We start from the raw sequence: 72,089 nt of genomic DNA on the forward strand, positions 1-72,089 counted from the left end.
TTCAAGGAAGAGTTCTTTTGTTGGCACAGCATCAGTCACGTATTCGTCATTCCAAATTATTGGTTTTATGCAACTCAACTAAACACCTTAAGCCCTCCTCCCCAACATCGCCTAACCCTAAGGATCGGGTCTTCTGACAGCATCCACTTCAACTGTACCAACTAACTGAAGTCTCAGTTTTCCAGTTGATAAATGCTGAACAAGTAGTTCAATGTAGATTTATCTGAACTTTTATTCAATGCTGTGTCAAGGACAAAGGAAGCCTGCTCATTGCATATATGCTCGCTAAAAGAAATTATTCTCTAAGTGCAGTCAGAACATATCGAGTTTGTCTCAGCGGGTGGAGATGTGCGCATAGGAGGCATACATGATAATTATTGCCTGCTGCTGCAGCTGAAAACAAGGTTAATGAGGGTGGTGAGACCGAACCATACAGTAAATGTGTCATAAAACCAAAGTATGTTCACAGAAGGTTAAAACTGTCAGAGGAGTTGCAGAGTTGCTAATAATTGCCTGCATGCGTGTCACTATGAGCTCACGGCCCCTTTCGCTTTACATTGAACTTTAATACCATTTCAGTGTCAGTATAAAATATGAATTATTGAGCTTTAAATTATATTTTCCTCACTGTCTCAGAATGTGATGAGCAGAATCAGACTGGATGGGCAAACCTGCAGGCTGGTGAATGAATGTTAGCTAGTGTAAGAACACATGTATGACTATCTGTCTCCTGCAGCAATGTGTACATGGCTGCATTAAGTGTGAATCATTTCCAGCCTTCCATTTTAAAAATTGGGGGACCTGATGTTATGAGCGTTAAGTGGTGATACGGAAAACAAAAAGTCAAAAGCACAGCACACAAAGGCACAGTCATTAAGATAAAACGACTGCAGGAAAACAAATGTGGTTTTGGAGTATGAATGCATGTAATGACAAATCTGTAAGTTGCAAGTGGGTGTGTGTGTGTGTTTCCTGTTTGGCAGACCTGGGTGGAGCTTTCACTTCCTCCCCAGCCCCAGGTTCAGCCTGACAACATCTGCAGGTCGGGTGATGCAACGTGACAAGACACACTCTCTGAGCTTTGCTGAATTCAGTTTCTTGGATTTCAGCTAACTGATGCAAACACATTCTCCCATAAGTTTAAAAGCATAAAGCCCCTGTGTTTGTGTAATTCACTCATGTTCACCTTCTGTTTTCACTGTCAAGACATTCTGACCAGAAAAGTATGTGTGGAATATAAACAAGCAGTGTGAAGTTACAAATGACACATTGCCTGTGTCACATGCTATAGCCACAATTAGACCCCGGAAAGAAGGTTTTATTTTTTCCTGCCTGTTTGAACTGTTACATGTGTCGGCTTGACCTGGCACACAACAGGTCTGGTTTATTTCAGCAATCCATTTACACATCTATTGACATCACACAGGTAAACTACTTAATTTGTTTGTTTGTTTGTTTGTTTTTTACAAGTAAACTAATGTGGTGATTAGAGCTAGGTCGTGCAATTTCAGACCCATCACCACTGATCGATGCTCTGTCTTTCTTCCTCGTCTTGTTTATCTTATTCATTCATCCTGTCTTACTTAAACTACCAGTCAACAGTTTGGACACACATTCTCATTCAGTTCAATGACACTCTCCCTCTAGATATTCTTCTTTAATTTGGTTTGTTTAAATCTTTTGCATGGTGTTTTGTTGTTCGGTCTGATCAGGAAGGGGTTCTTCTCGGTGGTGTTCTCTGAGATTTTCTTGTGAATTAACTAGACCCTTTGGAAAATCACTAGCAGCATCCTAAGGCGAAGCAATTAGGCAATGATTTCTCCAGTGGAAATCCCTGTACAGGCAGCACTCAGGTGGTAATTCCTACTAATGTGAAAGGGAGTCACAGTGGTGTTGAGACAAAACGGAACAGGCTCTGTGGACCTTACATGCAGGTGACAGGTCTTAAAAACAATACAAACTGCACGGCTCAGGGTCTTTGAGGACAAATCAAATATTTCAAACAAAGTAAGAAAATGTGTTCTGATTAAAAAATAAACTAAAAAATCTGTTGCACAATCTGTTGCACAAAACAGACCATCTCCATAATCTCAATAAATCGTAACTGTTCTCAATGACTTGATATGCAGCTTTAGTACCCCCTGGTGGGAACCGAAAACTCTGCACAAGACGTTCTACAAGTGGCAGGTTAAGTTTCGGTTATGTACAGCAGGAAAGACAGATTAAATTTTGAATAGTTACTACTTGCTTGATGTGAACACATACTAATACATTACCTTGGAGTATGAAGGACCCCCGATTCTCAGAGTCTTCGTCCATTGCTATTGCATTAGTGAGATTTATAATAAACCAAGGTCTCAGTGAATGTTTTTATGGCACCCACATTCAATTACGCAGATATGCTTCAAGGCAGTGGAAATGCATTTGATAAGACTTCATGCTCATATCAGAGGAGATTTGTGCCACTAGATATGACTCAGACTCTTATCACAGATCAAAGGTTAACCTCTGATTACATTCAGTGTGGCAGACCAAAGCCAACTCTGCTCAGTGACAGAAACAGCTAGCCAAGAGGGGGCGCTCTGCTGCAAAATCACTTCAAATATTTAACGCCAAAGTCGGGTATTTCTCTGAACTTCCTGCCGCACAGCATTACGGCTGTCTACAGGGGCAGTGAAAGGTCAGTGGTTGCAGACCAGTGTCCCCGTCAGCCTGATGATTGAAGACTGCCTTCGAAAAAGGTTGAGATTAAGACAACAGATATGTGTGATGTATTAAATAAGGCACTTTGCCATAGAGATGATCATTTTTCTGGTCTGTCTCATATAAATATAAGGGATTCACAGCAAATCTACACAGCAAGTACCAATCTGCATGTCTGCAACAGCCTATAACAGGAATACACGCTGCAAAGTAACTGTCCGCAGTCGGTCCTCAAACATAACTCGTGTACTAATCATTTATTTGAGTGATTGCATGCCCCTTCCTTCTCTCTCTCTCTCTCTCTCTCTCCCTCTCTCCTTGGTGTATGGCGCCCCCTCGTGTCTCTGTTGGCCCATCCATAACATATGAAGCAGTTACAAAACCTCATTTCTCCCCTAAAACTCCTCAAAATACACATTTATTTTGTCATATGATTGGACTGACTGCTAATTCCCCAAGGCTAAACTATTTGATTGTTTCTAAATTTATAACCGATTACTCGAAATTTGGCATTTTACTCATTACCTCTACAGTGAAAGGTTTGTATTAGCAGGCCTAAATGTGCAGCATTTTCTCTTAAACAGATGAACTATTTAATAAAGCTGAGGAGCCAAGCATGACATGTAACTTTAAAACCCCTGTGGTCATGTGAACCTAACACTTCTTGTTATTTTAATATACAATAATTCCATCCTCATGTGTCACATTATCCTCTCATGGGAGTACAGTAGACTGTTGGTGACTAATAGCAGTGGCTGTCATGGTTGAAATTCCCCCCCCATAACTTTCTGGGGTTTGTGTTGTATTCCTTTTGACACAGTTTACCCCGTACATCTACTTTAAAGTGCTGTGGGGGAAAGAAGAAAAAAGAAAGAAAAGCAACCAACTGTGAATGTGAGGATAGGAGAAATGTATGAAAGGCCTCTTCTGAAAGAAGACATTATGGTTTGGAACTGTGGTAATGCTTCTTGCGTGTATTCAAAGCATTAGATTGTTTTTATTTGTGTCACTTGACTTCTCTGTGGTTGTCATTTCTTCACTATCTGCTGAAAATGAACATTTATTTTCTTTTTTAATTAAATTCATAAATAACACTTAGTCAATTACATTTATTATCATATGACCGCAATCCCTATCCTCGTGTCTGTAAAGTCTTACATGAAAATATATTGTGACGTCATGAAAGAACTTGTTTTCCCATTTAAAAAAGTGCTACCATTAGGCCTACTCTATGCACAGTAATACATTTTGTTTATATCCTAAATGTTTCACTGCTGCAGACTATTAAAGAAAATTAATGTTTGCACAGAAAGGTGGACTTACATGGGCTTATATTTGTTTATCGATGTGCATGATGTCGATAACACCCATGTAAAGTTACGTTAAATACGTAGACACGCAAGTAAATTAAATAATTACAAGTTTGTATCTGTTTAAACGTAAGAAAGCGCATAAAAGTATAATTCATCTATTCACAATCCTGACCTAGTATTTCGATTAGACGTGTAGCTGATATTTTATGATGTGAAATAATAATGCTTTTTACTAAAGTGATGAAAGCGCCTTTATAAAGTTTTATTAGAGAAACTCGGGGTCCCCTCCTGCTTGAATGGACGTGCGCATGCGCTCTGCCGCCCCCTGTCCGCCAGGGCGGTGATCTCGCTCCCTCGCTCTCTCTTACTCACACACCTATTCTTTCTGGAGGTCTCTCTACCACTCTCTCTAAAATTTCTCTCTCTCTTTCTCTCTCTCTCTCTCTGGGAAAAACCCGAGCAGGAGGAGAGCAGCAGATGGGGGGAGGAGGAGGACTCCTTCTTCTTCTTCTTCCGATACAGCGGCGGCGGCAGGATATTTAGAAAAAAATAAATAAATTAAAAAAAAAAAAAAAAAAAATCAACCCACGAAACCACCCCTCCCTCCTCCCCGGTGCGGAGCGGCAGAGGAAGAAATAAAACCACACGGATGTGCCTCCGAAAGCGCAGCGGATACCGCCCTCCGGACCTTATTAATGCCAAGATTGTGAGTATCTGATCGGCTGCAGAAGCGAGCTTGAACGCGGGGAAGGGAGGACAGGGGTGGGGAGGGGAGGGGGTGCTGGTTTCAGTTCCATTTCCCCCTTCTCTGGTCTCCAGTCAGCGGCGGGGCTTTTCCTCGCTCCGCGGTGTTGAGGAAAAGGTCGGTCTCCGTGATTCCTCCCCCTTCCCCTCCCCTCCTCTCCTGCCTCACCCCCTCCTCCCCTCCTTTCCTTCCTTTACCTCCTTGGTTCCTCCTCGAGAACGAGCTGGCAGTCTTTCGTGGGAAGCAGCGGGAGAAAGAGGCGAACTCTTGTCCGCTTTCCTCTTCTCTCTTTTTTTTTTTTTTTTTTTTTAAGCGTTTCTTCTAAACGAGCTCCTTAATGACATTTAAAGCGGCGGAGGTGTTAAGAGTCCAGTTTGAGCTCAGTCTTAGGTCTTCTTCCTCACAGACAGCTCTGTGGGAGAAAACTGTGGAAAGGCGGGAATGTTTCCTTCTTTTTTTAAATTTCATTTTAAAAACTTTATTTTTCTTTTCTTCCTTGATAAAAACCTCCCGGTAAAACGCCATTAAAGTGTCCCCCGCTGATAAGCCTGTTTTCTGGTAGCTAACCAGGTCAGTCAGAAAGGCCCAGGTCAACCTAACATGTGTGACAGTGGCTTTTTGTACAGAAGTTATTTCATTTAAAATGAATGGTCACAGTTTGTTTGTAGTGGTGAAGTACGTTATTGAGAGTTTCTCATTTTCTCCTCTTTACCAGCATTAACTGGCCTGAATGATGTCAGGGCACTCAAACGGGAAGTTACTCTTTTAGCCATTTCTGTTACATTTCTGTTACATAGTGGCGAAATGGAATTTACATTACGAAGATACGTTTTTGTGGCTAGTTTTCATACAAAATTTAGGAGATTTTGTGACTAAACTTTGTCTTTTAAATTTAGCTTTCAGCTAGCACCCTTGCTAGGTCTACAGCTAGCAATTAGCGTGTTAACATCTTCACCCCGACTAAAACCCTTCATATTACAGATTCTAACTTTACACGGACGCTAAATAGAAGAATCTAATAAGATATATTTGTTGACATGCTCCAAAACATCACAGTAGAACTTTTTTGACAAACTGGTTCTGCTCGTTGTTGATCATCAGATTCCCTGGAAATATTACTGTTTTTTTTTTTTTTTTCCTTCCAACTATTGTCAACAACACTGAATTCATTCAATGCCTCCGTGTTTCTGTCCCTCTTGGAAGCTCGTCACCTGATGTTTACCCGATGTGGGGCAAACATGCACAGAAAGAATGTATTTATTCCAACCAGAGAGAAAGAATCAGATCAAGTGTTTACATGGTTGTTAGGAGCTAATATGGATTATTGAACAGACTGATTCAAACTGTTTGAACATTCTGATGGAGCCAGCCTGTTGCAACTGGGCTGATTACATGAGGCCTTCTTCTGATTATTAGTGAATTACTCGTGGCTATTTAAAGGCAGCAGGAGTAGCTAGCTTGAGGTTTTGTTCCAGAAGTTCAAGAACCTCTCTGATTCTGTTCCATTGGTTTCTTGAGTGATGTTCCTCTAACGTCTCAGTTAACTGTACGTACGACGCTGACATGCTGGAATGTTGCATGATTTGACATGCATTCTTTGGCATCATAAAATCTGGGAAAATCCTTTGTAGGTTTAATCTTGTTATGTTCAGGACACTAGATGTTCTCTTTAAATTCAGCAGTTCTGGCGTATCCAACGTCTCAGACGATGAGAAATAAATACCTACGCATGCAAACAGATTCCCCTACGACCAACCTGAGCCATTTTGCTTTAAACAGATTGTAATATGGCCCACACATGATTTGATTGGCCCGATTTCTGGGGGATAATCAGTTTGCATACACCTGATGCCGCAAAAATTCTGAGGGCAAGGGATGTTGGACTGCCTTTTAATCTGCTTTCGTTACATATTAAGATAAATTGTGGTTTCCATGTAGCCTTAAGGTTGGTTGGTGAGTCATTACCTGTGCATTCACAGAGAGAGTGGAGTGGGTTTAATACACATTCAGACGCCACCTAAGACAAAACATGACCGGCCGGAACAAACAAAAGACTAGTTTTCATGCTTTTTTACCACATGCTGCATCAAGGATATGGTGATGCAACTTTTTAATATATCCTTTCAGCTTTTTTCATCCACTCAGTAACAGTCTGATACTACTGCTCTCTAGTTACATATTGTTAAATTGTATACCGCACCGATGGAACACATCAGGATCATTTTGTATAAGGTAACGCAAGGTCATAGGTTGCTAGAAACTGATCTGTCGGGTGCAGCTGTGTCAGTGATGCATCAGATTGCAGAAACCTGAAACTTTGAATGACTGACCAAAAGTACACTGAATAATCGTTGCACAGTTTGATCGAGCGCACTGGGTTGCTGTATACTCACTTATTACATTAACTATGCTAAACAACCTATGATGGTCTGCCAGTGTGAATATGTAATCCTCAACTTTCTTTCTCAGTTTAAATGACTTAAAAGGTTCTGGGGATTGTTGATTGATAAAAACTGACTTTGGACCAGAGGGAGCTGTGAAATCTGGTAAATTCCCAGCGTCAGCTGTTTGAAAATTGAAAAACAAAAATTCATGGGTGTGTGGTTCCAAGTACGGTTAATAAGGTTTACTAGACTTCAGTTTAAAGCTAGTGAGTCAACATTTGTTACCGCTACCACAACACACCTGCAGCGTTTCTAGTTGTATTGCATTGCGAGTTGCTCTTTCATTGGCTGATTTATTCATTTTTAAATTGTGACAGTTCGTATTAATGAACATTTACACATAAATGTAAGAGATTATAGCCATACAGCTCGTTTATTTAAATGTTTTACTTACTTTGAAAGACTTGACTGTCAGAGGGAGTTTTGTGTTGCTAAGGATTCTTGAATTGGAAAGTGAAAATTACCTGCTGGTACTTACCCTTATAGGACATTTTTTACACACACACACACACACACACACACACACACACACACACACACACACACAAGAGTAACGGCAAGGCAGAGCTACCCTCGCTCTGTCAGTGTTCCAACTGTACAGTGAGCAGTCTTCCACAGAGATTTGGTTCCACCTTTAAAAGCTCAGACATTTGGAACAATTCAAATAAACAATATATATTTCTTCATTTTTCCTACAGTTTTTCGGTGGATTGTGAGCTTACAGGAACTGTACTGTACTTGATGGTATGTTTACGTAAAAAACTGATGCAATATACAGTACCTTCAATAGCAGGACACAACCTTTGTATAAACTATAGTATTTCTTTGGGAATTTCTTGGATTCTTTGAATAATTCTGTTTATAACCAAATAAGGAGGAGCCCCTGATCAGGCACTTATAAGAGGAAGAGGTTAAAAAAAAGCAGAAACAACATGTTGTGAGTATATTTTAATTAGTAGAAACACTTTTCTTTTTGCCTGAAGTATTTTTTTTTTTTTAAGATGCATTTGAAGTGAACAAACTGCAGGTTGGAGGTAACCAGACCATTTCTAGCAGCACAGCTCGTTGAACTTTCTCTCTCGTTTTCAGTTTTGTGAGCGTGTGGAACGTTTTGGCTATCAAATGTCCACATCCGTCCCCTTTTATCCTCATAAATCCCGGTCTTTTGGGGGCCTGACATTTCAAATTACGCCCTCATTTCAAAAAAACAAACAAAACTAAACACCCAAACCTCTTGAAACTGTTGAAAGAGAAGTGAGATTCATCGGTAGGTGTCACAGTGAGGTTGGCTTGTGTGAAAAAGAACTTTTTCTCACGTGACTGAATTGACCAACACAGAGGAGGCTTAAAACACATTCAGTATGAAAATGCATCTACATTCTAGCTCTGTATGATCTGTCATTTATTTAGGGGTTTTCACCCAAAGCAGATTTTCTACTGTATACTGTCACAATGGAAACCAGGAACAATATAAACATCCAGAAAATACTAATTGTGGGCTCCCAAACCTTAGATTAAAACACACTACCTTTCATCTGAATGTTCTTTTTCCTTCTTCTTGCTGCCAGTTGGTACACTTCCTGTTCCTACGTCTTTCTTCATTGTGTCTGTTACTTACTTCCTCTTTTTTTCCCCTATTTTTTTACTTGGTCATCTCCTTCTCTTTATTTCTGACTTATACTGGTGCCCACAAAACTGACACAAAACCAGCCTAACCCCGTGCCATCAGTGATGTTACATGAAAATCTTACATCTCTTGAAAGTTAAAAAAACGAACAAAAAAAACCCAACAACATTGCAGCTGAATAATGAAAGAATCCCGGCAAGATCTTGTAGAGTTTTCTGAGCACAAAGAGGAAATAATGTGAACTCACCAGAAAGTTTCCAAACTCCATTTATATACTACTGATACCGGTACAACAAAGGATTATTCATTTTCAGCTACATGTGTTTTTCCCCAGAATAAGTTAGTTCGATGTCGCGGGTGGTTAACACCTGAGAATCCTGTGTATTATTGTATTTATAATGACGACATTTCCATTAGCCGATATCAGATTGATTTATCATCAGATTGGTATTTGTTTGTTGTTGTTTGGCCCAAATCACACCCATCATATCAAATGGAAATTAAGAAAAATCGTAAGATGTTACAGTGTTAATGACTCATATCTGACTTTGCGTTACATTTTAACTAAAAAACAGAAATGGGTTGCTCAATCTTGGTAGCCATCCAATGACAAGATTCACGGTTCAATTCTAGATAGGTGATTTTATTACAGGTCTGCATTTGTTTCGTAACTGTCTTCTCACTGTTGACTGTCAGTGATGACAAAGACAACCTCTAGCAGGCCGTTCAAACGTAGCCTTAAGCATCTTCTCTTGTCAGGACAGGCTTTGCAATCAAATTAACTTAGTACAGGCAAAGTAGGGTTATTATGGTACCACAAGGTACAATATACATAAATGCTCTATCTATGGATAAAAATACTCCTTTTACGTAGATTTATAACAATAAATCATTTGTAACAGTCATTCCTATCCTCCAAAATGACTTCTTAGCATCATTTGGCCTCCTTGTTTGAACTAATTGGGATGATGTGCAGCAACCTTGCCAGTAATCTCTGTCTCATGGGTTCAATGTGGAATTCAAGTTACTCACTTGAGGCAGGTTTCAAAGGAAAATGGAGTAATTTTTCCAAGTGCGGCTGCTTTTAAAAACCTCGCTACTCCAAGCTCTTTAACTCATTTATGAAGGTAAGCTTTGCTGAGCACACGCGCTTGTTGTTTTTCTTTATACCGTAAATGTCAAAATAGAATTTTGTAATTTTCGACATGTAGTCCTTAGTTGATGCTTCTGAGATTAGATATTTCAGTTCCAGTATGTTTGTTTTGCCGCTCACCATTTTATCCTCATAATTAATATAGTTTGATGTTGGTGGTTTTGGTCTCATATTCACTTGTGTTGTAGCTTTTTGTTGAGCTCCTCCCTGGACCGGTAGGTATAGGTAGAAAACTATTGGTGTGGTGTATATCACTCTCTGTGGTGGCCCACCACTGGCCTCTTCTCTTCTGACACAGACACCTTTACTCTGCTTCTTTCCCCTTTAATCTTCATTACATGGAATTCATGTGCCACAAAAAAACTGGAATGGAACAAAGGGTGTAAACACAGAAAATGAAAGTAACCTTAATAAGGTGTCTATAAATCAGTATCGGCCCCTGTTTTATTGTGTTTTCACATTACAGCTGCTCCTGATTCTGCTTTTGTATTAATCCTCTGTGTGAGAGTAACACAAGTCACCTTAGAGGGGTTTTAATAATAAAAACTAACCCTAACCCCTAACCCCTAACCCTAACCCTGTGATATCTCAAAAACATCCATTTTGTCTTTTTTAACTTGAATAATAGTGCTGATCAAGACAAATGAATAGGAATGGAAGAATCGTACCTATTCCTTTGTCTTGATAAAACAATCAGCACTATTAAAAAACTGCGAAATAGCAGGAGAAGAATTTCTGTTGCTTCGATAGAGGATCCTGGTAGGGCAGAAAAAAGCATAAGCACTGATTCACTGAATTTGGCTCGTTGTGACAATAATTCAAATTTGGTTAATTGAGACTTGTGGACGCTTCTAAGGCTGTTGCCAGCTGACATGTCCACGTCAGGCCCTCGTGAGTTGTGCACCGTGCTGGTGCCGATGTCGGAGCGAGTCGGTGAGGATGATCAGTCCGATTGGCACGACGAAGTCAAGCATCTCACAGGGGGCTCATCTCGCTTTTCATTTCCGCCTAATCTGAATGCTCAGATACGCAAAAGCGTTCACCGCAACACGAACAGCGTGATTGAGATGAGGCCAGCTCTGTATGACAGCTTATCACCCTTCCTAGCCTCCTAGCTTCCTAGCTATTAGTCACTCCTCCTGTTGTTTTATTTTCAGTCATGAATACAGACTACGGCCACCTGCTGGTATGAAGAGTTATTTCTTCTCCTGCAGGCGCACTATGTATGAACCAGTTGGCCATTAGCTGTTGTCTGTAGTGGTGTAAAAAGCGATTGCCATCGCTGGCAGTGGTTCTTCAGTGTCAGTTAGATGGGGAGCAGCAATGGAATAACCTGCTCCATCAAACAAACGGGGAGATGTACATTAGTTCAGAGGCTCAATCTGAGGGTATTGTAAATGAAAACGTAATAAACCGAGATTCCTCGAGATTCTTAGGGCGACAGATGGAACGATTGACACACACACACACGCTCACTATGGCTTTTTTTTTCTCTCCTTGTGTGTGCGTGTGTGTGAATATATATGTGTGTGTGCTCGTGTACACCCATGTTCTTGTTGATAAATGCATTCCCCTGGGATTTTGGTGCATTCTGTGGGTGTCGTGTGCTGCTGTGTGTGCTTCCTGTGTGTGTAAACCGTGTTTTTTTTTTTTTTGTCGTTTTTGGTCCATAACTGCGTGTTCTCCTCGGATTTCACACACGTTCATGTACAACTGTGCACGGTTTCGTCATGGATTTGTTTTGTACGCGCTTCTTGTGTGGCAATATTGTTCGTGGATGCACGTACATTTGTGCACATCCCCCTGTGTGTGCTCGTCTGGGTGTGTGTGTGTGTGTGTGTGTATTTGTGAAGGAGAGGTCCGAGGCAGAAGGGGGGATGACATGCATGTGTCCGGCCTGCTAACATCGCTGACGACTTGCACATTAACCGACTGCCAACCCTCACGACATGGCGGATGTACTGGTAAACTGCACTTCTTCCTTTCTCTCCTTTCTTTGTTGTTTGTGTGAAACTGTGTTATGAATATAATGAAAACTCATATCCGCCAAGGAAACAAGCATAGATACCGTATACAGGTGCTCTGCGGACTTAGCTGTCTTACTATTAGGTCTCAGCAGTAATTTCAAGGAAGCATGAATTCTCATTGGGACACGCTGTCACATGTCCCAAAGTACTGCAGTAAATTTTCAAGTCGGTCTCACTGATAAATCAGCTTAATGTTTGAAATCTAAATGTTCAATTGAAACTCAAAAATCAATGGATGTTGAATGAAACAACAATGAATAACAGCATTTCCTCCAACGTCGTCACTGGTGAAATGGACACAAGCACGGTTGCCTCTGAAAGGATATTTGTGTTCATTTTGACCACAATTGGCCACATGTTTTTTCAGTGTTCGTCCAGCGAGGAAGCTGAATCGCTTCTTCAGACCCTGAAAGTAGTACAACCCAGTAATACAGAGCAGTCTAACTTCCTTGCTCCCGTCTGACAGTTTGATTTAGTCAATATGAAATCAATGTGGTATTTTTGAAGTATGAATATTAGTGGGGACGTCAACATTTGCTCAGACTGTGCTGTGGTTGTACTTCTCAAGTGAAATTTTGAATGTCTTACCACCATTTCTTACTTCCTATTCATCACCCTCCTAAACCAAATCTCTATGTCACCACTCCTGTTAACCGCATATAAGTATCTGCTTATTATTTATCTTCCGTTTGCCCCATATCTGCCTTCCCCTTACTGTTTCTGTCTCTTTGTCACGTTATTTCCCAGTTTCTTCCTCCCTTTCACTGCCCAAACTCTTCACTCCCTTAACTCTCTTCTTGTCATTTCAGTTAAATTCCCTGTGTTCTCTTGCTGATAATATAACCACACGGATGTGAGGCGGTGCGGTGGACTTGTGTTTGTGTGCACTTCAGTCGTATGGCCTGTTGCGCAGTGGACTGAGTTGATCAAATGATAGGATCGAGAGTAAATACAGTGAAGTATTCCCTGGCGTTGCATATGCTTTGTAGCCGAAAGCGTAACGAGCATCACACCCACATCGTTTCTCCATGAAATTGGTTAGAAGTGGTCGTAAGAGATGCTCCCTCCCATCCTCCAACAACCAATCCAGTAACAACTTTGCCTTAACTTTAACTTCATGTCGAACCTGGTAAATAACCTCTCTATCCAGCCTGTGGTTATCCAACTTATTTTCACTGTACAGTTGCAGTGAGTTTTCTCTCATGTCAGCGCCTGATTATGACCAATTGTGCCTTTGTTGTTTGTTCACCTCGGTTTTATACTGTAAGGGAAAAGAATGTTGTCAAAGTACTGTAAAATGTGATCAATTTCCAGCTGACTCCAAAGCATATCAAGAGGTTAGGACATTGATCAAATGAACTAATGTGGTGTTTGCTGTGTGATAAACACCGATCAGGGATAACATTATGACCACCTTCCTAATATAGTGTTGGCACAGGGGAGCTGCAAATCAGTTGTAACTCAACAGAGAATGGACATGGGTCTTCTGAGGGTGTCTGATAACAGGATGTTGTTAGTGGAGTCCTTTGAATTCTATGTGTTGAGGGAAGAGGCCTCTGTGGATCATCCCACAGATACTTGATCAGTTTGGTGAATTTGGAAGCCAGGCCAACACCTTGTGCTGTTTGTCATGTTTCCTGAGTTGTTGCTAAAGCGTTTGTGTGTCTGTGTCAGGCTGCATCCTGCTGGTGATGGCTGCTGCCATCAGGGAGTGTCATTGTTTTCAGTTGGGGGTGTCTGGTGCTACATGTCTAAGTAACATCCACATGAATGAATACCAGGTCCAAAAGTTTCCCAGCAGAACACTGAACTGTCACAAGACGGTCAATGTTAGGTACTTCTTCTGACAGTGGTTTTAATGTTGTGGCTGATCGGTGTAATATGGGTAGTATTCAAGTCATAAAAATATAAATTACATTTGACATTAACGGAGGCGTCATACCTCCACTTTTTATACGTCACAGGAAACCCCACCCTTACGTGGTTGCTCTCATGTCTTTCCAAAACCCTGGGTGTTTCATCTGCAAATATGATTGATCTGACTTTTTGCACATGAACATTTTCAAGTTGAAATAGGGAACTACAACATTTTGAAGCTTGCTACTGTCAGAAAGATAACAGTATCAAGGAAGATTTCCCTTATTTCGAAAAAAATGAGTTGCTTGGACATTAATGCACACGCTCAGCCACCTAGAAGAAGATCAAGACATCCCTCCGTAAGCTCGCCTTTTGTGAGGACACATTCCTGTCCTGATGTGCGGATGCTTGAGGGATAGATAGATTTGTAAAGTTTTTGGATCTTGTGAAAGAGAAAGGGAGAGATGTTGACATGTCTGGACTGGACTTCCAGGGATGCACAAGTTCAGAGCAAGAATGTAAATGCACTTTTTAGCAGCTTTCCCCCTCCATTCACGCCATCATGACATGAATAGGCCCGTGCACTCACGATGGGTTGGGTTGTTGTGTGCGCGTGTGTGTGCGCGTGCGTGGGTGTGTGTGTGTAGACACCGGGTCTGATTCATCAAGTTTCAGAAGAAGAAATCAAGAACCCATATGTGTCACAATATTCTCACTCTGCTTCTCTTTCTCTCTCGTTCTTTCTCTCTGTCTTTTCCTGTTGCTTTGGGCTGCCTCTCGTCTTTCTTCCTCCCTCACCGGAGCGAAGGCATGTTGATTGATGGGAGCGTTGTAGTGGTTAGCGAAGGAGTGAAAGAGAATAAAAAGAAGGACTCGCTTGTGCTCGTTCACTCGTCCATCGTTGATCCGCAATTGAATCGTCTCCTCCCCGGTGAGCTGTGCGTCTCAATGGTGTCTGTGTGCTGAAAGTTTCATTGAACGGGCTTTGATGTAGTGCGCACTTTTGTAAGCTCTGACTTTCGAGTTCAACTGCGTATAGTATTTTGATTCTGTGTCCGTCTGCCTGTGTTGAAAACTTAAATAAGAGTCTCTACCAAAGTGAATTTTACTTCATTACTCAAATTCCCCTGATTTAATCACCGCTCTCGTGGTTATTGAGGGTATTCTCGGTTGTCTCACTCTTGTGAAAATCTTTCAACACCCTGTCAGATAAATTTGAAAATGCATTGTCATCAAGCTTCAAACAAGACTGTTTCTCAGTTCCTGAAACGTACCAAGAATGCAGTTTCGCATGTTTTGGATGTTAAGCTACAAACACATATTATTTGCATGGCCCAAACCAGAAGGTTATGTATGGATTTCCACTTTTGGTTTGAGGTTATAGGTTTTAATTAGTTGCCTTAGCATGAAAGAAAATATGCATTAACAATATAGTACATGTAGTGAATAATACAGTAAAATATACATACATGATTTCTAAAATGAGTCATACTATGTAACTGAACATGCATGTAATTTTCCATGATGGAAGATGAGACAATACTGTTAATGAAGGAATTTGTCATTTTCATGTTCAAACTCGTTTATGACGAAACTGCTGCTAAGAATTATTTGTAAAATTGCATTTATTTATTGAGTCTACGAAATCAGACCAAATGCATTTGAAGTAAACCCTGAAGTGACCCTGAAGTGACGTTCCATCCCTCCCTAGCATGTCATTCTAGTTCTTCCCAAGGCGTTCCCCCACCTGTCACGTTATACACTGTTTATCCTCCGGTGAGATCTACTCTGGTCTCCCCTCATCTTCACCAGATGCCCAAACCACCTCAACTGACCTCCTGTGACACGAAGGAGCAGTGGCTCTTCTCCAAGTCCTCTCCTGATGTAGTTCAGCTTTATTTTAAGGTGTTTTCACACAAAAAAACTGTTGAGAAATTATAGCCATTTTTAACGTAGTCCCGCCGTTCGTTGACTGTTTCCTTGTTCCCTGACAGCTGCAAAACACCTGGAGTTGTTTCCAAATATTGAATTTGCATTCGGTAGCTGATCATGCAAACTTCATTTTCATTCTAAAACTCCTGTCCAGATAATGAGCTACGGAAAGTGAGTGATTTTTGGATTCACATTGTCATTTCTCAGGGAATTTCGACATCCCCGCATTACAAGATCCTCTTTATATGGGCACGCTGCAGCTTGTGTGGTTGTAGTGCAGATGCAGGTCGGTTGTGACTAGTGTGTGTCGGTAGGATTGCTGTGTGTTTCTGTACTTTAACTTTAAATCCATGTGTGAGCACCTTAATTGTGTGTATGTAGTCAGTGTGTGTGTTTAGACAGGCTTCTCCTTACAAGGAGAGGATATGAATTTGGAGGCTGATATGGTTCCTTGGTGCAGCCCTCTGGTGAAAAACCTTGAATCTGTCACTTAAGAGCGCAGTTACGCTGGATTTATAGACCCACTTACCTCGGATCTGTGTTTGTGTGTGTCTGTTATAAAGTAAGAGGGAGTTTTAGCGTGAAAGCAAGGGAGTGTGTGTGACATTTTAGAGTATACGAAGAGGGCTAGATCAAGAGAGAAGAGAGCGGCATGTTGGCGTGTTTTTTTTTTTTTACTGTGTGTTAAACAGGGCATTAGCAAATTATTAGCTCCAACAGTGTTCAACATGTCAGGGCAGGAGACTGGAGAAACTCTTTTCCTCCATAAAATATTTCCTGCACTGGATCTAGGGTTCAGCTCAGTGTAATTCAGCAATACTGTATGACTAAGATAACCATGTTGATTGTAGGACTGGGCCTTGTGCCCAATTTCTTTTTTTTTTTTTTTTTTAGTTTTATGGGTGATGTTAACCTGTCTACATAAACTCAAGAAAAATCTTGATTGAAAAGGATTTTCTTTGATTTTTCTTAAGAAAATACCAAATGTCATATTCAATATAGAGCAATTGGAGAAAAATGTATGAAATCATTCGAAATTAGACAACGTATATATATTCCAATGTATTCGAAAAAACTATGTTCAAGCTATATATATAAAGTGAAGCTGTAGAGCAGAAAACAGACAGAGAAATGCTATGTCCACATCTGAATACAAGCCGTTCTACCAGCATGAAAATCCTGGTGAGAATTGGTTCCAAATTGTCCAGAAGTCCAGGTTTATGTCCGGCTACTGTTTCTGGAGTGGAAATGCAAAGAAACACTGTTGCATGGTTTTACAGGTCAATGTGTAACTTGTTGCTAAACTTTCTTGCTAACATCCTGTAACTAGAAAGCTCAGACCTCTAGAAACATCTACTATGTTTTTCTGTATTTGATGTGAAGCAGAACGAGCCTCAGAATCTAAAAGATCACATCAGGAACCATTCTCAATTTAAAGGTAATTGGTTAAGCTGCCCAAAATGGTCCAAAAAAATAAAAATAAAATAAGTAGAAAAAACATAGTCCCCAGTGCTGGTGTCTGTATTTTGACCCTATATTTGTCATTTGAGTTTTCATAGCTGTAAGTTCCTCAGTCACAACCCTAATTGCAATGCATTTTAGATTTTATGCTAACTTTTCTTGCTATGCTCAAGTCTTATGGTGGTGTGAAACAAAGTGTTGACTCCCTTCCTGGTTTCTTTTTTTTTTGCATGTTTTTCAAACTTAAATGTTTCAGATCATCAAACTAATTTAAAGATAAATAATTTCAAATGAGGGTTTTTATTATTAAGTGGAAACAATCCAAACTTACATGGTCCTGTGTGAAAAAGCGACATCCTAGTAAACCTAATAACTGGTTGGGCCACCCTTAGAAGCAACACCTGCAACCAAGAGTTTGTGATAGCTTGCAGTGAGTCTTTTCCAGCACTGGAGGGATTTTGGCCCACTCATCTTTCCAGAATTCCCTTTTTAAGGTCATGTGACAGCATCTCAACAGGATTCAGGAGGTGGACTTGCTGGTGTGTTTTGGATCATTGTCCTGCTGCAGAACCCAAGTTCTATTTAGCTTGAGGTCCTGAACAGATTGCTGGACATTCTCCTTGAGGATTTTTTGGTGGAAGCAGAATTCATGGTTCCATTTATCACTGCAAGTCTTCCAGGTCCTGAAGCAGCAAAAAGACCCCAGACCATCTCACTACCACCACCAGATTTTACTGTTGCTACGATAATAATCTTTTTCTAATACGCCACGTTACTTTTTGAACTTTTGTCCCGTCAGTCCACGGACTATTTTGCCCAAAAGTCTTGGGGACCATTAACATGTTTTCTGGTAAAACTGAAACAAGCCTTTATGTTCTTTTTGCTCATCAGTGGTTTCGGTCATGAACTCTGCCTTGCAGGTCTTTTCTGCCCAGTCTCTTTCTGATGGTGGAATCATAAACACTGACCATAAGGGGGAGAAGTGAGGCCTGCAGTTCTTTGGATGTTGTTGTGGGGTTGTGACCTCTTTGATGAGTCGTTGTTGCGCGTTTTGAGGTAACTTTAGTTGGCCGGCCACACCTGGGATGGTTCACCACTGTTGTCCATTTGTGGACATGGCTTTAGAACATTTTCTAGACTGATAGATCTCAATTACTTTCTTTCTCATTTGTTCCTGAGTTTCTCTGGATATCAGCCTGATGTCTAGCTTTTGTTGATCTTTTGGTCTACTTCACTTTGTCAGTCAGGTCCTATTGAAGTGGTTCTTGATTGAGAATAGTGTGGCAGTAATCAGGCCTGGGTGTGGAGAAACTGTACTCAGGTGTGATAAACCACAGTTAAGTTAAGCTTTTTCCTGATATCGTTTGTGCCAACAGAGACAATCTGAGCTGTGCAGGTCACTCCAACTTTTTACATAGTTATGTATTAATATGGGGGCAATCACTTTTTCACACAGGACCATGTAGGTTTGGATTTTTTTCCCTAATCATAAAAACAGCATTTTATGTTTACTTGTGTTATCTTTGTCTTGTATTTATATTAGTTTGACGATCTGAAACATTTATGTGTTAAGAACATGGGGGGAAAAAAAGAAGAAGAAATCAGGAAGAAGGCGCACACTTTGTCACACCGCTATATATAGTGAACGTAAAAAGGCGCTGCCTCGCCTCCTGGTTCGTCATGACTTCCTCCGTATGATATCATTGACCGACGTGACAGAACATGATGAGAGGCAGCGTGAATAAGACCACTCACTCGTGAGGTACTAATGTCTGAGGTTGTGAGGAACAAGAAGTGCTATTGTAGGTTGTATGATTTAATAAATGTGGGCTGAGGTTAAACACTTCACCGGTGATGGTAATGAGAAGGCATGCCCCAATTTGTTCTGCAGGGTTCCGCTTACGTATGTGATAGATATTAATCTAATCTTAATCTCATTAATAAGATCCTCCATTCCAAATCAGAGCAGGTCATATTTTAAGAATTTATGTACAGCAACTGAACATCATGTAAATCGATGTCAGTCATTAATAAAAACATATAATCTGAAGAACGTCCCCACTTTCCCTGCTGGTGCGTCCCGTGTCCTTCACGACACTCTGCAGTGTTCGCTGTATTCAGCACAAAATATGCTACAGTTAACAAAGCGTTTTAGGGTTCTGTAGGTGTCAAGATAATTCATGCTGTTGGTTCACACTTGATGCACAAATTTGCACAATGTGCCTGCCAGTGGCTCATGCACGTACTGTCAAATCCGTAGATATATATATGTGCAAGTCAAACACTGCTGCTCTCAGGTAAGCAGAAAAGTCATCATCCCTAGGTTCAGTTATATATATCTATAAAAAAGCTTTGAAAACGTATCTGTTAAGCCATATATTAAAATTATATTATTCAATTTCCCCTTACCTTACAAGTGTCCATTGGAATCTGACATGCCCCCGTCCATTCTCCATATGATTGTGTGTGAGTGAAGCTACACAAAAATGTTCTCCAGTTCACATCTCAGTGTAAATGAATTCCTGTAATTACTGACATTTTGGAGTTAATGGTACTTTGGTTGGCTGTAATGAAGTGTCTCCTCTCTCCCCGAGTTTGTGTAAAGGCCTGCCACTGTGAGTTTTAAGAAAATTAAAATAGAATCCAATCATTTGTTGCAGCTAAGTCCTACCACATTAGTCGCTTTATGGATTTTAAACAAGTCTAAATGCTGAAATATTTCCATTTTGCTTCATTATCATCTCTGTCTTTTGATCTATCACCTCTACCTCTCAGTCTCTCTCTCTGTCTCTCTCACACACACACACACACACATACACAGACACACACACAGAGGACTGTTGGCTATCAGGTGGTGAGATTATGGGGCAGTAATCTGTCAGATTAATACTTAAAATGAGCGCTTAATTACTTAAACCCTGCTGGCAGCCCCAGCTGTGTGTGCGTGTGTGTGTTTATTTTTGTGCATAGTGGTAGATGGATGCAGTGCACAAAAACCCCAGCTTTCTGAATTTAAATTTCATCTTGTTTACTGGCATGGGATGTATGCGAGTCCATCTGTGCTGCCAAAGCAAGCAGAGATGCTGAACAATGTGATCCAGCTCCAAGAAGGTGATCGGTTTTTAAATAGATGTGATATTAACATCATGGTTCATGAATTCATTCATTTTCTAGCTTAGGTGTTAGATTTTTACTTGTTAAATGTGGATAGAAATGCCTCAAGTTCCAGTTTTCCCAGAAATAAAGCAGGAATAAGCAGGAAGCTGGTGGAGCAGGAGCCACAATCAAACAGAGATTTAATGCAGTTGCTTTTTTGTTGTTGTATCGTTGCAGTGAAATATCCTAACTTTGTTTGAGTGTTTCAGACAAATGAAGTGTTTCAAGGAGGCACACACTGAATTCTGTTATCCAGAATTCACATTATTTCCTAAAAGTGCTGTATTAATCATAAGTGACCCACATTTCCCAAAAAGCTTTTCAGACTCTTCCATGACTGTAAGTTTTTTTCCCCTGTTTCAATTCTGCTGTGAAGACATAAACTTGCCTCCATTAGTCATGAGTCCATTTCCTCCATGGTCACATAAAGCCCCGTCCACATGCACTGTGAAGTGTTTTGGTCATTGCCCATGGCTGTACAGCTGACACTTGACTGTGTGTGGACACCATTGGCCGTGGACTCACTTCATAAGTTGATTTACTGCAGCTCGGCGCCCGCCCACTTCACATAGCTTAAGTTTTTTTCCTCCTATTATTGCTACAACTCTCTAAATTTCATCAACATTCCGATGTCTCTCATTACACTGTGTCACACTGGCATCCTCGGCATTCAAAAAGAATTTTTGATGTTTCAAGTATGTAATTTTATAGCCCATGAGCATATGACCCGCTTCAATCTTTCAGATATAATGTCCAGAAAATAACGTCCAGTACGGTACGTACAAATACGGCAAAATGACACTTAATGTGTGTTTATTGCGTGCAACATAGAGAAGATTTAAAGGTTGGAAGAGCTTGAAAGGACTGTGGCAGGTTGTAGTGGGAATTCCCTCTTACGATGCAGCAGTTAAACGAGGGAAACTGTCAGCTTTACTAAATCACAGTTTGTGTCCTTAATCAAGACATTTATAGCTTCTTCTGATTCTTATTAATGTGAGTGTGCGTGCGTGTGTGTGTGCGTGCGTGTGTGCGGTGTAGCAGGGCGTTGCAAAAGCACACATGCTGTGCCGGGATAAAAAAAAGGTTAAAGAAATATTTACACAGACAAGGAAGTGAACTCTTTTGTGTATGCGTGTGTGTAAGTGTGTGTGCACGCGTTGTGTGCCATTTGTAAGTCTTTCTAATGTCATCTAACTTAATCAGATTAACACTCCAACCCTAAGCCCATTAAACACCACACGCACACACACACACACACGCACACACACAGAAGAGCATGTGGGGCAAAAAGAGGAAGTGTGACATCTGCTCACATTTGCTTCTTTCTTTTTCTTTTTTCTTTGTGTCTCGTTCTGTCATCCTTTAAGTTTTTACTTAATTTCCACATCCTCTTCCTTTTCTTTTTATTATTTCTTTTCTATTTTTTCTTTGTCATTGCAAACTCTTTTTTACTGAAAACTGTTAATTAACCTTCTCACATTTAGTCATCATTTCTATAACACAGGAGTTCTCACACACACACAGACACACACACTTGTTGTACGGACTTGCCTTTTCACACACACCGTATCTCGTGTCTTTCACACACAAACATACACAATCGCACAAAGGCAGAAATGTGATAGCTGGGTGTTATAAAAGATGGGGTGGGTGATAAAGGGGAGGCAGGGAGTGTTCGTCCGTCTTTGCTCTGACAGTTCAGGTAAACTGTGACACCGCCGAGTGCGTGTGTGGTTTTCTGAAAGTGAGTGGTTATCTTTGTATTTTGTGTTTCTCGGCAGTGACACACACACGCGCGCGCACACACACACACACACACACACACACTGCACATCTGTCAGCCAGCTCCGCAGTTGGCAGTCTTGTTGGAACACACATTAACAGATGAAATAACAGTTCACTTAAAGTCCTTCATTCAGACAGTATCATGGGAACTATTCAGACCTGAAGCCCCGCCCTCTTTCTTATTTAGCCTCTGGTTGGTGAGAATCTGTAGCTCAGTGGGCTTTGTTCATGGGTGGAAATGTTTCTAGCTAGGTCTTAAGAAAGGGAAATATGAACTTCTGGTGGGCTCCCCTCTGCTGTTGGATGTTCGAGGGTGAATCTAGACACGTCTGCATGGTGTATCTGCTGATTCATTGCACTGTCAGGTTTTGTTTTTGGCACTCCACGTGATGAGAATGTGACACGATAGCAACGTTGATGCGAGCGTGCACGGCTCAGACTCAACTTAAAATCCCTAAAATAGACAACGCTTGAAAAAGGAAGAGTTGGACACGAGCCAAGCTGCAGTCACAGTCTGTTTTCTAGCACTGTTAACAACGATTAGATTGTGCCTGGGCTAGTGGACGCTGTACATTGCTGAGCTGTCCTCACGACGTCCATGACGGCTTTGATCAGCTCCACTTCCAAAAGTGCAGAGGGAGCATGCGGGGGAGAAGGAGGGTGAGGGGATGATCTACGTTTCTTTGACATGTGTTTGTCTGTTTCTGGTTCTTTGTGAGGCTACGGTGGGACGAATCAGACTGCGGTGGGCCGCCGCCATGATGGGAAAAACTAATATAGACACGTCTGAATTAGCTGTAGCCAACCAGTTCGCCGTGACGTTTAATCCTTTGGTCTCCAGTGTTACGGGCTTGGAACGCCTCCGGAAATGGGCCTTTGTAGCTTGATGTCTGAGATTTCTGTAAAATGCTTTGGTTATTTATTGACATGAGAGTTTTAGGAGAACCGTACAGATTTGTTTTGGGTTAACTGACCTAAACTTAGCAACTAACTACCACATCTGCAGTGTAAAGCACTACACTCCCTTGAGAGCTGCGACACGACAGTCACCTCACGGGTTGCTAATTTATTTCATTATTTTACACCAAAACAAGACGCGTACGACACTGCACGCGTGACACAAAGGTTTGAAACAGTCTTGGCAGTTTCCGTTTGGTTTTGTAACGCCCATGCGCTTCTGAAGATCGAGAACATCTTGCTTTGAGTTGAAGTGCAGTTCCTCATGGGTTTCACCGGCCATCTGCTTCTCTCGCGAGGCCGCGGTTTCCACCGGCGTATTGGCCAGCGTCGTTGACCAATGCGACACGTTCACCTGCTCTCTGGAGTGTTTGGCATCAGAAACACACACGGTTTGACAGCCCACGTCCCGTCTGTGCCGGCCGATGCACAGGCAGAGCTGACAGCTGGGAGGCTAATGTTAGCTGCAGCGTTCTGCAGGAATTTAGATGTAACAAGTGCATCCGATCTAATGAGGCCGGCACCGACGTGGAATCCTGTGAAGATTCGGGTTTAGTGTGTGTTTATTCGTGCATGGGCATGTCTCTTCTGTGTGCCTTGTCGCCGTTATATGTGTGTATTTGCTGCACCTTTGTGCGTATCCGTGAGAACACGATATACACTATTTGCCCATACTTTGTGACCACACAGCGCGTTTGCATCCTGTGTTTCTTAACTCTTTCTGGACCTGAAACGAAGTCATGAATCTTGGGCGTGCCGTGCTCCTGTTTAAGCTTTAAACATGATATATGCATCAGGCAGAGTCACCTTTTCAAATCATAAAATGAAGCGGTGCATCAGAGTTAATAACTTCCTGCAGGGATCTAGTGACTCAGTGTCCTGAGTGCAGAACCTGATGTGTATGTGTTACTATCTTTGTGTGCGTGTGTGTTTGCGATCACGGCTCAATCACATGATGCATCACATTGCCTGTTCTGTCTCCATACCCACTCTTTCGCTTCCTCTCTTCTACATGGCGTCTCTCTCTCGCTGTCTGTGTCCTGCGCTTCCTCGTTCCTCTTTCTCGAGCCGTCTTCTTGCCATCTTTCCTCACCTCTCAGTCTTTTTTATGTGGATCTTGCGCTGCTTCTTCACTCCACCTCTTTCTCCCAGCACAGTTATCTCTGTTTCTCCAGCCATGTTACATCAGTCTGCCTCTCATTTTATTTCCAGCTCTACATAAACCCCGTCTCTGTCAAACTCATTGTTTTTATGTAAAAAAAAATCTTTGTGTTGTGTCTTTGTGAGGTACTTTACTGATATGTCTATTTCCCTTCCTGTGTCTCTGTGTCCTCCTACATCAGAGTTAAGTTCTTGTTATTAGCGTGAGGCAGGGATTCCTTATTGGCATGTAAAGCAGTAATGTTGCCAAAGCAGTTGACCCGGTGGGTCCCTGTTGTTTGAGTAGACGGTGATCGTCCATAAAGACAAACTTCTTGTAGCATTTGAAAACACTGTCACACAGACACGACGGCCGTATTAACTGTCCTACCTTGATGTGATTACTGTAAACAAAGGTGGTCACGTGGAGACAATTTTTAGCCACCATCACACACCAGTGGTGTTGTTAGAGTTCAAGTTTCTCCATACTATTACGCCCCCCCCCCTCCCCCACCCCCCCGCTTGCTTTCAGTTTCAGTGAAAGTGTCCGGGGCTTCATTTGTCTTAAATGGCCACACATGAAGAGGAGTGGACAAAGGGCATTCCTGGAGAGACCTGCAGGGTGGAAGTCTACCATGTCATTTCACTGCTTGATTTATTCTGAAGTAATATTAAAATACATGTTCCGTTAAAAGACACCAACTCTGGATCCAGTTTGTATTTTATGGTGGAGCCCACTAGTTGAGTCACCGGTCGTTACTGGGTCATTTCAATGCAGCACACAGAACCGTGTCATTTTTAGGAATGTAAAGGTAGTTTGTTGTTGTTTAGAAAAGCCTTAAAAGGATATCAGGATATCATAATACATCTGAAAAATCACCTCCATTACCAGTTTTTTTATTTTGATATTTTTTAGGATTTGCGGATTTCAAGGCTTTTCTTATTCTAATTGCGAAAGTGATTTGTGTACTACAACTCTTCATCTATTTTACTCTACTGGTCATTGCATTGCTCCCCAAGGGTTTTCTTTGTAACCTCTTTGAAGGTGCCCGACCGCTATACTCCAAATAACTAAACAACTTAACAGTGTGTAAAGTAATAACCACTGAAATAGCTCCAAGGCTGCTACAACAGCTGCTTGTGCACTGGTTTGTCATTATTAATAATATCTATTTCAGTAATGTGTCATTTATATGTCGCTCTCCGCGAGATCAGATGAAGCATTTTAAACCTTCGGTACACTTTGCTGATAATACTTCTGGAACGCAGAATTTAAACTTGTTTCACTGTGGGTCGGGTGCTTTCATGTACGTATAGCACATCCTCCAGCCTGAAGTCATAGTCTCTCTATCTCCCTCTCTCTCTCCGGACAGTACACAGGTCCGATCCCGGCCGAGCGAGGGGGCGAGCTGGCCATGGGGGGAGGTCGCAGCGAGACCTCAGCATTGAGCGGGACGGGAGGGGGTCGGGGCGTGACCACTAACCAGAATTCCCAACGCCCCAACGCCTGCTGCTTCTGCTGGTGCTGCTGTTGCAGCTGCTCATGGTAAGAGACGGTGTCAGAACGTCGCCTTCCTCGCCTGATTTAATCGAAGGTTTAAATCGTAAAATGTTAAGTCAAAGCCGCCAAAGATCTAAGCAGAAGAAGAGGAACCAAATTCACATGACTTGTCTACTGTGTAGAAGTACTTTACTCTGGAAAATGAAGTCAGTCAGACAGCAACTTGTAAATTGTCTGTTTTATGAGACGGTAGTAAAAGATTGTTATTCAATACTACCAGCTTCATTCAGCACCAAAAGAAAAAAAAATGCAGAGTACATTCAGGTAAAAACACTGAATGCTGCATTTAAAAGAAGAGAAAAGTCCCCTCCTGACGATGTCAATGCAAAGAATATTACATAGTTGCAGGGAACAGAAGTTTTCTGGAGCCGAGGGAGGAGCTAGCGTCTCCTCGCGATGCTAGTTTACCAGGTCCTATTTATTGGCCTTAATACAGTCGCATGGTGCACACATGATCTAGAGTACAAGGAATGTAAGATAAGCCTTTATGAATCTCCTGGGGAGAATATTTTGTTTATTTAAGGATCAGGACTCGGGCAAAGAAACTTGATCTTGGACATCCCTACTGTTTATGTACACACATGAACACACACAGAAATACACAGAGGAGACCTGCTGATCACATCCACACTGAGTCTCCAGACAGTCCTCAGTAGCTGTGCAGTGATTAGGTCTCTGTAGTTCCCACAGGTAAACTAATTATTTATAGCTGCCTCACTCTCTCTCTCTCTCTCTATCTCTTTCTCTCTCTCTCTCTCTCTCTCACACACACACTCACACAGTGAAATCGCAGACACCCGTAGCTGCTGATTTACCCTGCTGTTAACATGACTGTGGTTAGTGTTGTCATTAGACGGCTTAGTAACACCATAGAGAATGCATGTACATGTGTTTATAGTTCTGTAAGCAATTACTGTGGTGGAGTGTGTTGTGGAAGTGTGTGGGCGTTTGTGTGTGTGCGCGCGTGTGCGTGTGTGTTTCCTGTCTGAAAGCCGTTTTATCATGTCAGTCTCACCATCAGGAATGAAGAGGAGAGACGGAAGCGGAGGAGGAGGAAGAGATTACCACAGGAAACAAAGATGGAAACCATACCAAACTGTGAACCTTGGTGAGTCAGCAACATGAACGCACTCTGATCAGCTCCGGCTCCGAGGAGGTTCTGTTTTCAGTCTTGTTAATGACTTAATAATGTGAATCTAGCAACGTCAGCCAACATGAATACTTTAAAACTAAAACATGTTCAAAAACAAAAAATAAAAAGTATTTTGTCATGAACTACTCAGTGGAAACTAAGCTAAAATGTTGTCGTGGTGGCAGCCTGTGAGACTTAATGTATTCCCTGCAAGGAAATAAAGTTTTCTTGTGTGACATCATAAAGAAAGAAAGAAAACAATCTCAGCCTTCCACTTAATCCAAAAGGTGTGAGGGGAACAGAGGCCGGTGGGTTACATCAAAGTAGTCAAGTAGCAACGTCTGAGGGCACCTGGTTGTCACTCAAAGCATCCACCCTCTTAATTAAATTAGCTATAATGACCAACAGTTGTTTTTCCCAGTGTGTAAATATGTTTATTTCAGCTGTAAAAGTTTGACTCACTTTTAGAACGAGCCTCATGTGGCCATATGAGAAATTGCAGTTTCTTTACAACTGGTCAAGGTCAAATATCCTTGTTCCGTTAGTTCTATTGTATTGAACTTAAGTGTTTATGAATTGTACGCTTTGAGTTGTTACTGACAGTGAATCCCCAAAGATCTTAGGTTTAATTTTATGGCACTATTTATGGCCTCCATCCAGCATTTATTACTCTGAGCCAGACAGTTCACTATTAGTACAGCTGAAAATCAGGGACGTGCATCTTGTGATCTCCTGCAAAGTTGTAAGCAATACAGATAAACAGATGAATGTACTGTATGTATGTCCCTGAAGTAGTTAGGGTGCTGAGTGGAAACACAACACAACAAATCGTGGATTATTATCTGCTGTCTAAGGCAGCCAGATTTGAAAATACACAATAAAATACAGACATAAATCAAAATGAATAAATATTTTCTACTCCTCTTTCCTCAGCCCCAAACCTTCAACGGAAGAGATCCGGCTGTGGTCTCAGTCCTTCGACAAGCTGATGAGGAACCCAGCAGGTCGAAATGTTTTCCGAGAGTTTCTGCGAACGGAGTACAGTGAGGAGAACATGTTGTTCTGGCTGGCCTGCGAAGACCTCAAACAGGAAATGAACAAGAGTGCCATTGAGGAGAAAGCGCGGTCCATCTATGAAGACTACATCTCTATATTGTCGCCAAAAGAGGTAGGAGTGGGCACATCTAATTGCAAAGCAGTTTGAAGGTTTAGCCCATTAACTTCAAATGCAATCATTTTTGGCCTCGTTTGGTTTCAAACTGTCCGAAGGTTTCCAGATGATCCGATACCGTTGTTATTTAATTCAATTAGTTCTTGTCAGTCATGCAAGGCGTGGCAGTTGCACAGAGTTGGTAGTTCTCATATTGAAATGTTTTTTTTATGTTTCCTGTTTCTTGTTGTGTTTGCTGAGATTGGCCTAACTCAGGTTCAAACCTTGCATAAACCTTTAGTATTGACCTACATCTTCCCCAACTGGGTTTAGCTAACCTCTGTCACATCTAGCCACAGTTTAGAACTCACTTCCTCTTTCAGGGTCAGACTGCTTTTAATATTAAAAGTTAGTAATAAGTCAGACTCCTGATTGCAGGTTAGTCACTTCAAGATGTTGCTCAGTGTCTGGTCTTGTGTTTCAGAAACTATTTTCCTTCTCTTGTTAAGTTGCTACTCATTTCCTGTCATGAAGTCATCTGGTTAAAATTCCCAAAGGGGGAAATGAAGCACTATTAGGGTTGTGTTACACTTATTAATGGGCCACTGTTAACATGTCACCATATATTCACAACTGCTGCAGACTGACATGTTTATACTTAACACTGTTAGCAAAGTACATTTAGAACATCAATGGCCAAAAGTGGGTGTGAACCATTTATTATGTTGACATAGGCACGGTTGTATTTGGTGCATGGTATGGGGAAGCATTTACATTGACATGTTCTGCTGGTATGAGCATTGTAAAAAGCGAAAAACTAAGCCCCGCCCACTAAGAAAGCACCTTGCTTTATATGTTGGGGACTAGTGGACATTCCAAGCTCTGGTTTCCTATGTAGCCCTCATGTGCATTTCCCAAACCTAATGTTACTCAGTTATACCAGCAGAACATAAAAATATTGCTTCTATATGAAAGGAGCTAGCTTTGTTTGAAAAATACCACCAACTCCACCTGGGTCCATCCACTGCCCCAAGCACCTGATCAGCATCATGAATTTAGCGATAGGAACCGAGGCTTAGGACAGTGTTTCCATGCGGTAAAACTTGCGTTAAATCCTCAGCCAATGGGGTCAGATGCTCTGATTGGTGGTCGCCTCAAAGCTGGCATTGGTTCAGCTGAGTGCCGTCTACGTCACGTCACTATCGCGGCTACAATACGCTGAATTTTATTAATATTCCGCGGTCACTTGTTGCCACGTGGCTGCTAATGGCTTCCTGCCTCTTGTTCTGTTAGTCCTGTGCTCTTGAATTGAAGAAATCATTGAGTGGACATTTTCATCTGTTGGTGACGGTAGATCACCAAAGTCATTAGCCGTTTCATTTTATGGCACTGTAAATGCCCGCACCAGACTTTATGGCAATCCATCCAGTAGTTGTCAGCATTTATTACTCTAAGTGAAAGAGCAACTGTCACATTGTCAGAGTGGCTAAAACTGAGAGATATGTGGAATTCATCATATATAACATAATCGTATGTAATTCTTGATCGAAGAAATTGACATATGAACATGTTTAAGTGGAGGTAGCTGCTCTCAAGTGTTTGATTATAGGATTCATAGTGGTTTTCTAAAGAAATGGAACGTTTGCCAATGAATTTGACGGCCTGCGTGTGCGCTCCTCACATGATGAACACAATAGCGAGCATACGTTTTACATTTCTGGTGAGAAGTGGGGGATGCATTGTCTACTATTTATATCTGGATGACTGTGTGTGTGTGTGTGTAACAGTGGCTGCTTTATTTAGTACGAGTGCTGGAGGCTCTGCTTGTCAGGCTCCGTCACTGAAGCGTACATGTGTGTGCTGGCGTGGTTAGACACTGGCGTATTTGTATGTGCAGTTGTCTACACGTGTGCACGTACAGTGTGTTTACAGGAAGCTATAAATTGCTGTTCTCATCACCTTCTGCCAGTAGAGACTTTTTACGCACACACACACATATATACCCACACATACCCACCCACTCCAAGATACAGAGAAATCCAGACATGTGAGTTTGGCAGAGGAGATGAATGCCTGGCTGTCTGACTGCATGTCCGACCTTGGTATGATGCCTATCTCTCTTTCTGTGTGTGTCTTTCCTAAATAAGAGCAGAGGGAAAACATTAGAGAAAGCTTGTGCTTCTATAAATATCTGCTGGTGCAGTGGCTGCGGGCCCACTCTGTGTATGTGTGTTCTTGAGCTGCCTGTATTCATGCCTCCATGTAAGTTGATTACAGAGAATACAAGAAACTTTGATCAACCCATGGGGTCAACTCTGACCGTCCAGAAACCCATTTAAAGGTGAAGTTAGGGTCACGCCGTATGAGTTGGCTTGCACTCAGCTGGAGAAAGAAACTGTACAAGAGGTGCTTTCAAACTGTTTGTTTTGTCTGGACTGTTTGTTTTCTCATTAGTTTTGCATGTCCAAACTATTCTAGCAGTCACCTGGAAATCAGACCGTGACAATTGACTGAATGCCATTGAACATACATGGGTTTTTATTTTAGTGGTGTGCCCTCCTGCGCCCCCACTGGCCTTAGAGTAGCGGTGCAAGTGTCTTAGGCCCTGGTCAGACCCTGCATTAGCATCCAAATCTATCCAAATCTAAGGTGACCAGCTCCAAGTACAGGTGTGAACACATCTAGGGCACATGCCTGAGATCCGACCACCGTGTCCGTACTGGGAGGTTGTCTGGACCACAGGTGGCCACATTCTCGTCCCGGTTCACGTTAAGGAACGCCTACTCAACTGGCTTGCATAAGAGTTTTGCCTCATTCATTCAGAAGTAACACAACCACTACTACAAGTTATTGCCTCAAAAGGAAAGTCCCTTAAGTGTTATCTTTCCTGCTTGTTGTAATTCTTTCTTTTTTCTGTTTTTTTTTTCTGGGAACATGGGTTGGCTTAGTCATGAAGGGAATTAATATACACTTAAATAGCAGCAACACTCTTTTTCATTAGTGCTTTTTGAATTTAGAAATCCAGTATACAGGTCAGTCCAATTAAAAGTCATTTTTGTGCCTAATATGATTTGACATTGTGTATGGATACAGCACCAGACAGAAATTATTAATGGACATACCCAAAATGTGTTAAAGTGATTGGCTTCCTGAAAGCAAACTCTACGTGAAATTAAACAGTTTATTTTCCACTGACATTCACAACATATAAGTGTTGTCTTTTCAATGGGTAATGGGAGCTTTCTGAAATATTTTCATGGTCAGATGTGGACACATGTATTTTCAGCTGGTTACTCAGGACACGTTCAAATAACTAGGTCTGAACGGGGCATATCCCACAAACAAAAATATCCCATGAAAGAGCAGTGCTTGTCAGACAGTTACCATATTTGGGGCTTTAATCAAGCAGATCTCTGTGCCAAAGATATTTTTTTAACATGACCCCACTGACGTTTATACATGTGTGGAATGATATTTTATCTTTCATTAGCTAATGTTGGACGATTTGGTTGTCTAGGTCCACACAAGAGCGGAGGTAAAAGATCTGAAGCCTTTTTCAGGTGACAATTACAAGCTTATGTGCTTGTGTCCAGTTTGTGTAGAGCTCTATCCACATACACCTGTATTCAGTGAAACCGCTGTCTGTTATTTACCATTAAACTCTTGTAAAACCTAATCTTAACAGCTCAGAACGTCTTAAAAAAAGACCCTGAAACTTTGGTTGTTTCTGGAAGTTGATAAAGGCCATGTGCAGTTACTGCACAAAGTAAATAAATGAATGAATGGCAGCCCAGTGTCTTCTTTCTCCACTAAACTGAACTCCATTCCCCTGTAGGTGAGCCTGGATGCCCGGGTTCGAGAGGTGATCAACAGGAAGATGCAGGACCCGACGCCTCACACGTTCGAAGACGCCCAGCTCCAGATCTACACACTGATGCACAGGGACTCCTACCCACGATTCCTCTCCTCCAACATCTACAAGTCGCTGGTTCACGGCGGCTCTCGTACCTCCTCAGAATCCTAGTCCCACACCGCGTCCGCTCTCTCCGCCATCCTGCGCTCACAGGATCGACGCCAGAGCCTTTCACCAGTTTTCTCCTCACTCCCAGACCAAACCTTTCACTCCTTCTTACACGGACTTTTCTGCAAATCCCAGTCTCTCTGCAAATACTGCCAAGACGTTCACCCCCTTCATACCCTCAACTTGTTGTAGTGTTGCCAAAACCTCCGTTCCTCTCAGTTTACTCTGCTATTCTGTATTCCTTCTATTGTCTTTTGTTCTGTTCCTTTGTTCTCTTTTACTCCCCTCTGATCCATTCTCTCTCTCTAAAAATGTCCCGAGGGACCTTTGGGAACAAGAAAAACCACAGTGAAACAGATATATGACATCTCATCTCATCTTCTACCGCTTAACCCTCACTAGGGTCGCGGGGGTTTCTGGAGCCTATCCCAGCTGGCATCCGGCGAGAGGCGGGGTACAGCCTGGACAGGTCTCCAGCCTATCACAGGGCCAGATATATAACATGACAGAATTTATATTATTAGGGACTATTGCTGTTTCTATTGGGCACTGTTTGTTATTGGCTGTGAAAGGAAAGAGTCAATCAGAAGACAAAGAATTTTCAGACATCAGATGGTTTGTGTGTCTTAATGCAGTAACAGGGATGCAGTCATCCGTGTCACCTGAGCACGGTGGACTTGAATTAGTTCACAACAAAATCGGTTGTAGGACCGTCCAGTCACGTCTATTTTCCTTTGACTCGGTTGAATCACGTCCGTCTGTTTCCAGGCTCATATGCTGAGTATTCTAAATATTGAATTTTGCTAGCCAGGAGAGTAGAGTCATGACATTAATGAATGGGCTCATATATAAACGCATACCAAACAAAAAACCTTTACTCAAGGACCTGACCTGCTTTATTTCTGAGGCTTGATTCATTTGCATTTTATTCAGTGCATTCGTAAGATTCCGCCTCAAAGGTAGTTCATACGTAATGTAATAAAACTACTCTTTCCAACTGAAACCATCAGCTTTTCAATCAGTTTAGTGATTAATAACAGAAACCACTTTTATTTCAATCTGTACTACTCTCTTCCTCTGTTCTTCCTCCTTCATTCCTCCACTTTTTTCCCAACATTTTTCCGTCTGAGCAGCTCTCGTCCTCCCTCTCATCCCTTGTGTTTTACATCTTTTGCTTCATTTTCACCTCGTCAGCACCTCCTGAACGGAGGGAGAACCTATCTGGGATATTGAAGTATTTTTTTTTTTTTTTTTTGGTGGCGAGGGAGTCTCGTGTGGAGGCGTGCGTACGCGATTACTGTGAGAGATTTTCTTGCATTTCAGTGGGAGAAATATTCATCGGTGCCATGAATTCTTAGTGGATTTATTTTATTTTTTTGTCTTTTTTATGACTTTTGTCCCGCCCCTCATGGCCGTCCAATCACCTTTAAGAGCCAGTTGAAGGTGGATCTCCCTGACTCCGCCCACCTCATCGCCTTGTCATTCACCCTGTGGTTGCCTCAGCTTCAGGAGGAGTGAGGGAAAGGGTAAAAGGAAAAAGATGGATGGCATTTTGGTCCTTATTTCACTCTTTTTTTTTTTGTTCCTTTCCATCAACTGGAAAACACAGGGTGCTCCCCTCCCCAGTCGGCCACCACAAAAATATTGTTCTTCTTTGCTTCTTTGTCGACGTTCATTTGTCCCTCCTCGTTTGCTGGAACAATCATTTCACTCCTGTTAAAAACACAACAGACGAAAGGAAGGCTGCCACTTCCTTCCGACTACTGATTTACAAACGGACGAGACGTCTATTTTTTAACAGAAAACTATACGGAACGTTTGAACTATGTTTTTATGTTTCATTTTATTTTGTTGGTTTGTTTTCCCGCTCCTCTCTCCCCTTCCTGGATTTAATTATTTTTTTTTATTTTTTTTTTTTAAGAAGAGGAGGATTCCTTCGAGACTGTACTGATCTCCACCCGACACCAAAACACCACAGACACTGCAATAAAACACTGGAGTTTAGAAAAGAAACACACACACACACACACACATACACGCACAAATGTTGTGTTACTATACTTCAGGGGATACTTTATATTTCCTTCCCGCTCAACCATTAACCTTCGGCCAGATATGAAGAAAACCACCACGTACCGGATAGTGTTTCAAAGCAAGTAGTATTTCACTTTGGCCCTTTTAGTTATAAAAGAATCAGTGCACTCCATGGAGGTTATTAGCCTCTACTGAATGCGTTACCTCTTAGAAACACAGACAACCTTAGCATTATTTCAAATACACCAACTTATTAATATTTAGGGCAACCCACTTAAAGTATTATCTAAGAAAAGCAGTATAAGTTGCCCTCTATCCTTTTCAAAAGCAATGTTAATGTTACACCTGTTGTATAATAGAGCTGTGGATAATGTAATATACCTGAGTTAATTGTTAACGCTCAAATGTGGCGATATTTAGTTATTTTTTTTGTTTGTTTGTTTGTTTTAGATTATTTTAAATCGAATATATCCAGGATCTTGACTGATGTTCAGGCGCAGCGTGAGGTAGTTGTTAGTTCTTACAAGCATTTCAATCAGCGAATAGCCCGCGGGTGTAGTGATCTAACGAGGGGATAATTCGCAGCGTTAAATCTCGGGAACACTACTTAAAAGTTGAAAACACCTGATGCCTTTTCAGCGACGCCCGAGCACAAACGCGTCAACGCTGAACTGTGTTCACCACGATCTGTTCCCTTTAAACTTCAGCTCTTTTCTTTCTCCTCCACGGGGTTTGAATACAGTTTATTTCATGCTGCGTTCACGACTTAATAATATAAGTTAAAACAGTGTTTTCATTTAGATTATTGAAGAAAGTTACAAAAATACAACTGGTTACAAGTGTTTCTTTCGTGGCACTGCCTGTCTGTCTGAATTTAGGATTCTGTGTTCAGAAACGTAACAGATTGCAGCAGTAGTTATTGGTCCAAAATGCATTTCCTCAATTAAATCTTGAAAGTTGAGTAGTAGCCTGGAAGCCAGCCCAAACTGGTCTGGAACCACTCCGCTAGGACCTAATTATGCTCCAGCAGAGATCTATCAGTCCAGTCAAATCCTCTGGCTAGGCTTTATGAGTTTTTTTTTTTCCTCTGTATCCGTTGAGATGCCCCACAAATGGAATCCCAACAATGGGTTAACAGACTCATGTTCTGATAACATTTGAGTTTGGTGCTTTGCCGGACAGACAGAAAATCAAACACATCGTTCTTACTCCTACGCTCCCTTCTCTCAGACGTCTCCTCTCCTTTAAGCGTTGTTCACTAAAAGCAACCGTTGTTCAACCGTTGTTTATTAGCTCTGACACGAGCTGCTCAGTTCCAGTGGCCACAGCTGACTTGTGGTAGAGTAGCATTTTAGCTGCGTGATCGCAAAATGACGCCAACGCACCAGCGCATAAGTGTAAACTAAGCTTCATTCGGTTGTAACCCATTGACTTGAACGCAGTCTTGGACACACTTGTGCAGAATTGGGAACTTTAGCTTTAATTAATAATGAGCAAGGAGTAAGACGAAGGAAGAGAAAATGTTCTCCGAGTCAGAAATGTCCCCCTGAGTATAGTAACACTATATTTATTCACACACACACACGCGCACACACACACACACCAGGGTGGCCTACCTGGGCACTGCTGCTGCTGACCTCTGCCTCTGTGACCTCTCACCTTTGACCTCACCACTGTCTTGTCGCCCACATGGACGCCTGCTCCTGATTGGCTGCAGGAAGCCGCAGGGCTGATCTGTGGTTGGTCAATTCAGGAAGAGAGGTGGGAGGAAATCCCAGGTGCAAAAAAAAAATAAATAAATATAAATATATATATAGATATATTAATGAAAAACAAAATATATAGAGAGAAAAAAAAGAAGATACTTATTATGTGAGATGGGACACTTACACCCCAGTGCTTCATGGGAAATGTAGTTTGAGGAAAACAAATGTTTGTAGTTGCCTGCGGAGGCAGAGACAACAGATCTTAAAAAAAGAAACGCCTATGTCTCTACCAGACCGGTCACTCAGAATGCATTTATCTTAGTATTGTTAATGTTATTTATTTTATATTTTGTTAAAACTGTGATTTTAATTGTACTTATATAAACGGAAACCCTTGAACATCCAATGAGATCTGCTTCCTTTGTTCGGTGTCGTGTGAAAGTGTTTCTTGTCTTGTGCAAAAGTTTGGATCATGGCTCGAGACGTGAATGTAGCAGGAAATCCGCCCTGGCTGGACGGTGTGTGTGCCGGAGCGTTTGAGGATCGACCGAACGGGACGAAGCTCCTGCAGCTCTTCACCTGCTGTGACAGCTGTGGTGTAAACAGTGGTGAGCAAATAATTCACATGGGATCAGGTGTGACTCACAGGAAGAAGAACACAGTGTCAAAAAGTATGTTAACAAATGCTGGGACAATATGGGAGATAATATGCACCAGTCAGTCCGATGCAGAATCTGGAGGCCAGGTCAGCACCTTGTGCTGTTGTTTGTATTTTGTTAGTTTTTTTGAGAAATTTTCATGCATTTACTCTTTTTGTGTCTCAGCTTGGAGTCTGTGGCCCCCGGGTATGTATGAACTTTTGCTTTTTGAAGAATCTTCTCATTGGTTTCATCATTATATTAAACACGACATATGCTGTATGCTTTGCAGACAAGGTTTAAAACAAGATAAAGTAACCGGTGCTCCTAAAGTAACATGTCAGAGCCTCTGTCCTCCTTAAGGTGACACCGTGGGTCTTGAACATGTTGTGAGCTGAAAGTGAACATGAGCCGAGCGGAGCCGTTGCAGTTGACTTTCAGTGTTGATAGTCCCAACAGGCTGTTCCTCAAGGAAACCAACACACACGTAACTTGTGAAACGGCCGATTTGTAGGTTGCGCGTCTGGTCTTTTTCCACAGTTCACTGTAACCTGAGCCGCCTTGTGTTTGCAATGAATTCACGACGTGACACGGACGTGCACATAAAAAAAATATACGCGCGCGCGCCCACGCTCTCTCTCGTGCCTCCACATCCTCGCACCAGCACCCCATTTATCAGCGGCTCCTTATCTCTCGATCGTCTAGCTGTAGCTGATCTGCGCTGATAAGTTTGAGAAGAAGCTTGAGAAGCTTCCTTTCACAGAGCTTACTGTTTTTGTTACCGATTTAAACTGACCCCATCTTGAGTTTCTGATAGTTAAAGATAAAAACTTGTGATATTTCCGCCAGATCTGATGCTCCAGATGACACTTTGAAGTAGACTGAAGTCATTTTGTGGATCTGAGACAAGAACAGTTTATCATTTGTTTTAAATGTTTATCGTTTATTATTTTTATTATTACTATTATTATTATTATTATTATTATTATTAGGGATTGTGGGTCCAACGCTATAGAAATAAAACCCAAATTTGATTTTTTTTTTTTTTTTTGACCCCAACCCTTAGCATTGTGAGCTAAATTTACTCAAATCACTCATTTCATAATCTGGATTTAATCAGCTTGATAAGGTTAGTTTCACTTTTCCATCGTCTCTTTCATCCTGCTAACCTTCTGCGTTGTGTCTACAAACCACGTGACCGCAGTCTGTTTTCCATCCAGAGAGAAGGCACCTAACAGAACGTGGTTTCTCACCGCGCCTGAAGCCCTCCAAGTGTCCCTCCACCTCCCTCCCTCTCTGCCTCTCTCTCTCCTCTTTGCTCTTGTATGGAAAGAGCTCAGCAGTGTTTCCACAACAAACACAACAGGAGCTTTATCTGCTCTGCTTTCTCACCGCTTTTCATCACCCTCTGTCAACACTCTCGCAGCCGCTGCCATCATTCGTTGAATCTGTTTCTTTTTTATTCTTTTTTTTTTTTTTGCTTAAGTGGAATTTATTTTAATTCTATTTTTTGCTTGCAAGTCTGGTTCACGTCCTCCTGGTTAAACTTTCTAATTTGCCCATTTGACGCCAACGTGTCAATAAATAGCGGGTTTAAATCTCAACAGTGGCCATCAAAATAGTTGTGTGTAGTGTGTATCTAAGATGTGGCTACGTGTGTTGTTGAAACACACTCGTCGATGGCTTGCATGGGGACTATTGATCCACTAATAATCTGAAGATAAATGCTACATGTAGCCACCTCAATGCAGACAGACTGCACTGATCTGAAGGAATTTTCAACCTGATGTAGAGGCGGCTGACCCTCTGGTATCCGTTCAGCAGGGAATTATTAACACCAAAACAACCACGGAAACAACACTGATCTGATGGTGCATCCTTTCTTGACATGTTAGCTCACGTAGCATAAACATCAGGGTACACTCAAAGTTTCCTGGAGGAACAGGACAGGAACATGGAGGTGTTAGAAAAGATTAACAAAGTCAGACTGGGTGTGGGCTGCATTGATTACAACGCGCCTCCATCGTCGCCACCTTCTCATATTCAGTGGATTCAATGAATTCTTTGGAAAAGTCAAAAGAGTTCGATTCTGGTTGATATTTTGGGTTTGTTTTTATTGAATCTCAGTTACATGAGGGCTGGTGTGTAAAGCAGCATTCACAATCTCTACTTAATTATAACTGAACCCAAGTTTGAGGGACATGTTGCTATATCATCAATACAGAAGTCTAGACAATGAGAAACCTGCATCTTAACCATGTGAGGACACCAGTACCTGAAATAAACCGAACATAAGCTCATGTGTTGGCCTGCTCGTGCATTCGGGTCAGAATGGCAACGAGTCAAGCAGAAACAAATAAAAGAAATACGGTGATTTGATCTTAATCCAAGAGCAACTTTAATATAAATGTCACAGGCAAAATGTGTGGCAGCACAACATGGCAAAGAAAGGCACATCCTCTGTTCCCACAAGGCCTAACTGTGATTTAAATCTGGCTTAAAGCTTCGTCTACCTTAAGAAACTCAAAGTGCTTCATACAAAACAAATGAAACCAATAAACAACATGAACTGGCATATTTTTCCTCCAAATATATTACAACGTTTTATATAAAGTTTACAAAATTAAAAAAAAAAAAAATAAAACAAATCTTTTAAATCCAAATTCAATATTTCAGTCAGTTTGCTTCTCAGTGGAACAACGCACACATGGCTCTTCTTCAATAGAACTGAAAGACAGACAGAAACGATTAATTGTGTGTTTCAGGGATATTAATTTGTCTAAATGCTGAAACGCTGCGGCTAAAGACGCCCTGTGATTATGTTGTCATTCAAATAATATCATTCAAATCTGATTTCATTCAAATATTTAAACCTTCCATTGTTGGGACACTGCTACAATTATCAGCAGCTACAAACCAATGACTGGATATCATCTTATGTTGTCTATGCAACTGAGCTCGAGAGGAGTTAAAGGGATAGTAGCAACCTTTTCATTTAAGCTTAAAGCTACACAAATGGAACAACTGACTGTAAAGTGAAAGGCATGTGAAAGGCATCTGGAACTCAGGGGAAGTTTCTAGCTCTTGGTTTAGGATCTATCCTGGACTTTGAAACAAAGTAAACACATGATTCAGTCTCCGTGCTCCCTCAAGCTGTATTCATCACATTTTACACTTGAAACACAAACATGAAACAAAAGCAATGGATGTGTATGTCTGAATAACTGGTGGAGAGTTAAGGTTTTCATTAGGAACATCTGTGGGTGGGTTACGCTAGCCATGAGGGGGCAACAGCGCACAGTGCATTTAAATGCATTTTAATATGCAGCAACAAGCGCGACGTGAAAGTTTAGCTGACTTGAACGCATCTTGAGACTGTCCACAGACATGCTGAGAGGACACCAACCCAGAGTTTAAAGGAGACTCACAGTTGGACTACCAGGTTAACTTTCGCCCAGTAACAACTTGATAAAGTGGAAATATGTTCCTTTAAGCCTGATGTTGCTGATCAGATTAATTTAGGTAACGCAACCCTTTAAAGAAATCTCATGTCATTTGCTCCTCAACTAGTTTTAAATTTAAATTAAACTTAACCATTGTGTGCCATTGTGAGCTCAATTACAACTCTTGTTTTCAAAGATGAGAGCAAGGTTATAACCACAGAGCTTACTGTTGCATGTCTAACAGGTTTATTTCTGTATTAAAGACGCCCAACATGCTGAAACAACAAAACAAGACTTCCCACAAACCAGCCACTTCTCAAATTAGCCGCTTCACCTTGACCTGGAGCCAGGAGCTAAATAAGGGAGGGAGGAAAGGACTGGAAATGCCTATGAGGGAAAAGGAGGAAGGAGTAAATATGAAAAGGAAAGGTGAGATGAAATGGTGGGAAGAGGGTGAAAGGACAGCGGAGGAGTTGTAAACAAGAGGGGAAGGGGAGGGGACAAAATCTGAGGAAAGATTGGAGAAAAAAAAAACCCTAAGAAATGTACATGGAAATGAAGGGAAGTTTAAAAATTGTGAAGACAACTAAACATGAGGACAAAAAAAAAGGTAAACTGAAGAAGGAGTGTTAGCTAAAGGTGAGAAAGAAAGAAAAAGCTGAGGGGAAGAGAAGGAGCCTGGTCTCTGCTGCCATCTCGTGGTGAGAGTTTGTTACTGACACTCATGAAGTTCCCTTTATAACACAGTTGGCTTCTTTCCTCATCCTCCCTCCTGACCTGCAGGGTCATGTAGTCACCCATCCGTCCACTTGAACAGGTCAGAAGGTTAAAGAGAGTTTTTGTATTTTTTTTTTTTAATACAAATACCTTCAAGTGTTGGTTTTGCTAATTTTCTCTATAGATTTCTATTTTGTTGCTATTTAAGTTCACACCTGCCTTAATACACCCAATTTTTACCGTACATCATGTGACTCATATGTTAACAGTACAGGACATGCGTTTCATGTTTTTTGATGCGTATTAGTGCTGTTTCCTCACCTTCCATCGATTGCCGCAGCTGTTACACAACACAAAGGTTGTCATGGGCTCGTCAGCGCTGCGGGTCTGCACCTACGACACACAAAACCCATAAATCTGTGAAATGAAAAAAGGCTGTGAACACTGTGAAGGGTTTCCACTAGTCAGTCTTTTTCACACGCGTCCACACCTGTGTGTACGTGCAGCTCTTTCCATGACACTTGTTGCAGATGAACATGTCCGTCTCGGTTCCTCCGACCTTCGACAGCTGATGCTCTCTGATGGACTCTTTGGTCAGGGCCTCTCTGATCTGCTTCAGCTCGGCGCTTGCCATCTCCTGCGCACAAAGGCACACGTTCATTGCTTCATCTGAATGCATCCGTGGACGCCTTTTTCTATGCAAAGCTACATATAATAATTATTTATTACTATTGTGTCCTGGGCTCAGAATACAGCAGGAACAAAGACCAGCTATACAGTACCAATCAGTTTGGACACGCCTCCACAAAAACACAAGGAACAGGCATTGGCATTTCTGATTCAAGACGACAAATGAGACATTGATGAAGCGATACCACTTTTTTTTTTTTTTAAAAGGGATTGGTTAGACAATTCACTACATTTTTTTTTTACCCACAATTTACCTTTCTGTACATAAAAATGAACATGAACTCAAGAAATTTTAGTAAAGAGATAAACGGAGGCAGTTCCCACGGGAAATCCCAGACACACACTGCAATATTAGCAGAACAGAAGCTAACAGTCAATGGTGTACACACACACACACACACACACACACACACACACACACACGTTTACGACAGTTGCACATGTTTGAAATAAAAATGAATACTCGAATAGCTTAATATTGAATGTGAAATTATAATAATAATGTATATATATATATATATATATATATATAAAACACATATAGTAGGTAGAGGGGCCCTACTTAATCTCTTCATCAGTTTGGAGGTCCTTGGCCCAAAAACATTGAAGACCCCCGCCCTAAACGCATCATCAAAAATAGAATAGACTTTCAAGAAGCAAGGATGAGATGTGCATGACTAACCTCGGCTGTCATACAGGCAATGCGCTGAGGCGAGATGTTTCCACACAGGACGTTACGCCGCAGGTCTGGATTCTTCTGGTCCTTCAGGTTGGAGATGCGACTTCGTAGGCGGGTTTTGTATTTCATATCTGTCGACTTGAACTCCTGGAAGATCTGTGGGCACGACCAGCAGTCAAGGGTCAAAATGTTTCACAGCTGTGAGATTTCACCCAGGATCAGGCAGCTCCCTCGCATCGCAGCTCGGCTAACGTGTTTGTCTGAAACACGTCCTCAGTAGAGATATTTCACTGTGTGCTCATTCGTTTGTTTTTTTTGTTTTTAACTTAGACAAAGTTACAGTTTGAAGAGTCGGTGAAAGGATATGTTCTTCAATTTGTGCCGCCAGGTGGTCACAGTCCACTCCAATGGTCTTATGGTCGTCTGAAACAGATACTCCTGTTTAGCTTTAGGCACAATGAAACATAGAAACGTCTAAAAGAAGTTGGCAGATTTGGTTAATCATTTTGAACTGAAAATAGAGAGTGGGTGACCACATTGGACTGTCAATGGTAGAAATCAATCAGCAAAATTAAGAAATAAAAAATAATGTTCAGTTTAAAAACTCTAGACAGCCCTAAACTTCAGCACACAGGCTGCAGTTCAATGTCCTACTTACTGTCGTTCAAGAAGAGCAGGATACTCACCATCAGTCTGCAGGGCGGCCACCAGCAGCTCTCGACACTTGTTCCGCACGTTGTCTGTGGTGACGGGGGCAGGGGGGAAGGTGGTGACCCGGGGAGGGAGGGTGGGAGTGGTGGGGGTGGTGGGTGTGGATGGAGGGGTTGGGGTCTCCGTAGACTTCTTACAGCTGAGAAGGAAGGGAGATGACAGAGATCTTTTTTCCGTTAAATTCTCATATGTATTACATGAAGTCAACTGGACATTTCTACAGTTTTCCTGAAGATGTTTTGACTCCAAGTCGCATCCCAAGTCACACGTCGAGTCAGGCATTTCTGGCTATTAATGAGTCATTATAAAACCACTACACCATCAAAGGGTACTCTAAGCAACATCTCTGAACAGCAGGTAAGGTGTTGTTAACAGACCCCAGTCTGAAAATCATTGTAGAGCCCTGACCTAAACTCCCCCCAGTCAGTTAGACCTGGAGAATGCACTTAGATGAAAGGTGAAACATTTTCAAGAGAAGTTAGATGTGGATTAACGCTGGGGAATAACGGTGTATGCAAGAGTTTTTAGCATCATAAAAGCATTTTTTTTTTTGACAAGAACATATACATTCAAAACCCAAAGGTAATACGAACAAATGAATAAAAAGCTAGTTTTCGAAGTAAAAAAGGGAAGACTTACAGTAAGTAAATAGAAGCCCCGTCCAAAGCTAAAACCTAACACTGCTTATTTAAAAACGAAGTTAGCAAAAAATACACTGCTTTCTCAGACCTATTGTCACCTCGATAAGTTACGGTTTTGGGCAAGAAAGAAAAGAACTGTTAGCCTAGGCCCGGTGTCATTGTCCACAAGATTATCAGCTATACAGTACAACAGACTGAATGACAGGGGACAGTGAAGCTGTTTTCCAGGAATCTCCTGAATCACAGAGTGCACTTCTTCCCAGAATATCTGCACATGGCTGCATGGCCAAGACAAGATGAACTAGTCAGCCTTTATGAGCTGTGCAGTTCAGGCTGAGGTTGGAGGTATTGAGAAACATTCTTTTTAGACGGACGGGCGCGAAGTATGTCTGATGACAGAATTTAACATTTTGTTTATTGATTAATAGTGTGTATTTTCTTTTCAGAGAACTTTTCCCAAACTGAGAAAGTGACAAACCCTTATCAGAGATGCAACAAAGTGATGAATTCCCTGGAGTAAACACTAAAATCCTTTCTGACTTGTTCAAACGACGTTAGAGAATCAGAACAATGAGAAATACCCGGAGAGGCCCACTCCAAGAGAAGGATTCTGTGATATCAGGGTTCAAGCAGTTTTCGTTTGAATGCTGGATTGAGTAAATGTGTTGTTTGGTAACAGCAGCAAAGCAAATAAACACTTATGGACTGGAGACAGAGACAATCACGCATCACCAAGCGCGACAAACCTTTTGTCGCTGCCCTCGGAGTCCTTGGAGGTGGACGATGACCTCACAGGTGATCCTTCGTTCTTCTTCTTCTCCTCTGACTTCCCCTCTGAACCATCTGTCACATGAGACACAGAACAAGCCCCAGGCACAACACACAGTAGTTATTTATTTTTTTATTTTTTTCATGATGCAAATCCAGCTTCCAATACACAGCATTTTATTGTAAACGGAATGTGTTTTGGTTTAAGATCTGCCGCAGTAACACATAACATCTGGAGTTGCCACCTTCCCCTGGCATGTTCTCTTTTTTGAGATTAACCAACCACAGACCTAACATTGTTCTCATTCTCACTGGATAAAATGTGCACCCACTCAAACACACCTACCCAGCAGTTTCTTCCAGGCCTTGATGAGAGTTTTGGCCAGAGTCTGAACCTCTTCATCTGAGCTCTGCTTCCTCACCGCATTCACCGACATCCCAACTCTGGTTGACTGCAACCAGAGACACAAACAGGGTGATAGCAGCAGGGACTCCTCATGATCAGGACCTTCTACATTAACCCATACCCTGAGATTTACTGTAGTAAAATTTTAGTTTTTCAAAACATACAGTAGAACACTGGTGCCCACTTTGAGGTTTTGATGCTAGCTGTAAAGGACCAGTACAGAAGAGTCAAAAAACACATCACAGTCCATTCAACAGCTCAACTTGACTGCTAATTCAAACAGTAGTTTCTCTGCCTGCAGAAACAAAATGAATCTTAAATTGAACAAAAATTGGACGATTCACTTTTTTTTTTTTTTATTAAAAACTGTCTGATAGGGATCATAACAACAATCCAAATCTGCACATGAAAATACGCTCAGCTCAGACCTGACAAGCTGGACTCAGGTTCTGGATGAAAGGAGGTCCAGTACTGTCATTCCTGATAAATGCATGCTGGGATACCTGGCTGTCCACACAAGTTACCCTTTGATGCATCAAGGGAAGATGCAAGAACACATCCAGGCATTTGGACTGTGCACAGTCAGTCCAAAGGAACTGGAACAGCAAATGGTGTTTCACATTTCCTCAAGAACACAAGAAAGCAAGTGGAGTCATTCACCTGCAGGGTCTCCAGAGACATCTTCATGTTCTTCAGTTCCCTCAGTAAGTCAAGAGCACCATCCTGTAGAGAAAGACAAAAAAAATATCACCTTCAAAGGTCCAGGGAGTTTTCTAGAAAGTTAGCAAAAGAAAAACACTGAACAACGAGGATCCATCTGCTACTGTGATGTAAAGTGCAAATTATACAGGACATGAAAACTAGACAAGAATATACAGGAACTTTTCTCTTCATTAAGCATCGTCACATGCTTTCATCAATACAGCAACTTATCCACTTCTGACAGGTATGAGAATGTGTCTGTACTTTTTTGTTGAGAAAGTGTATAGAACACAGCTAAACTCTGTAGAGAAAGGTTTCAATCTGATGGATTTCGTCACTGGAGCCAAGGAAGATGATTGGTTTCAGTTTAATGTTTTCGTTCTCTGGGGGGAACTTCTTGGTTTTTGAGTTTTTATACATGAAAACAACACTTTTATTTTGGAAAATTAAAGCGATCCAACAATCAAATGGGAAGCGGGGCACTGGAATGAGGCAGTTCAGGCTTACAGGCTGCCAAAGATGAGGATATGTTCCCGTAATGCCGCATGAGAAACATAAACGGTGGAACGCTGACAAAAAGAATGGAGGCAAACAAACACAGCAAGGGACTAGCCCTAGAGATGTGGTAACGTGATGAGACATGAACTGCATATCAGTAATTTATCTATTTGCAAACCTTCTGTGAGACCAAAGCTCACAGGTCTCAAAAGGCCCTCAAAATATTTTTCAATCTGTCAAAGAACCAGAGAAGAGGCATGGCTTTCAAACCACTGGCATGAAACACATGAAACTCACACCAGTGACTAGTGCGTCCAGTCCATGTGGTCAGATTTATGGTATTTGTGGTCATATTTAGGACGCATAAAGAATTAGTAGTTTTTGGAGTTTTTTTTGTTCGTATTCATGCAGTGACCTTATCAGACAATAATGTGTCAGCAGTGCAATTCAAAACTTCTACAGATACAGGCCAGGAGCTCCACATCGGCAACTTTGACCGAGGCACAACTGTTGGTGTGGTATGAGCAGTTTCTGCTAACTGCTAATCTCATGGATTTCACCACAACCACCTCTACAGTTTCAACAGAATGGCGAAAAGGTATCCAGTGACCAGCAGTCCTGTGGAGGGAAATGTCTGGTTAGAGCTGACAGAAAGGCCACAGATTATTGTTCAGAAAAGTAGCTCAGGTTCACGACAAGTCCAACCTTAATGTTGGATGGACCACAATGGGTTCCACCCCTGTCACCAACATGGACACAGGCTCACCAGAAATGGACAGCTGAAGATGTAAAAACACTGCATGGTCTCATTTATCTCCATTTCTGCTGAGGCTACGAGTGTCAAGTTAGAATCAACGGCATGAATCCGAGAAGAGAACCTGCCTTGAGTCAACAGTCCAGTCCCGGCTGTGGCTGCTGATGGAGATGTAATGATGTGGTCAATGTTTTAATACCAATCAGTCATGGTTTTAATGCCACGGTCTATGATTAATGTTGGCTAATGCCTTTTGTGGGTGTAGTCTTGTACCGTCATGTACATGTACTTCCTCCTCATTCCAGGTCCAAAACTACGTTCAAAAAGACGTTAAATAATTTTGCAGGCTACACAATAATTAACCAACTCGAAAAGAAAAAGAAAAATGTCTATTTTTCATATATTTATGGTTTGAGGATTTGGGAAATGGCAGCTCTTACTATTCCAGACACTGAAATTTGATTTTTCACATTAATCTTGAAGTTAGTTAATCTTAATTTTCACAGTGTGATGGTGCGGGCTAGCATCACACATATATTTTCCAGTGGTTCCCTTGTATATTTATACGCATTCTCAAATCAGTTTATTCAAAGTAGGCTAATATTATATACCAGATTTAAAAATTGAAGTCTTTTCAGTGTGAAGATAGTTTTAAATTGTGACTTTAAATCTGCTTGACATGTGATGTTTCCCATGATAACAGCTTTATTTTCACAATAAACTTCTAGGAGTTCTGTTCTTTATTTAGTTATTACTTGCTTTATATTTGCGTTCAAAGTTAAAACGACATTTACACATAACAATAAAAAAATAAAAAAAATCAAATCCAGTTTGTTCACCAATCTGTTCTCACATTACATTTAATGAACAAACTGTTGAGTTGAGCTGACAGGTAAGTGACTCCAGGTGTGTCTGTTTTAATTGACAGCTTTTGACCAATGGCTCGCTGTGATTTGTCACCAAACTACTTCGGTGTAGCGGGTTCTCTCCGTGTTTCCAGAGGGTTCCCTCTTGTTGAAGGTAGAGCTCATCACCTGATGGAGCATGTTTGTGCTGAATGGATGCGGCGAACCACTCACCGTGTTCTTCTTGTGCACCATTTTATCCAGCTTTTTGGCGATGCGCTCCACCTCCTGATTTTTGGCCATGTTACGCGGATTCCTCTGCCGTCTGTTGCGCGCCTCTGCTGCGGGAGAAAACCTCCATGGATGTGGAAGGAAAACTCTCTCACTTGGCTTCTCTTTACGCGGTCTGCCTGTCTCCTTCGCTCCCAGCTGCCTGCCCTGCCTCTCGTTTGTTGTTGTGACACCGTGGGACGATGGGAGATGGAGTTGTTCCTTTCTTCCTTTCTTTGCTTTGTCCCGTTGACCAAACTTTTACTTATTAGTTTATTTTTTAAGTAGACTCTTTAAAAGACGTATCAGATATTTGTTCCACCTCCCGAAGCTGGACATCTCTAACAGAAATGGCAACAGTCATTTTAAAATCAGTGGCTGACTGTTTGCATTCAACAGTGTCTGACTAGAGCTGGGCTGACTTTCCATGTCAAACACACACGTTGATGAGTCACAGCTGCTTGTGTGCAGATGATCAGTGTTTCAATGTTAACAGAACTCTGTTGATTCAGTATTAGCAGACTAACAGAGCGTTTTATTGGGAACACACATGCAATCCAATGCAGAAACTCTGACATGAATAATAACCTTTAAAAAGGTAAAATGTATCTTTGCATTATATTAAAAGTGTTCCTAATGTTTTATCCAATGCATTAACACAAGTGGAGCAAGATTTATTCATGCCAATCACTGCAGCCCCTGAGAGACCACAATATGTAAACTTCAGAAGAGTGTAATTGTTAAAGATGTTCATTGATCACTGTGCTGTTGTGGATCTTATATATTTTTTACTCTTTGTGAAAATTACAAAAAAGACTGCTTTTTTTTTTTTCAATGAAAATACCTGCTAGCCCTAATTTTACACGGTTTTAGAAAGGTCCCGGACCTAAACAGCAGATGCTCAAATTGCTCTTACTTTTCTTAAGAAATTAAATTCTTGTTTGAAGGATAGTTTATTAAATGTGAGCATTTTCCTAATTTCCTTGTTCTTCTTTAACTGCAACTTTTAATAATGTTTACTGCTATCTCTAATTTGTCCAATAGGGGTCAGTGTTTTACTAAGAGTTGTGGACAAAACATGACATTGAGACCCAGAACTAAACCAATATATATTCTCCAGGATGTTTGTAAAATGTTCAATAGGATGGTTCATTAAATGGAATCATTTTCATAATAAAATGGCGTTTCACTAATACAAGGGAAAAAGCTGGAGTTATTTTTAGGTTATGATGTTATTATGTTACTGGTTCGGCCCTCTTGAGATCAAATTGGGCTGCATGAACTAAAATGAGTTTGACACCCTTGGTCTACATCAATCTCAACTTGAGCTGTTTCAGCTTTCCACAGACCAGACACTCCATATCACACTGCAGGCTTACACAACCGCTACACATGTACTGCTCTCAATTACTGAGAAAGTGCTGCCTGTTCAGTCTGCACATTACATATGATCCATTCAGATGCTTCTATTCACTGCCAACCATGTACATTCTGTTCATGTTCTGTAGAAATCCTGTAAGTATCTTGTAAACACTTTATATAACACACTGTATAATACCTCTCAACTGCATACATATTGTAGAGCATAACACTATTAAAACAGTTTCTATAAATACGACAGTCTTTGCACTTTTGGCTAGACACTGCGTTTATTTGGCTGTGCACAATGACAAAGATGAATTTAATGTAACTACCAAATCTAAAGAAAACCTCTTTAGAATTGAGTAAACAGATGCGGTTGTTTGTAAAATGATAATATACAAAGAATATATAAAAAATCTGGATTTCATTGAAGAACGTACTGTCCTACAGAGAAAAGGAGTTATGCAGATGATGTATGAACCTTATAATAGTGAAATGAGGTACAACAACATGATTTCAGAGAGCAGTTTAAACTGCACGCAGCTTCATTTGGGTCATCATTTTAATGCAGTGACAAAATCAAAACCCTATATGTATTTACTCGATTCCTCCTCTAGATGTCAGTGTTAAGTTATTCTCTATTTGATTGCTAAAGTCTCTTCAGCCTGGAGATGTGAGTACTCCAGACGAGGTCCGGTGCACATGTGCAAGCCTACTTATCAAAGTCTTTGCTTTATTATTGAGAACTAGAAATTTATATATATATTTTTTTTTCTATGGTGTATGTGAAGTGTACTTTAAGCACATTGAGATGAAAAACACAATCCCTTCATGTGAATCATTAAATTATAGGGTAAATTTTTGGATTTAGGTTAGAGTACAGGTGAGGGTCAGCTAGTGAGTGTTAGAGTTACTCTTAAGTTCTTATTAGGTGAATAAATAAGCAAAAATCCAATACGATTTGTTTCCCTGTGTCTATACAGATTCCTTACCAAACACTTATTAAAATAATATACTACAGTCAGTGTCCCTCTGTGGTAAAATCCTTCATTCACGAAAGATTCAAGACAAGTCATATGCACAGTAATATATATATATATATATATATCTTATATTTTTTACATTCTCTTATTCTTATTGCCTACATTGTTTTTTGTTCTTAACACTGGTACACTTGGGTAGGAGCTGCTGTAACAAAAGATAATTTCCCCCTGTGGTCAATAAAGTAATTCTGATTCTGATTTATGCTTTATTTACAATTCTTCCTCACTAAAAACAATATATAAAAAGAAAGAAATATAAAACCAACAGACCACAATAAGGGCACAGGAAAAGTTAAATTACATTAAATTTAAGAAAGTGCTGTGTGTCTTGTAACTACAGATTCAGTCCAAGGGAGTGATTGGGAAGCAAGTTTAGGAATCTGATGGCCTGATAGTAGAAACTATTTGCGAGGAGCAATTCATTATTGCTTTATATTTAAAAAAAAAAAAAAAAAAAAAAAAGTGAGTGAGTTTGGGGTCAGGCCCTCCAAATAAAGTGACAAGATGAATCTCAGAGGCTATGATCAGTGTGGTAGAAAAGGTAATTTGATCAGTGGACCTCTTTAGGTTTCAGACTGTTATTTAGTTGTTTACAGGGTGTTTCACTGCATGTCTAAAACCAAACAAACAAACTCAAATTTGTGTTGAAAGACCAAATAAAGATTATTAATTATGTTTATATCATTGAATTGAAAGGTGTTGTGTGCCATTTGAATTTTGTGTCACATTTAAATGGTACAAATTATATCTGTGAAATAAAATATTAATGTAATGCTTCCTTTACAGAGTGGAAGTGTAAATGAAGCAGGAAACTGATGCACAAATACCCAAAATTGTACTTGAGACATTATTTAGTGACTTTCCATGACTGCCCTTGCGCTCACGTTTTCACAGTGTCACGTTGTTTAGAAAAGTTACACTTTCCTTAGATCGTCAAAAGAAGGATGCTACACTGCAAAGAAGAACCGATTCTTTTTACTCAATTAGTATGTTGTCAGCTACCAGCGCTAACAACAATGGCTTCAACAGACCCTTTGCAAAGATAGCTAATGGAATAAATATGAGAAAAACTATTTTCACAATATTTTTCCGTTTTCTGTTATTTGCATTTTTTTTTGTTTGGGTGAATTCTAGATTTTTAAATGAGCTCTAAAGGATGAAGCTTTAGAATTTACATTAAATATGTAATTATAAGTGAAGGATATGGCTTCATGTCAGTGGAGGGTAAAAGTAAATAGAAATGGCCCGTGTTCTTCCCATGTTGTTCTCTGCCCCTCTTCCTCACCGCCTCTCTTTAAATCTAAATCAGATTTCTCTCTGAATTTGAGATGAGTAAATATTTCTTGGAGAAACCTTTTTATTGCTCATGAATTCTTGCTGCTTGATGTTTGCAGCCAAAAAACACTCCTCCAGCTGAGGAGAGCTGGCAGCAAAATCAACAGCTGCTGGACAAGATAGCTGCCAGTGTGTGTGTGTGTGTGTGTGTGTGTGTGTGTGTGTGTGTGTGTGTGTGTGTGTGTGTGTGTACTACAGAGAACCTGGAGAGCTCGGAGCTTTGAAGCAAAAGAGAAAAGCGATACAGAGGAGGGAAACTCATCCAAAAGCTGATTGTAAGGAAACAGAAGCAGCTTCTTCCTCCTCCTCCTCCTCTTTCTCCTCCTTTTCTTTTCTTCTTTTCCAGTTTCTCATTTTTTAAATTTTTCTTTTTTTCCTCATCCCACCTCTTATGCCCATCATCACTCTCATCTCATCCACTTCGCTCTTGGGTGCCTTTTTTCTTCAATTATTCAAACATCTGCACTTTTATTTACCCCAGTGATCAATTGTCCATCCTCTGCGTGTTTCCATTCTTCTTCCATTCCCAATGTATCTCTGCTCTTTTATAAAGATTGCTTTTGTATTCTTTTTCTTTTGATTGTTGAAAACGTTCTCCCTCATTTCCTTCTTTTCGTGTCCATATTTTCCTCTTATGTGTTCTGTATCTCTTCTTTAATTCACTTTTCAAATCTTCTCCTTGTGACATCTTCATCCCCCCTTCCTTCTTTGCTTCCACTTAATATTTCTCACTTTTTCCTTTTTCTTATTTTTCTCCCCTATGATTCAGCTGTCCTCCCTTCCTCTTTCACATTATACCTGCTTCCTCTCCTCCTCTCGCCACACTTCCTGTCTTTTACCCCATTTCTCATCTCCATCTAGTTGTTCCTTTTGACGACTTCATCTTCCTTCAGCTTACACCTTACTCCCTCACTGCCCTCTTTCTGCCTGTCACCTTTATTCTTACTTTTGTTTTTTATAAACGACTCTTTCTTTCTTCTTCATCCCTCTATCAACACTCCCTCCTCTTCTCTCTCTGTCTCAGCAGAGATAAAAGTGTTTGATGATATCAGTGACATGCACAGACAGGATCAGTTTCAATTTGAAATAGTCTAATTGTTGATATTTTTAGGTCACAAATATCAATGAAGCAAATTCACTGATGGTTTGTAGGTGTCCCGCAAAGTAAAATTATGCTGCAAGAATTTGCATGATGGATATATAATGACATGAAATGATCTGAATAAATAATACTGTGAATATCCTTATAAAAGACAAAAAATAAATAAACACTTTCTGGAATTCAAAAACAGAGCAAGACCTGTGAGTTCTGGTGTAACACCTGTAGTTTACCAGCCAGTGTTTACTAGTGGCCTTTGTACAATGACCTTATCAAAACTACAACCCTGAACCTTGACAGGGTCCTTTGCAAATTCAAAGCTCATTTGCTCATAAGTTATTAACAGGCCATTGAAAACATCGGAAACTGAAACATTTAGGATGCTAAATACCACGGCTATGACTATGTACTGGCAAGGGCTTTGGGTGTTACTCACATCCGAGGTCATGAAAACAGCCTTGTTTCTGACGAAGCTGCCACAGACTCATTTACCAACAGGGAGGAAGAAGGAGCCGGCTCTACACAATACTTGGCCTGCTTTCTGAAGGAAATAAGAATGCCTCCATCCATCCAACGGAGAGGACACTTCCCGTTCGAGGTCATTACTAGCAGTGACTGCATAGATCTAGTCTAAGTAGAAAGGACGCTTCCTGGTGCCGAGGGTCAAAACGAACAACTCCAGATGAAGGAAAGTGGATACTTCCTGCTTCAGATGAGACTCCATAGATCCCGTGGAGGCAGAGAAACGCTTCCTGGCGTCAGAGGTGACTCCGAATGAGTCCATAGATCAAGAGAAGAGGACACTTCCTGAATTCAGGGTTTCATTGATGTAATAACACATGCTTCCTGGATGCATAGGTCTATGCCAGGTGGAACAATTCCTGCTGCCAGGCGATAACATGAAGGAGCAACAACGAGGGAAAGGGCTTCCACCTCCATTGTCCACCTGATGCAGCTGTGCCATGTTCAGACTCTGATGCACTTGCATAAGAACAGCAACTCACTCTAAGCTCTCGGTTGGCCGAAGCAGTTCACGTCTAAAATGTACAAGTTACTTGTGGTTTGTGTGTTTCTTTGCCTCCCTTCCGAAGCCATGTTTGTTAAAAATCAGTATACTGCTGATACTGATCATAAATGAGATGCAAACCTCTGCCAACTTCTTTCCAAAGGGCATGTCCTGAAGAGGATCAAAGCTGAGAAGAGCCTCATTACTGGGATGCTCCTGAACCCACTCGCTGCCTGCGCTGTAGAAGCTGCTGCATCCGATTAACATGAGCGTTTATCAGCAAAGATGAATGGGTTAGTTTGGATGTCAGGTACACTGATGGAACTCCATGTCAACCTCAAAAGCAGCAGGGGCCTTGTCAGTATTGGTTAATATTGGTTAAAATAGTCTAAAGGTCAAATTTTGATGATGTTGTTGAAAGTGTAAAAACTGCATTGTGGGTGTAGAAATCCAGTCAGAGACAGCTGAATGCAGAAAAAGACCAAATCCTTTCTGTAGTTCTGTCTATTTTATAGTTTGAATGCCAAATATTTGGTATATTACGATATTGCTTCTCACTTTCTCATCGGATTAACTGAGTTTTGCACTGCCTGGCCAAATAAAAAACACAATATATCATTGGACCGCCTTTAGCTTTGATTGTTGTTGTTGATTCAATATTGCTTCTGCAATGTCATAAAATTTATTTCCAACCAGTGTTGCAGTCATTTTTTCACCAAGATCTTGTATTGATGATGGAAGAGTCTGACCACTGATCAAAGTCTTCTCCAACACATCCCAAAGATTCTCTATGGGTTAAGGTCTGGACTTTGGTGGCCAAACCATGTGTGAAACTTATGTTTCTAGCTCCCTGAACCACTCTTTCTTATTTAAGGCCCATGAATCCTGGCAATATCATCTTCAAATATACCTGTACTATCAGGGAAGAAAAAAAATATATTGGTGGAATAAGCTGGTCATTTAGTATATTCAGGTAGTCAGCTGACCTTATTTTTTGGACAAAATGTTGCTGAACACTTCATCTGCCTTTCTTCTTACCCTGATGCCCCATCACTCTAGAGCAGGATCAATCTTAACTTATGAGACCACATGACCTTCATCCGCTGCTCCAGAGTCTAATCTTTATGCTCTCTAGTGAATTGAAGCCTTTTTTTCCTGGTTAGTCTCACTGATTAGTGGTTTTCTTAGGGCCACACAGCTTCAGTTCCAATCCCCTCACGTTGTACATGTGGAAATGCTCTTACTTTCACTATTAAACATAGCTCTGACTTCTACTGCTGATATTTTCTCTGCTTGATGCAGCCAATGATTTGACCCTTGTCAACCAGACTGACATCCACAACCACGGGATGTGTCTTTCCACAGAAATGAGAATCTACTCAATGCATCAGTTGCGGTTAAATAAGTTGTTGCCAGCTGAAAGATAATCACCCTCGCAGTAATTATCCAATAGGAGGCTCGTATCTATTTGCTTTGTCAAATCCAGGTGGCGACTTTTTTGGCCAGACAGTGTATTATCCCACATACCCATTTTCCTAGATATTCAGACTTTATCCTGCTGTCTCCCAAACAGACTATTTCCAAACACTAAAAACACTTGTCACATAGACAACCTCCTCACAGCTATATTGCAGCAGAAATATCTTCAGTTATCAAACCTCAGCAAGAAATATCTACTTGTAATGTCACTTCACCCACAAGACAATTACATCAATCCATTCTGCTTTTGAACATTTGGGGTAAACCAGATTCATCAGTTACAATCGCAATTGAAAACCGTTCGTGCAGCCCTTGCATTGAAGTCATTAGAGAGGGACAATGGCGTCATTACATTACGGATGTTCGGCAAAGGTTCAAAGCAATGGAAACAGGAACAGGAAACACAAATTTTCAGCATAAAAGCCGCTTTGACACATGACATGAGCTGACATATGACCTCAGGTCTGTAAGAAGTCAGAATTGAATGGAAGGGTGCATTATGTAATGTCTTGAGGTTCGATTGTTAGAAGCTTGTTAGAAGAAGAATTTGGAGGAAGACTTATGAACGTTGTGCCTGTTAACTGTCTGTGGTCTCACAGTTTGCAGTGGATGAAGATTCCAATGGTGAATATCGATGGTGACACCGGACATTTTTGTAGGTTTTTAATCTTATTGTTTTTTTTATATTTCTTCTCTGTATATGAATCATGATGTGTATATGCATGTGTGCATTTGTTTGTTTCGTGGCGCCATGCCAACATTCCATCTAAGCAGCCACACCAGGAGACAGGAAGTCAGGAGCGGGCTGAGGATGATGTCATCATCCTGGGACAGAGAATGAGGCCGGCGGCCCTGCATGGCACAGGTTTGGCAATGTCCAATCATCCACCGCCCCGCAGAGACGCCAGCATGTGGAGGGAATCATCCAGAGACAAGGGGACACATGTGAAGACTTAAAATGAATTTCAGTCCAGTCCTTTCATTATGTTCTACTGTCGAAGAAATTGTGTGTTATTTTCCATCTGTTCTGCAAAGATGCAGCTTGAGCCTCAGTTGACAAGAAGTCAGTCAGATGTACAATGTGGAAATGCAGTGAATGCAAAATGAATTTGTCAACAAAACACATCGGCATTGGATGCACAATTTATCCAAAGTTTCTGCACAGAATTTGAAGCTACCTATTTCTAGAAATTTACCCACTCAATTACACAAGCTCTGGGAGCAATCTGGGTTTCAGTGTCACACTTTGGGATGTGGTCTATGTGCCAGGGCTCAAACCACTAACCCTGTGGTTCTCAGGCAACCAGGTTTACTTACTGAGCAACAGCTGCACATTAGGTGATGTGACCCAGAAACACTACAGACATGAAGAAAAGGGATCGTAGTAACCTGTAATGCATCCCATGTGAACAAATCCCTCCACTCTAAAAAGTGCATTGTGTTGATCTTTACTTCACAGGAAGTTAGAGCAGAGTTTGACACCACAAGGTTGTTTTTCATCTGCTGTAGGAGGGAATTTCTCTGTCCGTGTGCAGCGAATACACTGGAAGTAGACGTTTGTGTAATGAAGCACAGTGTCAGTTCAATCAGAGAGACTGCTTTCATCCTCATTCTCTCCCCACTTCACTTATTCAGCTCACCAAATCAGCCAATCATATAATTGCTGTCAAACTTTAAATGTTCTGCTGCTGTCAGCTGTTATTTCAACAAGCTGAGAGATCACACCGATACAGCTGAGTGCACAGGGGGAAGAAGTTAAAAGAAAGGTAACCAAACTACAAAGTTCAAAGGGCGCACATCTCATTTTTTCGTTATCCAACAATTAATTGATGTTCACTTACAAGGATGTCACTTCTGACTGAAATCAGTTGGAATGACTGGTGTTCAGTGAAAGAGAGGGAGGTGACATGCGTATAATGTGGGTTTATCTCTAAGTTGCTATGTTTGTGAACAAACCCCGAAATATGTCTCTTTAGTTTTCAATGCGTGCTGTCATGGAGAGGGACTGCAAGTATCAGTCGGAAGTCATATGTGATCTGGTTTTGGAAATTCTTATAGATTTTCATTTGAGCCTGTACAATATTTGCGTAAAATATTACTCTCTCTCACTCTGCTTCCAAGTGAAGCAGAAATAAAGACAGTGGAATAGTGTGCGTGTGTGTGCGTCTGTGTGTGTGTGTGTGTGTGTGCGTGTGTGTGTATGTGTGAGTGAGATTTCCTCTTGGCCAGGTCACAGCAGGACAGAAGTCCACTGGTCCGCTGCTGAGCTTATAGGGTTTGCTCTGATTCACGTGTGTGTGAACACTATGTGTTTTATGGATGTTTTATGATGTGTGTGTGTGTGTCCGTGTGGGAAGACACTGGCGGCCCCACTCCCACACACCTCCCCTCTCGCACCCCCTGCCTCTCATATACGTCCTCTCTCTCTGTCTCTCTCTGTCACACACACAGTTCTCATTAAGACCCTCGCAGTCACGTTCTCTTGTATTTACTGGCATCTTTTGGATCGAGATTTCTTTCAACTCTGATCAATAAATACAGATGTTTGGCTGCTTCGACTGCTCGAGGTCACGGAAACGAGCGATGCCGTTACTGTCTGTGAATGAGGCCTTTAGGTTGACGTCCTTCACTGGTGTATCTGAACGTCACATAACTTCCTGCTTTGGCGTTAGACGTGAAACCCGTAATATGTTCTTTAAAAAAACAAAAAAAAAAAAACTGTTGAATTGTCTTTTAAGAAAGATGCAAAACGGAACGAAAAATAGTTATCTGTGCGAAATGTGGAGAAAAACTTTCGCATTTATACCAAAATGCATGAACACGTTTTGACAATTTAAATGTGACACGAATTAAAGACATTATGAGGTCTCCATACTTTGTTTTGCATGTCTGTTTATGGCCCTATTGTGTTTAGTTGTCAGTTTAGTTGTGTGCGTCTTGTGTCGAGTATTGTTTCACCAGTGTGTGCATGTGTGTGTGTGGTGTCTCTCCTCAGGGATTAAAGACAGAAGAATAGCAGCAGCTCTGAAGTGGTGTGAAACTGAGAAAGTGTTCGCTCCCTGCATCTTCTTCCTGTCCCTGTGCCCCCCACCCCCAACACACACACACACACACACACACACACACACATCCAGCCCACTTCCTCTCAATGGGACCCCTGGGAGCTTACAGCGTCTGCCCATCTGTCCATCGGTCAGACTGTCTGTGTGTTGAATGTGTCATTTTTCAAGATAGGTTGAATCCAGAGGCTGCATTAATGAAAGCACAGTGGAACCATGGTGCTCCATGCTAAACAAAATTATGTTTTTAAGTACCAGAGATATCGGAAAGGCAAATGATGAATATCTGAAAGTCACAGTCACCAAACCAAATCCGGTTGGCTGCATTCTCCCTTTGTTTCTGTTCTTTGTGGTAAGCTAAGCTAACAGTTTAAATTTGGCACATCTTAAATGAAGTAGTAACATGCCCTCCCTTTTATAGACCACTAACAGTTACAATATAAAAAGCCAGACAGGATAACAAGTGACATGCTAATCACATGTGTTGAGAATGAGAGGTGGATGCTAACACTGGTTTGCATGCACAAGTCGCCCACTTGCTTCATGCTAAACTGAACGTAAAGATGGAGCTCACGCAGCGGTGAGTCATCATTGGCATCATTTTTTTCCAGAAAGTGCAACTTCCCAGTGTTGAGCCGCACTATTTATTTTGTCTGTCGATGAGTTACGGCAATTCAAATACCCCAACTTTTTTTTTTTTTTTTTTTTATGCGCAGATGGGTGTTCAGGTCCTTAAGGGTTAAGGTTCTTAGTCACCTACGTCCACATATATCCAAAAAAGACTGAAAACAAAGGCAACTGAGTTTCTTGAAGACATTTCTCTTCATTAGTCTTCTCATTGAAGACTCGTCCAAGTAGCTTCTTCAGTTCTAAGAGACTGGCAGGGAGCTGAGGTCTAAAGAGGAACATCTGTGGGTGTTGCTCATCAGGAACTGGCACTAGTGTCTGTTAATGACCCCGCAGCTCTTGACTCGAATTTAAGTCCAGTTTCCTTGTTTCTCCATATTGTTTCTCTTTTAAATATGACGTGCTCACTGATGCCATTGACGTGGTACGTTCTCACTCAGCCTCTTTGCCAGAGTTTGATTTAGCCAGGAGTTAGATGGAGTCAGGCACTCCCAAAATGGAGTCAACCATCTTCAGGCTCTTTTGGAGTCTTAGTGTCACAGAAGGTTTGTCCATAGTTTTATACAGTTCATGGTTGCACCGTTTACTTTTTGGGCCGCCAAACCTCCACCGTGGTTGAAATTGTAGTCAAGACAGTGGAGGGGAGCCTAGAGTCAATATCTGTAAAATGACAAGGCACCAAGCACAAAACAATCTGATAATAATGATATGATAAGCTAATAGTTCATCTAAACCACTTTATTAAAATAAATGTATGTATGTATATATGTATGAGTGTTGGACTCACTCATACATACTGCAGGATAAAGTAAGGCATTATCTCATCTTAATATACTTTCCCTTCAGTGCTGCTACATACATTACTGAGCTGGCAAAATTCAACATGAAATATGACAGGTTGACATCCCTTAGGTCAAAGGAGGTTTAATAACATAAATGAGACTCTGTCACTTTCCATCAGTATATTCATGAAGTAACAGGCTTTGTCCTCCTTCTTTCAGCGTGCCTGCCCTCATTACTCTGAGGATGTGTGTGCGTGTTTGAATGCAAAGTTTGATGTAGGTCAGGCTGGGGTGTATGTGTTGCTTTGTGTCTATATGTGTGTCCCTGTGTGTGTGCTTTTGAGTGCTGAAAAGGCGCTCTAATCTTTATCCATGTTAGAAGTGAAAACAATGAACACGCACACACGCACACTCCACCCTCCTCCTGCTCTCAACATCTCTCCACTGTGGTAGCAGCACAATTCCCAGAAACTGCCCTCTATCTAGAACACACACACACACACTCACACACACACACACTATAGATTCCTATCAGCTGTGCGTACGAGTGAGCGCAACACGTTTTACACGTGTGTCGACTTGTGTTTACATTTTGTATGAAGTAAGTGCAGCAGGACAATGGTGGGATGCAGTGAATATGTGTGTTCATTGTTGATGACCCCACAAGGACTAACACACACACACACACACACACACGCACGTTGGATGTGTTTGTTTTTCTGTGAGCCTGTGTCTTTTGTTTGTTTTCCTTTGCTCAGTGAATGCAGAGTCAGCTGTTTGTTTGTCTGTATAACAGAAAGGTATGCATGTATTTAAAAAATCTGACAAGTCAGAAAAGGTAAAACGTTTTTTGAAAAAAATCCTTTCGACTAGTCTGATGCTTAATCTTTCTCATCCCTTCATTGTCACCTGCACCTAGCTGTCCAGAGGTCTTCGATGGACAGTCAAACTGATGAGATGGAGCAGGGACCCCCTCCTATAAATAGTTTATAAAACTGTCCCAACAAATCCCATTTGGATAATGTGCATGTAATTGTAACAGATGCTGCTGGAGAAAGGAATATTGTTGTGGGATAGAAAAAAAGCGACTAAAGAAAACACTCTCTTTTAGGGCATAATTTGTATTTATTTTTCTTCGACATGGTTTTGTTTTTAACCTTATGATCCACTTAAGAGCCGACAACAAGTCACAGTAAAATATGAACATTTTTAACCATAACTTTTTAAAAAAAGAAATTTATATACAGCCTACATTAACAATTTAAATGGAGAAAAAAGACACAATAGACAAAAACCGGTTCACGTTCCACACAGGCAGTCTCTCCCAGCTGCAGTCAGAGCAGGAGATGTTCTCCCCCCCCTGAGCCACGCGAGGACTGGTTTGCTCATGACTGACCCACATGTCTCCAAAACTCTCATCAGAAAAGTAACGGAAGGGTGCCAGAACTGGTGGATTGATTCCTTTCGAAGAGCTGTTCAACAGACTGGATCATTTTTATTTAATTTTTATTTTTAACAAGCTAGTAACAATTTACTCTGTCTGGGAAATAATCACTTGTTGGAACGAGAGGATATTTTGATTGGTGGGATATCTGAGTTTCAATTATTCTGGAATACTAATTCTGGAAAATTATTACACTTTTCGTTTTAGTTACCACAAAAGTGCATCCAGATTCTACAGGCTTTTCTTTGGCTCTTTTTGTCTCTTTGAGTTGCCAGCGACTGAAATGAAGTGTGTCTCAGACGTGATATTGTGCACATCAAATAAGCACCGCACATGTAAAATGGACAACAAAGAAGGGCAAAAAAAGAACGGGTCACAAATACAACTCGGTTCCAATTGTATGAGTTAAAGGGCCGGTCAATAAATTCAGTTCGTTTGTGAATGTCACATGTCTACACCAGAAAAAGAGGGATTTGAAAACATTAAATATCTTGGTAAAGTCACAAAATATAAAATAAAATCTGAAAAATTTCCCAACACCCTAAAATTTCACAACCCCCTGGAATAAACCTCTGTTGACGACCTCTGGTCTAAAAGGTTTATTCTAAATAACACTGAGTTGAACCAGATATTCAAACAAGATTCCAGATGTAGAGAACAACATGTGGAAAACAGCACTTTGAAATCAACAATAATACAAACATGCTCTTCCATATTTAATTTAAGAAATTGTTATAAAAAAAAATAAAAAATCTGTCCATTACTGCCCATTTTCAGAATTTGATCCCTGTAGCCTGGATCCAATCAGACGTCTGAACAACTGTCATACACGCTGTCATGTCATCAGATTTTGACCTTTGTGTGCCAATACATTTGTTGTTGTCAGTTGTCAGCAAATCCCACCAAGATTGAGGTTTTTCTGAGTAACATCAGAAAGGTGTTTGTTGGTGTGGATTGTTGCTTGCATTGCAGAGCAAGTGAGCACCAGTCTGGAGTGTGTTGTGAACGCTGTCCTCATCAGCTAAACATATACTACTCCCCACAACGACTTAAACAAACACAGATATGGTACAGCACAGATTTGCATGCAAGTGAACGAGTATACATACGAACACACACACACACACACACACACACACACACACACACACGGACACCAAAAGCTCTGAGACACACGCACACACTGCCGTCAGTGATCCCCTCCCTCCGTCTTTAACATTTTCTGAATAGTTGCAGCGACCACAGAATACTTTCCCAACTTCTGTGGCCGACTAAACTGGAGTCGCTGAGTTTGTTCGCCATCAGCCCTCCTCTTTCTCCCTCTCATCCTTTCTTTTCTCTCTCCATCTGTCACTTCCATACCGTATATATATCTCTCTCTCTCCATGTGTGCCCAGCTGACGTGTCGTTCTTCCTTTAATCCACCCTTTTAATTTCTTTGTGTCTTTTCTCAGTGCGGCATACTTATTTCCTTCTCGTGCTCCTCTCTTTTCAGGAATCTGTTTATACTTACAGATGTTGTATGTTTCCATTCAGTTTGGGTAAAACCTTCCAGGTTTAGTAAATCAAATTCTGGTTTCTAAGATCATCCTGATCTTCATGAAAAACAAAAAAGTCTGGAAAGCTGATTAATCCTCCACAAGTGGTTGTGGTTACTGTCAGATATCATATGAGTCCAGGACAGGCACAGTTTAGGGAGTCTGATAATATACATAGATAACCGGAAAGGTTCTGGCTCTGGTTGCATCATTATAAAAACAGACAGACACTTTTTTTCTTCTTCTTCTAGGGTTTAATATTGGGAACTTTGTTTTCATACAGAGTGGTTCAAATTGAGGTTTACAAACCACAACAGAACTGGTTCTAGTGCAAATGTCAATCTGGATGTGATGGACCAGACCAGTGAGGGACCCTGGCCCCAGTTTTATTTTACAGTACCACTGGCCCTTGGCGGACCCCACGTCGCAGGATGATTAAGAATTTTGAGTCAACAGAGGAACTGGTCGCTGAGACATATCACTCCGATTGGCTGTTCAGTTTAGTAAACAAAACCACGAAGGTGAAAGCACGCAAGGGCTTTTCTAGTTTTACATTGTTATCTAATCTGAACATTTTTACTGACATTACATCTGATATTATCGCTAAATCGGTTTTATTTTACTGCAGAACATTTTATTCTTCAGCAAAAAAGCCTTTTAGGCACTGTCATGCTGACTTTGTGCTAAGCTGCGTACAGAAAATGCTTTGTGTACAAATAACATCAGCCTTTTTGAGAAGGAAGCTCTTGGTGTCTAGAAGCCGCTGAGGCAGTGACATCAACAGTCTTCTCAGACACATTAGACTTGCCATCCACCTCCACATCACATGTCCAGAATTCTGATCAAGTTTTTTCTTTTACAAATTACGAGATGATGAGACCACAAGAGGGGGCCTGTTATATAGTTAATAATATCTGCACCATCAAAGACAATAGAAGCTACATTCCAGTACTGTAGATCAATAGAAACAGTCATTTCTATGACACAACTTCAGTGCTTGCACGATATTAAGGTGCACAGAATTCACAGTAATTTTGTCCATATGAGATGATTTTGACTTCACAGTTTACATCCAAAACCAATAGTGAGAATTCAGGAAGTAGTCTGTCCTACAGGCACTAAGTAAGGGCATGATATCATCATCATCATCTAAAGCAGGAGTTACACTGCTCTATTTTGAATTATAGCCCACTGTGGGCTAAAGGATGGTGTAGGTCTCCCTTGTGCCTCAGTTCTGACTCATCATTCTGAGGGTGTCCTATGGCGTCTGGGTCCTGTTGTTAGTGGGGGCCTTGGGGTCCTAAGGAAGGGAGGAGCCTCTGTGGATCAAGCTTGTTCCAGTGCACCCCAGTGAATTTGGTTTTAATGTTGTGGCTGATTGCTGAATATTCTTGTCTGAAAATGCAAAAACACATTTTCTGACCTGTTGGGCCAAAAAAGCGTAGTGAGCTTAGTGCTGTGTTAACATAGGCTCTAGTATTTCACTAATAGTCAGAATATAAAATTCTGATGTATCCGCCTCAATGAGAGCAGATCAGAGAGAATTGTCTATCATGTTGAGAGTGGGGGTAAATATATTAGAAAATATTAGCTCTTAATAACAAATGTAAACTCTTGATGTGATCATCTCTGTCTGGATGGAATAAATAAAATCTTTCTAAGCATGTTTGCTCCACGTGGGGTACACATCAAGTCACAGGTTTCCAGGAGGGACAGAAACCGTAGCAAAACAACCTGTTGTTCAAACAAGTGGGTTTGTTTTGGTCATCTTCTCCCACTCGTTGAATTTAATGTGTTCAGCGAAGTTGGGAAACTTCACATCTAAACGTCAGGCTTCACATCTAAATCAAATCAATCCCTCAGCCACACTCAAAACAATCTGCAACCAGAGGCTTGGACAGGCACTGGTTCCATACACAAAGGATCAAATTCAAATAAATACTGTCCATGTAAATTTAGTCATTATTTCGTGATGGATATGTTCTGTATTTATTCTCTCACCACACCTGCTCCTTGTTCCCCACTCAGCTCACCTGTTTCCACTTCGCTAAACTGCCGCTCAGTCTATAAGTATCTTCTGTTCTCAGCTCTATGCCTTAGCCTGCCTCCTGAGTCATGGCTGAGTTGATGCATGATAGTAAACACTAATCAATCTGGGCAGATTTAAGTGCGCATTGCTCTTGGAGGTTGTCCACGTGTTGGCAGGAAGCACTGAAATCTGAATGTCAGCTGTGAAATGATGTTGTATTTACAAGCAATCGTGGGAAAAAAATCAAACAAAAAGAAACCATAGACATTATTTATACATCTCACATTGACAAATGTCTCGCTGGCAACATTAGAAACGACTGTCACTGTGACAGCAGCATCAAATAATGCATGCTAACTTTGATTCATTAACTGTCTGCAGCAAGTTTTGAGTCTGTGTAAATAGATTTTCATGTAAATTATCTTTATATAAGCACAGTGTGCCAGGAAGGGAGGAAATTTAAAATCAAAACTCACAGTTTTCCCTTTTAAAACGGTCGGCGGAAAATCAAAGCACACACAATTTGCATGCAAAAATTCCACTATTATGCTTTAAGGTCGCACGAGGTGACCCATTGCACACTGGAAACTCTGGGATCCAAGACACTGACGGACTTAATCCACCGAACAGAACTGAGCAATTAAGCGGAAAATAAAGTACCTGCCAAGAAAAATCAGATTCACTGCATTTCTCGTGGTGCTCCTCTCTTCTCAGCAGTGACAGACGCTTTGCTGACATGAAATATGGCATTTTAAAACCACGCTGCTATGGACTCAGTAATGTAGCAGTGGCTCTGCCTCTCACTCATTCTCCTCTGAAATACTATCAAATCATCCCACTTCACATCTAAATCAAATCAATCCCTCAGCCACACTCAAAACAATCTGCAACCGGAGGCTTGAACAGGCGCTGGTTCCAAACGCAAAGGATCAAATTAAAAGACTATGGCTCTAGTACCACACAAGGCTGTGACAATTGCTACACACCTAAAATAAAATTGCTGAATGGGGGGGGGCAGCTTTACTATTGTTGGATTAGGGTGGTCAAAAAAATGCTAAGTCTCTTCCTGAAAGTACCACCAGTCACCAGACAGGCTCCACATCAGGCATACAAACTGAGATTTTGCATTCCACTGCAGGTTGACATTTGGCTTTATGAGTTTGTGCCATATATCAGCCCTGTCGGCATGTGTAGTATTGCACTTTAGACTAAGCATTGCCTACAGTGGATGTTACACTAAGCAAATTTGTTCACAACCTTCATGTTTATGCCCCTCTATATAGCTTTCCCTGTCGATGTTTATGTCATTAGGGAACTATTCATGTCTGTCTCTATTAAGCATGAAAACTTCTTTGATTTTGTCCATACTGCATTTCAGATAGCATCTAAAACCAAACTATCCAGGAGGCATTCAGGAGTGTTGAGGAGACATTAGTGAGTAAATGCAGTCCTATGGGTTGAGGATAGAGGTCTCTGTGGATCAGTTTGGGATCTTGTGAATTTGGAGGTCAGGTCAACACCTTGTACTGTTCATGTTTTTTGAGTTGTTCCTAAATCATTTTTGTGTGTGGGTCTGTGTCATTGCTATGGGGTGGGGATGCCTGGTCTGGTCTAGGTGGGTGGTACATATCTAAATAACATCTGAATGAATACCAGGTCCAAAAGTTTCCCAGCAGAACATTTAATCGTCAAAAGGCAGGTTATTTACTTCTCCTGTCAGTGGTCTTAATGTTGTGGCTGATTGGTGTGTGTGAATAACCAAATGCAATTCAGTGTCTCCATGTAGACAAGAAAAATGTATGGAAAAATAGAAAATGTGTGCCTTTTTTAATTTTCTTTGCTCTTCTCTATCGCTGGTGTTCAGCAACAAATATTGTGGACGTAGTGATGTCTGCCTTAAAAACCTGACGTGAAATACGTTTATGTTTGTTTTCAACCAACTATGTAACTGCTGAAAGTATGTGGAGGTAGACGGGGAAAAAAACTCACTGGAGTCAGAAATGAAGATAAAATTAAAGTGTTTTTAGTCAGACGTCCTCAGTTAACACCATGAAACCAGATACCAGTGTCATAATCATGCCAGCAATAGCACCTATAATTACAATTACCCGTAGCCCATTGGCCTCCGCTGCCACGCTTTAATCACAGATCGTCTGTCCTGATTTAAATTAGATTTTTTTTTGCCTCAGAAATTACTAGAATGAACATCATCATTATCCCATTTCACCTCTAAATCACTTTCTCTCCCCTCAACCGCACTCACAACAGCTGCAGCCTCTGGAAAGTGGTAAAACAGTACTTACGTTTTAAATTAGTGGCTTTACTGGGGGAATGAGTTTTTGTTGTTTTAACAAATGGCCAGGCCAACATTTTTGGGTGGGACAGCTGGTCAACGACATACAGATTATCTTTTCAATTTTTTGTATTAAACAGGAACATGCGGTTGTTCATCCAGGGTGAATTGGAAGAGCTACTTTTGGTTTAAAAGTAAAGCTGATCAAAAAAGAAAAGAAATATTGATGCATTACAGCCTTTTTTTTAGATATTTTGGAGCCTTTTTTTATCACTGTTAACAATTAGTCTAAATTTTTTCCATCTGTGAGCAGAATCTGTAAATCATTTTCCCTGCAGCACCCTGTTGCTGGTTTATGACTTTCCCCTATTTGGATATTTGTCACTGGTACCTAGGAGAAAATCTAGTCTTTGACCAAGCTTCTCATGTCTTTACACCTGCACTAATTTTTCCACATCCAACATGCTGACTATGATAACTAAGCTCACCATATCTGTGGCATGCTTTTATTTAATTAAGTCCACTATTAAGCCCATATTATCCACCAATTATTACTACACAAGGTGTGAATGTAAAAGGTGCTGAAGTACATCAATAATCAGGGCAGTTGCCAGAAATTCTGGGCCCCCTGAAAGAATATCAACGTGGGTCCCTCAACTCCAGAATTTTTCATTGACATTAATTTAAGATTAGCTGTTCAACAATGACTCTGAATATTATTATGAAATCATGTATTATTAGTTGTATTATTCACATTTCTCTGATTTGCATGCAATACTATCCATAACTGCTGCGGGTGAGGGTCTGCTGCAGCAGCCACTGCTGATTCTGGAGCAGCAGAGTATAAAGGTTTATTGTTCCATTATATGTTTCATTTTGAAAATAAATATTATATACTATTATCAAATATTATATTTTGTGGAAAAACTGGTGAAGAACTAATCTAGTCTGGGAATACAAAACATCTAAATGGGCTCAGTACCATAGCTTCAAGCAGATAGCTTCACTTTGCCATTGAATGTGGGGGGGAAATCTCTTTTGTGAAATGTGACCCAAAAAGTATTAAACCCATCCCAAAGTCAGTGTAAACTGTCCAAAATTCTAAATTGTCTTTTTAATTTATTTAACTGTTTCATATTTAGGCTATTCAAATGTCCCACCAATATTTTTTTTTTTTTTTACAGAGGCTACATTTGAACATATAATGATAAAGTAACTGACCCTCGCCTGATGCTCGTATTTACTGAGTAGAATATGTCATAATATAATTCAATGCAGCCTTGTAACTCAGTGGGTGCTTATGCTTTACTTGGCCACAGAGATGATATGTGTGAAACATACAGTCCGCTGCAGATAGCCTCCAAATTAAGTAACATTCAGTTAGCTACACTAGGAGTCGTTGATCTACAATGAACTGGTGACTTACCCAGAGTGTAGCCCTTCTCTCGCCCAATGACACCTAGGCTCTGATGTCCTAGGTCTCCGCTCTGCTGCTCCTACTCCTGACATCTCTCTCAAGTCTTTTCTGGTATCCAGATTTGTGTTTTTTGGAAGGTTATCCTCTTAATTGATCTTCCTCTCAAAGCGGTGGAGTTCACTTTCACTTTATTCATATTAGGGATGGGCGTATCGATTTAAATATTGATAGTATCAGTATCGGATCAATATTAGAGTGATGAGAATGATTTTACTCCTTTTACTCCTCACAGAGTTCATGCGGGTGTAGCTTCTCTCCAAGTCTGTGTGCGGTAGAAGCGTCCATCCTCACCTTTAGCAAATGTTTTGGATGCATCACAGCAGCATCGCACAACTGGTACTGATGCTGTTATTGAAATGCATTGGTTCTCGGAAGAGAAGACAATTACACGGGACTTCTTAAATGGAAAATGAATGAGTGAATGTAACCCTTATAAAAAAACAGGTTTACTAAATGTATTTGTTTTGGGTTAATGTGGAACAGTTAATTTTTGTGTAAATTCATGAAGAGTTGTAGTTGCTTCATGTGACGACAAGAGAGTGCTTTATGTTGCTCAATGAGAAAAAGTCTAGTTATGCGTGCAATGCATGCTGAGAAGAAGACAGGCTAGAATTTCTCCAAGATGGATGTTTCCGTGAGATATTGTCGAGCAAGATTGTGGAAGCTTTGTGAAAGAGTATTCTTCACAGTTACAACTCTTTATGTCTTTTGAGTTTTCCCGAGGGAGTGCACGCAAGACTGTAGCCACAGCAGACGCTTTGTTTTGTGTTCCTAACTTGTGTTTTGAACTCCGGTGAGTTGTTGTACTGTGTTATGGTGATATGCTACAATGCTAAGTTACTAACGGCTAATGAGACATGAATTTTCAGTTGTTTATGAATTCGGGATGTTAAACACTTATGTCATGAAACCAATCGGAGTTGATTGTAGATGTTCTGAAGATGTTGTAATGAATCAACCTGCTAAGTTTGAGTTGGGGAAAAGTGCATTTATTTTACGAGTGCAATTTCCACTCGCCAAGTTCAATGTTAGAGCGTGAAAAGGGGCACAGTGTGTGCTAAAGGACATGATATATGCACACACAGGTTTTCGCTTATTTTTTCTAATGTAAATAGTGTGTTTAAATTTATTTTTGAAATGACGAAAGATGTATTTTGTTAAGGTAAATGAGAAACGTGATTGAAAGGAGATTAGAATTGATTCGTTTAACATGATTCATACAGTACTGTTAAAAAGACACATTAATCATTAGTGGTGAGTCGAGGTTTTAATATCTCGTGCTACAGTTACTTATTATTTTGTGGGCAGTATTGCTGGTTACATTCGAGTAAAAGAAGGTAGAAGGTAGATATAATTCTGTACAGCAATGTATGACAGCTGGTGACTTTGTGTCTATACAGATTGTTTTGTTTTTTTTATTGTTGGGAGTACTGGATCTGCGTCTAGTTATCAGCTTTGATTTCAACCGGGCTTTCTGTCTGAGGCATGCCAGGGTTGAAGGGGATGCCATATCCTCCATCGTCATCACTGCTTGGAGAGTTGCAGGCACCTGGAACCCTCAGCAGCGCAGTGACCATTCTTTACACAAATACTACTCGGGTAGCACACACACACATACTCTGAAAAGACTTGGACTGACAGAAATACGGATTCATCTGAACTTTTGACTGGACACATTGAGCCTTGATATCAGAACAGCTACAAGCTGAGAGGACAATTTTATTTATTTATTTATTTATATTTTTGATTCAATTGGGGATTTCAAATCTCTACTGGTTTCAACTTGATTTTGGTGTTGTGAGAATAACCATACTTGTGTTTATAACATATTTACCTTCCCTCACTCCTTGAGACGAATTAGAACACAGCATTTCTCTTAAGTGGTCTTAGTAAATCACAGAGAGTTACACGAACATTTCCCTCTCTGACCAATTTTTGTATTATTATTACATTGTTGGTTTTGTTTGCTTATTTGCTCAACTGACTTTGTTACTGACGTTACGTTTACACTGTTATATTTATATTTTTGTTAAATTGTTACGTATTATTATTTTAAAGTCTTATTTAATACTGTTAAATTGATTTATATTGTAATTAAGTAATGGAAACACATTTATTTGTCCCCCATGTGAAGGGGCTGTCAATAATGACTATAATTGCTAATTACCAATTCACCAGCAATGAATTTTGCAGAATTTTGCAATTCCTGCTTTTTATAGTATGTTTTACTTAGATACTATAAGTCCAGAGGACTTGTTATGCAAAAACCATCATAAATGTTGTCCGTGCACCTCCCCCCCATCAGCAGCAGCAAAATGTCGGCTAAAGTTTAAAGTGGCCATTGTTGCAGGAATGTAGGAAGTAGAAACAAAAATGGACCCAACGGCCAAAAAAAATAAAAAATAGTGGTTGGGTAGTATTTTTACAAAATGAGTAGACTGACAAGCACACAAGTATAAATGAGTCGCACCACTACTGAGTCGCACAGCTACATGCACAGGTGTCATGCTGTCTATGTCCCGCAGTGCTCTCAATAAGTCTTTAGTAGGTGAATGCAGAGGAAACACAACTATCTGCAATCTGAGGTGCTTTTAAAGCTTTGAAATATTGTAGTTATCATGTCTGTAGACCATTATCCCCTTCTTTGTGATGGGCTAAGAAGTGAATCCTAAAAAGTCGCCAGCAGTTGTTCCCAGGACACTGACTCTTCTGCACCTCAGTCCATCAGCCACAGTTTGCAGTTGTAGCTTGAAGCCTAGCCAGCTAGACAAACCGCAACAATGAAGCTGCCTCTCAAGGTGGCAGTGTCAGAACGCTGCTACTACTTTTGCTATGGTTAAGCTACATTTATGCTTCCTTGTCAGTTCTACGCTGTACGCACTCCGTAGATCAGATGTGTAGTAATTGGAGTGGGGTAGCTCTGTAACTTGATGTGCACCATTTTACCAGAAATGGAACATCCTATCGCATAATGCATTTGGCCAGACAAGCACAGAGACTTTTCTCTTTTCTGTGTTCCGGAGATTTATTATTTCAACTCTACCATAGCTGCTTATTTGTGACTTTCTCCATTGTTTGATGAACGCGAAGAAAGTCAATACAATGGCGCAGAAATCACACCGCCAAATAGCATTTTTGCAGCATCATTCAAAATCAACATTAATGAAAAAAGTACTCCTCTCAAAGGCTTGGGGCACTCACACAGTCTACATTGTAGACTCCACACAGATCCATTCCAGAAGTAAGTAATAAACCAAAAGTAAAGCAAAGGTCGTCATGGAAGATGTTCATGAAGATCACTGACTTCTGGTACCGCTTTGGTTAGAGTGCTAACTTACAAGTCTGACATAATGCAAAAGTTCCTTCTCCTTCATGTAACTGTAACTGTGGTTAAATAATTGAACCAAATCAAAGAATGAATAAAAAAAGACTTTGCAGACAAAGAAAACCAACTATAAGTGAGGTCACTGCTTAAAACACGTTCACTATTCTTTCAAAACAGCTGCTGACCAGAGCTCCAGTGAACAAAACATGCAGTGACTGAACAGTGTTTAGCTGGATTTTAAATTAGCAACTCAGTGTGATGGAGATGGTGTTGTTTTAGTTCTTAGCAGACAAAAGGCGTCCCAGAGAGCAGGGTACAATTTATTTTATCATCTTAGATGCTCAGCTTTGCTTTAATTAATGACACTGGTAAACCACAAATGACTAGAACGAACATTATAATTGTCACTTCACAACTAAATCACTCTCTGTTCTCCCAGCTACACTCAAAACAACTGCAGCCCAGAGCACTGGCTCACTGAGTGGATAGTGGTTGAGTGAATGGTAATTTAGTTTTAAATTAGTG

General features: G+C 40.9%; 2 protein-coding genes across 7 annotated transcripts; one reads left to right on the top strand and one right to left on the bottom strand.

Moving 5' to 3' along the window:
* Positions 1 to 4,527: 4,527 nt before the first annotated feature.
* Positions 4,528 to 36,310, top strand: rgs19 (regulator of G protein signaling 19). 5 transcript variants are annotated; one of them, XM_047602985.1, is made up of 6 exons: positions 4,580 to 4,722; positions 11,839 to 11,949; positions 25,674 to 25,846; positions 26,871 to 26,969; positions 27,927 to 28,161; positions 31,979 to 36,310. In XM_047602985.1, the coding sequence occupies exons 2-6, from the start codon at positions 11,935 to 11,937 to the stop codon at positions 32,165 to 32,167; spliced, it is 711 nt and encodes a 236-aa protein (XP_047458941.1). In that variant the 5' UTR covers positions 4,580 to 4,722; positions 11,839 to 11,934; the 3' UTR covers positions 32,168 to 36,310. The 5 variants fall into 5 exon arrangements, with proteins under 5 accessions (XP_047458919.1, XP_047458930.1, XP_047458941.1 ...); XM_047602993.1 differs by having other exon boundaries at positions 4,586 to 4,722; positions 11,842 to 11,949; XM_047602963.1 differs by lacking the exon at positions 11,839 to 11,949 and having other exon boundaries at positions 4,528 to 4,722.
* Positions 36,311 to 38,916: 2,606 nt separating this feature from the next.
* tcea2 (transcription elongation factor A (SII), 2) lies at positions 38,917 to 48,559 on the bottom strand. 2 transcript variants are annotated; one of them, XR_007113915.1, is made up of 10 exons: positions 47,631 to 48,559; positions 45,258 to 45,320; positions 44,538 to 44,643; positions 44,170 to 44,266; positions 42,758 to 42,921; positions 42,438 to 42,494; positions 42,075 to 42,229; positions 41,193 to 41,339; positions 41,024 to 41,119; positions 38,917 to 39,269 (listed from the first exon to the last, which is right to left on the bottom strand). XR_007113915.1 is itself a non-coding variant. In XM_047601557.1 (10 exons), the coding sequence occupies exons 1-10, from the start codon at positions 47,697 to 47,699 to the stop codon at positions 39,261 to 39,263; spliced, it is 939 nt and encodes a 312-aa protein (XP_047457513.1). In that variant the 5' UTR covers positions 47,700 to 48,553; the 3' UTR covers positions 38,917 to 39,260. The 2 variants fall into 2 exon arrangements, 1 of the variants encoding a protein (XP_047457513.1); XM_047601557.1 differs by having other exon boundaries at positions 41,024 to 41,095; positions 47,631 to 48,553.
* Between the last annotated feature and the right edge of the window lie 23,530 nt (positions 48,560 to 72,089).

Source organism: Mugil cephalus, chromosome 1 (assembly GCF_022458985.1).
Source record: "Mugil cephalus isolate CIBA_MC_2020 chromosome 1, CIBA_Mcephalus_1.1, whole genome shotgun sequence".
Taxonomy (NCBI): domain Eukaryota; kingdom Metazoa; phylum Chordata; class Actinopteri; order Mugiliformes; family Mugilidae; genus Mugil; species Mugil cephalus.

Coding starts and splice junctions, on each gene's coding strand:
- rgs19 (XM_047602963.1), top strand. CDS start 4,666: ATGTGCCTCCGAAAGCGCAGCGGATACCGCCCTCCGGACCTTATTAAT. Junction 4,723..25,673: donor ACCTTATTAATGCCAAGATT/GTGAGTATCTGA, acceptor CTCTCCGGACAG/TACACAGGTCCGATCCCGGC. Junction 25,847..26,870: donor TGCTGTTGCAGCTGCTCATG/GTAAGAGACGGT, acceptor TTATCATGTCAG/TCTCACCATCAGGAATGAAG.
- tcea2 (XM_047601557.1), bottom strand. CDS start 47,699: ATGGCCAAAAATCAGGAGGTGGAGCGCATCGCCAAAAAGCTGGATAAA. Junction 44,644..45,257: donor TGTCTCTGGAGACCCTGCAG/GTGAATGACTCC, acceptor CTCTGGTTGCAG/TCAACCAGAGTTGGGATGTC. Junction 42,495..42,757: donor GGCCGCCCTGCAGACTGATG/GTGAGTATCCTG, acceptor TATCTGTTTCAG/ACGACCATAAGACCATTGGA.